Consider the following 64,799-nt stretch of genomic DNA (forward strand, 5'->3'; position numbering starts at 1 on the left):
GTTCTGGTTGGTCTTGACCATTGCCCTCCTTTGCTGTCGCTAGGTGGTAAGGTATCGCCATGAGCAATATTACGTGGAACACAAGGGGATGTGGCAGCCTTGACGCGACACAGCAGGTGAGCGTGACTGGCTCATGCATAGGAAACACTGGCATGCCAATTTTAAGATGGAAAAGTATCCGTCGTGCTGCAAATTGGTCAGCCCTGAAAGAAAATGTAATTTTAGTAGTGCCTTTGAAAGGGTATGACTGTCCTGTAGCTCTACAAGTGATTGACGTTTAAACGCCATAGACAAGGCACAACAAAAAAAATGCCAGTGACAGAGTTAAATATGACTACTCCAGCCTCACAGTCTAGTGCATGTGGTGGACAAAAGAATCCAAGTAAAGCCCGTTCTGCATGTTGTGAATTCTCCCAGTGAATTTCTTGCTGCGGCGTTGCGTGTGCATGAAAAAAGATCTATTTTCGTTGCCGCGGCAAATTGGCAAATGCCAAGCGACGTTTATATGGCAAGTTCGGCCATTCCAAACATTTTTCAATTTTCTGCAGCAACGAAAATAGATCTTGCTGTACAAGTGTCACTGCAGCAATGAATTTGCAGGGAAAATTCGCGCCATATAAAATGAACTTACGACTCTACAAATGATGTTTTGAACCTGCAAACATTAAGAAACTAAATTTTTTGTTGCACAAAATAATTCCCAAACAAACTTACCAGTTCAATTAGGGAACTAAGGAAAGGGTGAACAAATCTGCTTTCTGCAGGATGCTAGGAGGAATCTGGCAAGACTGCACTGTTACAGGGAGGCTGGTACACACCTGCTTTTAACTGAAGATATAAAACGGGGTTTAGCTATGGTGTATACGACAGGAAATGTGCTGTCGTATAAATGTCGTATGTCATGTGTGCTGTCGTATAAATGTGAAAAAAAGGAAATTTGCTATCTTTTGTTGCAGCAATTGTCAACGCCAAAGCGTGTGTTGTTTGGTACTACTACTGCAGCCTACTGAAACTTTTGGGAAACTCTCACACGTGCGTAGCAAGGCTAGCTGTCACGCATGTTGTGCAAACATGCCTTGTTCATGTTTTATTACCAGTGCCTGGCCGCACCAAGCTGTCTTGCCCTTTTCGAGCTGAGCATGGGTTTGCACTTTTGTCGTATGTTGTGACGGGCAATCTTGTTTAATATGGAGAGGGTTTCAGCCTGTCGAGACTTGCCTAAACTTTCCTGCTTTGATCAACAATGTTCTCGATCTGATTCGATGGTTCCGGAAAGAAAAACCGAAATAAATTTTCATGAATAGCGGCAAGAACGGCGAGACAGTGGGCTGGCTTCAACATTTTTCATACTATACGCTTAGCCCAGGAAAGAATTTAAACGTATGAGGCATTACATCTCGACCACCATTTCAAATTCCTATCACGGCCAATGAGCGTAGGAGACTGTTGGTGTATTTTATTGCTGAACATCTCACGCCACTACTATGTATACATGCTGAGGAAAGGGATTTTACAACAGTCCTCACAATGTACTCTGATCAATGCATTTTTAAAAAGGAACCCGCCTGGAATTATCTTGTCCTTTCGTCGGTGCACACTCGATGGGACAAAGATGCAACACTGGATTCAGGAATGCCAGATACTTCTGTTTCAATGCAAAGAATTCAATCTTTTCAGGTCTTGATGCAATTGTTGTTGCGTGGGGGTGAACGTGCACTAAAAGCCTGCAGTCGAATAACAGGTTACAAAGCGGGACTTCGATCAAATACAGGAGTGTATGTAACTAGGCGTCATTAGTCACCAACGTCAATGACCCAAGAAACATCACCAGCCGCGCAACATTAGCAGACGACAGCAGAGCAGATAACATCATGAGCGCGAGCGCATCCCACACATTCACTGCGCATGCGCCATAACTTTCATTGAGCGTGGGTAGATTGCGTGACCTGGTTGTTTCAAAGACGTATTCTCTTGTTCATTTAAATTGTAGCGCGAATCAAGGCGCCTTGAGAAGCCACGCGCATTGTACGCGCGTATCACATATGCGTGCGCCGTACGGACTCGCACATTCAGACTTTACGAATCCTTTGTGGCTTTCCTAATTGAAAGGACCAACCACGCACTTTTTTTACGCGTACATTTGAACTGCGGACAGCGAGAGGTTCAATCCCCGGCACAGAACACATACCTGCAGCTGTTGTCTTCAGCTGCATGCACCAAGGGCGGCGACTGACAAGTCCGTTCGGGAGGCGGCGACCGATTCACCGGCACCATGGTCCCACAAGTATTTTGAGGTTCTCATGAAACGGTTTAAGTCCCCTTTCTCTCTACGTGTCAGCTGCCATGGGTGCTTCGTGTTCTTATTACGGCGAGTTCCGGAGGTCGCTGCGGTAACGCCATAGCCCGTAGTCAAAGGTTTCAAGCACGAGAAGTCACAAAAGCGTTCGTCGCTCAAAGTACGCGGGTGGCGAAGGAAGCATTCTACCGCGTTCTAGCGGTTCTAGCTTCACCCGGCAAAATCGGAGGTTCCCGAAAAGTTTCGAAAGAAACGAACACACCGCGACTTCCCGGCGCACAGTACACAAAGCGCCCCAGGGCGGGGGCGTTTGAACAGCTGCAAAGCCCCTTTTCGGCCAATCCAATCCAAAATCCAACTGCGAGCGTGCGCTTTGTTGACAAATCGGGCACTACTTTCGTTCTGCGAGATCTCTTACGTCCTCGCGAGAAACTTTACAGTAGAGACATCTTTTCCACAATGGTAAGCGACAAGCCAGCAAAAATATGACGGGAGCAAAGATGCAATACGCTAACGCTCAAAAACACACACAGCATTGGAAGTCGCTCACGGATCAAGCGACTAAAAAGGGCGAAGGGCCACGGTACCACCAAGTCCACTTGCAAGCCATCTATCCAATGCCGAGTGCATATTAAGAGCTTAGGTGCACAGACCCAATCTCTAGTTGCATCTTAAGCGTCGTTAACGCCATCTAAGTACGTAAGGGCGTCACCTGCGACCAAAGCGGTTTTGTCACCAGCTGTTGGCAGCTTCACGCACGTAAAACACCTCCGCGTGCCTACAGAATAATGTAAACAAAAAAAACTTTCACACTGTGCATTGCTATCGGAAATGTGCTGTGCCGTGCGTGGCTTCACTGCACACCGTCGCTGATGTGGATCGCTCCAAAGTTGATTCAAGCAGATGCCACGGTTAAGGTCATTGACCGGTGAACGAGGGTCATTACCAACTGTTTCGCATCAACCTTTAATGCCACCCAACCACCGCCTCAAATGGGAATTAAGGATCAACTGCGCATGCGCCGTCGCCTAGCCATATGCCAGTTTGATAGCATGCGCGGTGATAAGCAATCGCGTTGCCGATCGGGTACAAAATGATTAGTGACCATATATATGGTCACCTATCTGACGTGGCACCTTTTGTCCCGCTAAAGCCCATTACCTTATCATCTTGAATTCTGATTTAATATCTTCTTTACCCTACGTGCCTGCATACCTTTCTTTGCTCCCATGCTTATGGTGCTTCGGGGGAACATCTTTGGTAAAGAAAAACGTGGATTTGTTGCACAAAAGTTTGCGTTTAATTGTCGTGCATTTAACTGGAGACGGTGCAAAATGATTCAGACATAGACCGAAATGAATCGTTAGGTTCAGTCTGCATCAAACTGTTTTTCCCTCTCTTTGTTTTCAGCTGCCGTAATGAACGAGCTGCCAAACGAGCTGTTGTTGCATGTCCTGTCGTCCCTAGACGGGGCCAGTCTTGTGAGGTGCCAGCGCGTCTGCAGAAGATGGCAAGAGGCGGTTGCGCTAATCCTAAAGCCTGGACTGCCCCTGTGGAAGAGGATGTGCCAGGAAGAAATTGACCCTGACATCCTCTCCGAACTGTCCGGCCATCTCGATCAAGCGTAAGCAGCTTTCACTTGTTGAATAGCCGTGAAGACAAAATACAAATACAGCCATGTTAAGTTTGAATAGACTAGCCTATAGACTATATGCAGCCTTTGGTAACTAACTGAAAAGGCACAAGAAGTATTATTAACTTTCAAATTTCGTGTTACAGTGACGTAATATGAGCAGGAGTGACGCAGTTTGGGTCAGCACTAGTTATGGAGGTGTTAACTGCACGTAAACACACATCGTATCGCTTTGATTGTGTACACGCAAAGAACATGTAAAAATTGAAGTACCGATGTGTACTGCTGTTGGTAATGCTAGCACTATGCTTGTTTTAGCTGTACAGCGCTGCAGAGCTTTGGGGTTGCCCCGGACGACACTGGACACCGGCCGATTGGTGTAAGCGACGGTGTCTTACGTGGCCCTGTTTGTCGAACACACCCCATGTTTCACGAAACAATTATTGTCCACCTTTTACAAAAACAAGCGAGGTATACAAATACGGTCAAAAACAAAGCAAAGGCAGAAAACGGCCCGCCGCGGCATGGTGGCGCCATCTAGGTTGACTAACGGTAAACAAGGCTCCGCAATTGGCCGCAGAGCGGTTCTTGTGATGCAAGTGGAGGCGTCACGAAAACACACGATTTGGTGGGAGAATCAAAATTTTAGCTTAAATTGATTAATTTCTCACTGAATAAAGCATCGTTTGCTTCCGCACAAGTGTTGGGGACACTATATAACACGAAATCGTTCGAATAAAACAAACTTGTAGGTATTTTGTCTGAATGGCCCCTTTAATTTAAAATCTAGCTTAGCTGTTTGAAGTTTGCGATAAAATTAATATCATTGCTGTCGGGTCAAAGCAGTCTTTTTAATGACACAAACTTCTATTTTGTCTTCATGGCCTCTTTAAGTATAGACAAATTTTTCTCTAGAGTTTGGGATACACTTCCAGTGTAAAGAAAAATGCCTGACACTCAATTGTGAACATTGTAATTGGTTGCCACCTCGCGTGAATGCAGGCCCGAGCTTCCTCCAAGATTCCTGCCAGTGAAGGGAGACTGGTTCGAGGTATACAAGCTCTGGCACAGCACACGTGCCATCAAAACATGTCCACACGACGTACGGAGGCGTCAGACCAGCTTTGCAGGCGACGTGACGTGCCTCAAGGCCACCGGTGCGTGACGTGCTCGACACGTACACTAGCAGTTTTTCAAAATGCTGTTGTTTTTGCAACATTGTCGTACGACCAGCGTACTGGGGAAAAAATTGGGGTTTAATCCCTCCTTTGAAGGAACTGGCAGAAACAGGAAATGTGATGATAGGCGATGGGTGTGCTGTGTTTTTGCGCATAAATGCACACGCTATCATTGGCGTATTCAGAGGCGGGGTCTGGATGTCCTGACCTTCCCTTTAGTTTTGGAATTTATACCCCCAAGAAGATGACCCCTCAAAGCTTGTTGCTGAGCTAGTTGGTGCATACTTAAAGGAAGAAGAAAACGTGGCGCAAACTAGACGTTGACAAAGAAAACCTCCACGTCTAGCTTGCGCCATGTTTTCTTCTTTCTTTAAGTATGACCCCTCAGGTCGTAGAAAAAGTCTAGTTGAGAATTTTTTTCTATTTCTTTGTATTTCTGGTTTCAGAAATTTCAGTGAATAAAAAAGGCTACTATCCTCCTTCTCCTCCTTATCACCATCATCATCACTGATAGAAGCTGACCCGCCCCTCAGAAGAAACCTGGATCCGCCCCTGCGCACTATGCGAGCATGTATTCATATATCTGTAGTAAGAGAGAGATGGAACTTAGAAGGTGGTAGGCAAACGGAAGACAAAACTTTGGTGCTGACATTTCGACAAAAAGACTTGCCTTCATCTGAGCATCCCTAAAACAAGTCTGATAGTTGAAATGTTGCCACCGGTATGAAGCTGCTACCATATCCTAGTTTTGTACCTTATACCTCTCTCTCTCTCTCTCTCTCTCTCTCTCTCTCTCTCTCTCTCTCTCTCTCTCTCTCTCTCTCTCTCTCTCTCTCTCTCTCTCTCTCTCTCTCTCTCTCTCTCTCTCTCTCTCTCTCTCTCTCTCTCTCTCTCTCTCTCTCTCTCTCTCTCTCTCTCTCTCTCTCTCTCTCTCTCTGTGCACATGTGTGTGTGTGTGCATATATGTATATATAGAGAGGGAGGGGAGGGATGCTTTGGAGTGACTGATGGTTGACAGTGGACTAGAATGACGTGTCGACGACATGTTGTTTTGTTGTTTTTAGCCAAGTGTTCACTGATCACCTTGTGTGCACCATTTCGGTGCATTGCAAAACTTTTGCGACTAATTACTCGAAAAGTCTCGAGTGACCTGCAGTCTATTTTGGCACGAATGGTAGTTGAGGCAAGATCTTGCGTTGTGTGCGATCTAGGTTTCAAGGAAATGGAAGCCGTCAGGATGAACTCTATGGGTGGCAACTTGTGGTGTTTAAATTGCCCTGAAATTACCGAACATACTCAAAAGTAATCCTGCGCTGTTAATACTCTAGTGAAAAGCTTTTTGTATGCGAAATATTGCCTTTATAAAATGTTCCTAGTACTAAGTTTCGTCAAGACACCCCCACATTTCCAAAATCGCCAAGTGGGTACTGACCACTTGCAGGTGACATTGTGGTGACTGGCCATAAGTCCGGACAGGTTGTTTTTTGGAACGCCCAAGATGGCCGCCTGCTGTCACAGATCAAAGGCTCTGGCGTGCCAATCACCGACGTGGCTCTCCTCTGTTTCCATGGGCCCGGTAAGCTGGCATTGCGCTTTGCAAAGAGTCTAATTGGTACTTCCCTGCCCTCATGGTAAAATTGACGGAACAGCTGCTAACTGGGAGCTGCCACTTTTATGGTGGTTGCATTTGGTAGCTGTTAACTCTTTCGCAGTTAAGTTTTATTTTAGAGAGAAAATTTCCTCCACGGTAGCTTATTTCTTTTAAGGCGGGACAGTGGTCTTGAGGACCGAAAATTTACGAAAAAATCAATTTTCTGTATTAATTTTATTTTCAGTCTACAGGTCCAAAAGAATGTACCTGCAAAATTTCATAGCTGTATTGTAAGTATTCACAAAGTTGTCACCCTTTGAAGTCACCTAAATGACCATTTTTGCCTGTTTCTGAAATTTATGCCCTGTTTTCTCAGAACCAATTTTTTTCCCACATGCTCAGCTGTTGGGTACAATATCTTGGGATGTACTAGTTCGATTTGTATCATTTTTGCTGCGATCGAAAGCTTATGAACTGAAAAATGGAATAAAACCACAAAAGTGTAGAATTTCTGTTTGCTGGCACAAGATTTCATGCAGTTAGTTTTACAAAAACATTGGTAATTTATGACCTGACATTTATGAAGTTTACAGCATTTGCAAAAACAGTGCAAAAATTACTGCTGTGGTATAGTTGCACTCCTTGGTCCTTCTAGAGCTCAAAGGGATAAGAGCTATTTGAGTATTTCATAGGCAAATAAAAAAAAATTGCCCAGAATGGAGTGGCATAACACCTTGCACAACTGTACACTTAAACCCCGTAGACGAAAACTGACTGCATGTTTGTGCTCAGGATGTTGAAATACACTGAATGTGTAAATCTCAAGCACATAGTTAAAAAATAACAAAAATGTCGTCAATGCCAATGTCCCCCCTTAAGTGAAGCTTATATGTCTGGTGTTCCATGCATTCCTAATGTTCGGGAACAAACACTTCCCGAGGCCTCACGTGTCTTTGAAGCGGGAGGTGTTCCTTAGCGTGAGGCATTGAAAATTCAGTGTCCCAATCCCCACCCAAGTCTCACACCTTTCAAAACATGATTTGCGAGGCGTTCTAAAGCATGATGCATTTGTGTTTGCATGTTAGCTTGTCTGTGAAGCGCAAGGCATTCCAACCGTGACGTGTTCATGAGTGTGGGCGTTTGTCTGTGTCTTTCTTAGGCATGTTAACGCCGTGAACACTCCAGAGAAACAAAACCTGCTCATACCTTTCTCCTTAATTCAGTATCGCCTTAATGTCATGCACTAAAAAGCTTTGCTGGGCATATGACATCACCTTCACAGGGTGGAATGGGCTGGGATTTTTTAAGTGCAGAGCACCTAAGGGGCTCGCCTTGTCATCGTAGCTCGTTCGTCGTCACACTGTTCAATGTCAAGCGACTGCCGGAATCAGGCGGCGCAGCGAGGTTACGGACCAAAGTAGAGCCCCATGCCGTAACCGTAACGGCTTTCCGCCCAAGCTTTGAAAAAAAAGCGGTTTATATAGCCATAACCGTTCGAAACTCGTAAACTGCTGGCGCTTGTCATACATCTCTCCGTTGTTCAGCGTAAAGAAAACTGCAGGTACACTTGAGGCAAAATATATGTAACTGACCGGCATCCCCCACATTCATTTAGTTGGGAACGCTTGTTGGATTGGATTTTACAATAGTAAGCGAAAAAAGTGGCCGCCATAAATGGCGCATTCCAAACTGCATAGTAAGGCGCGGGCAGGGGCGACATGAGAGCAAGCAAAAAAAAAAAAAAAAAAGAACAGAACTGCTGCTCGCGCAGTTTCAGGCAGGGGGCGCGCGAGCATTGCGAAGGCGGGAAATTTGAATTGCATTGGACAAACCTCCGTTTCATTCATCAAGAGGGTAGTGAGACAGGGCGGTGAAGAGCGTGATCGGTGGTAGCAGTGAGCGGATAACAGCGCCACAGCCCATTGTGGTGAAGAATCACTACTCTGCACTTCCGACAGCTTTCACGTTGAGTGGAACGGCTTTAATTTTTTATTACTGTTTTCATTTTTTCACGTAATACCTCTGAAAGAGGGGTCCAGCAGTTGCAGTTAGCGACAAAAATTTAAGTTACTGTGGCACTGAAGAAGCAGACTGGCATCAGTGGCTGGTATCCGCAGATATATTTTACATGGTGCACTCGGCTAGAAAAGAAACGAGACGGCGTGTCGCTGGCACTGTCTTGCCACCACTCATTCCACACAACTGCATTATGCGCACGACTCGCGGGCTCAAGCACTTCATCGTCGTCTTCTATACCATCGTCATCGTCATCTTAATCGTGGTACATTAGGAGCTTGATACATTACTGTACTTACCCGATTGTAATGCGCACTTTTTTTCCGGAAAAATAGGTTCAAAATTGCATGCGCATTAGAATCGGATACGAAGCCGAAACTGCCGAAACAGCGGAAATTTTGTTCCACCCATCGTCATCGCCATCTCAAGATGGCGCCAAAGCTTTTAGCAACGACTTTTCGAACGCAGGAAGCATAGGTGCCTAGGCTTTTCTATCAGCGTTCACACAAATCGTCAAATCGTTCCACTTGTGCGCTTGATAATAGCAATGGCAGCAGCGGCTCTCACGCATTCAAAACGAGCGGTCGGCTGAAGCGTGCGCCTCTGGAGAAGCTCGCTTTGGGCGTGCGAGGCGTGGGCCACGATCCCATCGACCATGGTTGAACGTTAGTTCAGAAGTGTGGCATCGCGAACACGCTTGACGGCACCAAGGACGAGATGTTGTGGTCAGCGGAGAGCGACGAGGAGTGAGATGAGTGAGATTACTTCGAGAAATAAATCGCCGGTTTCTCTCGCATTCGTTTTTCTTGCTCACAAAGTTCCGTGCGCGTTACAATCGGACGTGCAAGTTTTTCTTTTTTTTTGGTCAGGAAAAATAAGTGCGCGTTAGAACCGGGTAATTACGGTACTATTATATATTTGACATACTTAAGCGTCTCTTCATGCAGGTGCGTGGCACCCATGGAACCGCCTCCGCTGCCTGCACTCCCACGTGCTGTGTGCCTCCTACAAGCCGTTTGTGAAAGCCTACCCCATGGAGCCCCGTCGGAGTTTTCTGACTTCCATCAGGACAGCGTGCCCGGTGGCATCCATGAGGTGGGGGCAACAGACATTTTAAAGCGAAGCTTTCTATGGCTCGCTTGTGCCGTTGAACGTGACACCAAAACACAGTGCAAGAAGTCAACTTCATGTTACCCGTGCTGAGGCCAACCAACGAAAAAGCCCGTTTCACGGCAGAGCTAAGCCTAAATGAACGCAGTTGAAGTCTCCGACCTGATAAGACACAAGAAAAGTTTGAGGAACATTGGAAAACCCTCAGCCAAACTAACAAGGACGGAGATGTTGCACAAGGATGAGCGCTTCTAATAACTGGTTTTATTTTTTTTTTTCAGAAAAACAGACTATCGTGGCTATCTTTTTTCACAGTGGCTTTGAGCATGAGTTCGCAGTGGCTTTGAGCATGAGTATGTGCTGGTATTCTTTGTGTCTATCTTACAACACTGCGAGGAGCACTTGTATCTGTCACCACATTCCTCCTTTGTGGTGTTCCATGCTTGTTGCTCCTCTGTTATTATAATGCAACTAATACAACTTGCCAACCTGTTATTTCTGTTCTCGCTCCGTACTCAGAGAAGTAATCGACTGTGCTAAACAGAAGCAGAGGGAGAAAAAGAGATACTGTATTTACTCGGATATAAGGTAGGGTTTTTTTCCAAAATCCGTAGTCTCAAAGTCATACCCTACCTTATATTCAAAGCTGAGTGTATGTGTGTGTGCGTGTGTGTGCGCGTGCATGCGCGCGCGCTTACCTGCACGCTTACCTTATAGGTAATCGTGACTGCCTTATAATCGAATAAATCCGCTGCTCGGAATTGCAACGTATAACTTGTAATGGGGTACGGTTAACATACTCGCATTTTTTATCGTACAATAGTACATATAAGCGTATTTTTCTTCGCTCTGAGCGAAAGTTTGACCTTTTATACGTCAACCACTGTCATCGTGATAATGTCATTAGAGGGGAGTAGAAATAGAAGTGATGTATATATAGATGTATAGGCAGTGTACAGTCAATCCTGGATATATAGAACTCGGATAAATTGAACTATTGCACGTATCAAACTGTCCGATCATTCCCTTGGAAAGCCCATGCAAAAGTATAGATCTTGGAAAGCTCACCGTGCTGTGCAAAGTTATCACATAAGCTTCAGACGGGAATGTTTTATAAATCAATATATCAAACTGTTTTACAATCTGCTCAGAGTTAAATATACCTAGGTTCGACTATAGACGTTGATAGGCGTTCAAGACATACAGACGGACGCGTCACCTGCCGCGGTGGTTCAGTGGCTAAGGCATGCTGCTGAGCACGAGGATGCGGATTCGATTCCCGGCCATGGTGGCTGCTTTTCTGATGGAGGCGAAAAGCAAAAACACCCGTGTGTTCGAGATTTCGGCACACGTTAAAGATCCCCAGGTAGTCAATATTAATCCGGAGCCCTCCACTGCAGCGCGCCTCATCGCCTGCGTTGTGTCGGCGCGTTACACCCTACAATCAATCATTCAGATGGACGTGTCATCTGCAAAGTGAAAAGCAACATCACGCTCCCTGCCTAAGGGCAGATGGCGGTGTGTTGGGTGCTAATCCTGCTAGCGGGAACCAGATTGAGAGGGAGTGCGTTGCACACACTTGCACACGTGTGAACGCATCCTTCACGTGTCATCGTATCCCCTGTTACTACCGATTCCTTTTGGAAGAAGGATCAACGCCAAGATTCTGTCGGACAGGGTCCATCGGGACCTGCTGGCCACACTAAGCCTGACGTACTGCGTGGTGTCGGTGTTCCGGGCCCTGCTGACCAGCAGCGGTGTCGAGTTCTACCTGATTTTGGAGATTCCCAAGCCGAAACACACCTGTTCCTGGATAGGCATCGATGCCTGTTGCGTGAGTGGTGTCTTTTTGTAGGGGGAGGCTGGTGAATCCGGTGACATTGGAGTGGGGATACCGGATGTGTTGACGGACCCATGAAGACAAAATAAAACCTTATTTAATTTCAAAGAACTAGTCTTCGGAAATACAGTCAGGTCTATTCCCATCCCGAAAGACGTTTTGGGAGTGCAGCTCTTTAGCAAATTGTAATTTTTTGTGTCCGCAGTTAAATATACTACGGTAATAAATTACCGAGCGCGCGCACGTGAGCGCGGGCCACGTGGCGACCGTCCGGCAGTTAACAAAACCAAGAAAATGCCTAGCGCTCGTGTATGCATGCCTCGCGACGACCGCCCAGCGTCCCCTGCGCACGTGTCAAGCCAAGCATACCCACGTAGGGAGATAGCCAAGATTGCGGCAGCTGCCCGGCAGTTTAAAAAAAAAAAAGAAAAAGAAAATGCCGAGTGCTCGTGTGTGCCTGCCTCGCAGCGACCGCCCAGCGTCATTAGCGCACGTTTGCTAGCCAATCATACCCACTTGGGAAAGTGGCCAAGATAGGCTGGGAAAAAAAAAAAAAAACTTCAGCGTTCGCCGTAATGGTGGCAACACTTGCTCGGAACGAGAAAGACAGGTCATAGCGTACGCCCCTCCAGGGTGATGTCCAATGATTATCACTTCCAAAAAATGAAAGAAGCTAACACTTATAGCAACAATGATGGAGTATAGGTCATTGCGGCAGCGAAGAAGAAGCAAATCGGCTGCAACCGTGGACTTAAACTGTCATGATGGTCGTGAAGGTTGCGCACAACTTCGCTACCTTCAAGTCTTACATGCTAGTGTGAGCTTCCTTCATTTTTATAACAGAAAAAATGTAAGAAAGGAATAAGAACTTCTAGATTTGCACTACGCAATATCAGTGGTGATGCAGGAAAGGGAACGTCTTGAGGAGCAGCACAGAAGACAAATCCAAAAGCCAAAGCTGACAGTGGCTTCCGGTTTTGCGACTGCGCCCACCTCAGGTCACCCACGTGGGTCCGTACTGGCTGGCCGGCAGCATATCCGTAGCCGACAGCAGCAGCCGTGCCTGGCAGCTGGATCCGACCAGCGGCAGGCGGCAGCCACCCGTGGCCAACGCCATCCTTCAGGGCCACGGGAACCTCATCTTCACCACAGGTGACTCAAACAGAGCGATTCTTTTTTTTCATTGCAGAAGTATGCTATTCAGCATAAGGAAAAACTATATGTAGAGATACACTCCGGATTCCCGAAGGAATTGGAGCAGGGGGCCATGATGTGGACCTTGTATTCACACCATGGTTAACTCTGCGGTAGGCTGTCATGGTTGTAGTGCTTCCGGATGAAAAATAGATTGGTTTCATCGTTCCTGTAATGTTTCTTAGTTTCCAGCCGTGCACGTATGTCTGCAATCGGGACAAATTTGTACATGTCAGAGCATCAGCAACCGAGGAAGCATCATCATCATCAAGAATGAGCGTTGAGGTTTATGGACAAATGCTCATCAAGGCAAGCATTATGACCAGTGCCTTGAGACACCGCTGTTGCACTGGGGAGAATGTTTTGAGTAAGCCACACACCCTTCAGTGTTTCAGGACAGTGTCCACTTTATGAAAACTAACTCGGTATCATTGAGATGCCACACAATCACCCGCGTGATGGAGTGCTGCAATGCCAGGTAGTATCGCCAGAGCAAGAGCCAGTCACATGCTCTTACTTTCTGACCGGCCTGCGTGCAGCCTACCGGAATTTAAAAGTTGCGGGGGTGCATTCAAGCTGTCTTTTGTAGTGTGAAAATGCACGAGCATACTTTTTGTTCAATTGTGAAAGCTTATGCTTAGGTGAGTATTTTTTGACGTCGTGGCCAAATAGGAATCGGCACAATGGCCGTCAGCTTCTGATGGCTGCTGTCACGATGTTAGGCTTAACGATAATCTTAAAATGCCAAACAACATCAGAGTGGTTGTACGTGAAGCTGCGGGCACCAGTTGATGACTTTATGCCTTAAAAGTAACATTGAAGGTAACGTTACTTTTTGATTGGTTTCCAGCTTCATGCAGTCAATGGGAATTTTGACAACAGGTTTTGACTATGGAGATCTGGGGACGCCGGTTTTGCTCGCCAACCGAGCGAGGTAATGCATGAGTGGTGTGGACAAAATTATTAACCCGCGTAAATGCCAAATCACATCGCGTTGTGCGAAGTCATCAGTAGGCGTTGCCACCTGCGTGGCAATCATTTCTGCTGTCCATTTTCTGCTTTCACATGAAGTGCTGCTTGAAAAAGTATTTTATTTGCTATCGCAAAAACCAAGCATCCGTGAATTTTTTAATAAAGGAACACTGCAAATATCACTCACGTATTGATTTTCTGCCTTATAATTGCGTAATGTCTTGTTCTTATTCAGCAATGTTTACAAGTCTGAAACACTGACACTGGACTTAGATGTTTAGATTTGGCTGTGGGTATATAAGACTATTGCGCAGTTTCTATTTCACTTTGGCCAGGTGGCTGAATTGAGTCACAGCAGACAGACAGACTGAAATTTCTGTGTTTAATGGGGCCCACATGAATGCCTGTCACTTTGTTCTCTGCCGCCTTTTCAGAGCCGTTCCCAATCGAGCTGTATGTATCGACGGACAGCGGTCAGAATGTTCGGCCAATCCGGAGCGGTCTAGGTTGGCACGGCCGGGCTACGGCACTTGCACTGTGGGGGCCTTTGCTGGCAATCGGCTTCGAAAACGGCCAGCTTTGCCTGTACAGGCTACGTGGCTCACTGTGCGACTTGGAGCCCGGCCAGCAGCCGGATTGGAGCCACCGGCTATGTCAGAGCTCCCTTGTGTCCGTCGACATCACCAGCGACCCGTCCACTGCGCGGCCAACCGTTGTCGCGGGAACGCGTGACGAGTTTTACATTGTGCAGTGGCCGTTGGAGCGGTGATGCGCCGCTTCACAGGGTTGAAGAACAGTCGCTTGTGCGCTCATTTGTACATTTAAGCCACCCACTGCCATCATCACTGTTAGAAAGACTGCTGCGATAAGTGAGGACTGTTTTGTCTTAGTGTGCTTAACAAACTTCGTCATCTGCTGATGGTCCACCCGTCCACTGCGCGGCCAACCGTTGTCGCGGGAACGCGTGACGAGTTTTACATTGTGCAGTGGCCGTTGGAGCGGTGATGCGCCGCTTCACAGGGTTGAAGAACAGTCGCTTGTGCGCTCATTTGTACATTTAAGCCACCCACTGCCATCATCACTGTTAGAAAGACTGCTGCGATAAGTGAGGACTGTTTTGTCTTAGTGTGCTTAACAAACTTCGTCATCTGCTGATGGTCCACCCGTCCACTGCGCGGCCAACCGTTGTCGCGGGAACGCGTGACGAGTTTTACATTGTGCAGTGGCCGTTGGAGCGGTGATGCGCCGCTTCACAGGGTTGAAGAACAGTCGCTTGTGCGCTCATTTGTACATTTAAGCCACCCACTGCCATCATCACTGTTAGAAAGACTGCTGCGATAAGTGAGGACTGTTTTGTCTTAGTGTGCTTAACAAACTTCGTCATCTGCTGATGGTCCACCCGTCCACTGCGCGGCCAACCGTTGTCGCGGGAACGCGTGACGAGTTTTACATTGTGCAGTGGCCGTTGGAGCGGTGATGCGCCGCTTCACAGGGTTGAAGAACAGTCGCTTGTGCGCTCATTTGTACATTTAAGCCACCCACTGCCATCATCACTGTTAGAAAGACTGCTGCGATAAGTGAGGACTGTTTTGTCTTAGTGTGCTTAACAAACTTCGTCATCTGCTGATGGTGATTCGGAACGCTGCGACGATTGGCATTGGTCGCGCAAACGGACCCAGCACCCAAGAGGTTTGTGAAGCCAGAAAGCCAGATCAGTTCTGGCTGTGCATGTTGTATTTGAGAGTGCATGTTGCATTTGGGAGTGCATGTTGCATTTAGGAGTGCGTGTTGCATTTGGGAGTGCATGTTGCGTTCAGGAGTGTGTGTTAGTGCATGTTGCATTTGGATGTGCTTTTATTTAGTTTTGTTTCTGGCTTGCCCAGTTAACAGGGTGGTGTGACGATAATTGGAACACTTTAAACTTTTTTCCTGAGCGAACCACTGCTCGTTTTGCGCTCAAACTTCACACGAAGGTCGCATTTTGTGGTCTATTTTGTTTGACACTGGGTACAACGACGGTGCTTACCTGTTTATTCTGAAAATAAATAAATAACCATTTTCACCTTGGGAAAATGGCGGCCGATTTGATTGTGCGAGCCAGTGCAAGCTAATTTTGAAACGACGGCGCCACCTGGGGTATGCAGAGCGAAACGGACGATGGGGATTCACGGTAGGAAGGAGCCTAATGAGGTAGCAGACGATCAGAAAATCTCGTCCCTAGCTTACAATGATCACAAATAGTTGCATAACAGCTAATACCAAACGCAATAAAATATTCCCATGGTTCATCGTTGCCAGTAATTTGTTTCCTCACCTGCTTTTACATTTTCTGCAGAGCTCTTCGAAGTAACCCTGATTTTCTGATTGTCTGCTACCCCATTTCGCTCCTCTCTGCCATGGAAGGAGCGTGAATCACCATCGTCCTTTTCGCTCTGCATACCCAAGGTCGCACCATCGTTCCAAGATCAGCTTGCACTGGCTCGCACGTCCAAATCAGCGGCCATTTTTCCATAGGTGAAAATGGTTCTTATGCATTTTCAGAATAATCAGGTAAGTACCGCTGTCATTCCTGGTGTCAAACAAAATAGACCACAAAATGCAAACTTCGTGTGAAGTTCGAGCGCAAACAGAGCGGCGGTTCGCTCAGGAAAAAAGTTTAAAGTGTGAGAATTATCGTCGTACCACCCTGTATTGACTGACCCTACCCGTTCCTGAAGCATTTGTGAAACACTGTGCTTTATAGTTCTGATCAAAAACGCATTCTGCAGAGTAGGAGATGTTGCACACAAGATGATGTGCAACATCTTCTGTTGGTGTGAAGACAGACGTTTGTGTGTACAAGGCTTCATTTTTGCTAGGAGCTGAAGTTTTACTCTTGCTTCGTTTTTAGGCAATAGAAAGGTCATGTGGGCATCATCTTGTTACTAGAGCATATGGGTACGGTACAGTTAGAATAACTGCTCATGTTTTCTTAGTTGAAAAAAAAAATTTTTTCTGAGGGCACCTGAACATAGAGTTTCATACAAATAACTAGAGGGGAAACTGGCGCTAGTGTCAACGCAAACATGGCAGCGGCGCTTACACTTCAATGGGAATGATGGGTAGTTTTGGAACCGGATTGCGTAGGATCAAAACAGGCCTCTGGATGCGCAAATTGTGTTTTTTGACAAAAAAGCTCTCATTGCCCGCTTCTCCGTTTACAAATTACACGGCGAACAAAAAAGTTATTGACGAAAAACCGGTTTTGTACGAAATAAAACGGCGCGTTTAAATAAAAAGCAGACGCGGAGTCGAGAAGGTTTGTGGAGCTGGTTTGCCATTTTCCGCCAACTACAGCAGGACGCGGACTTCTTTAAAAACTACTTCTAAAAGTTTCGACGCTGGTGGTTTGTAATAGTAAGATAAGTTTTGTGCTCATAAGAAAAAAGAAACCGATTACCTTTGGAGAAGTTATTCTTGCGTGAATTAGTGACATCCATCAAGCTGCGTTCCTATTAGCCGCCGGTGCTGCTGTTCTACGCTGTAGGAGCCGGCGTTCGCACGAAAGGTGTGGCTGTTCCAAGCGATTCGCAACCGTCGTCAGCTTTGACAATACATTACTCTGCCGAATGAGCAGTGCCGCAACTCCTAATTAGCAGACAACTTCACCGCACAGAGCGCCATCATTTGTGTTTTCATGCTCGCTGTGCGGCAATGCATTGATAACCCACCCAATTCGCAACTCTGGTTGTAAAACATTCCACTCAGGGCGGCGTCAGTGCTCGCAAGGCATGCAGTTCAAGGAGAAACGTATTTTTGATCACTCCTCCCAACACCCCGCCTAGGCAAATGCGTTCATGCAAATCCAAAACGAAAACGAAACTGCCTGCAATCCATAGTAAGTTCCACGAGCCATCAAGCGCCAATCCGAATCCACAACTACCCATCACGCCCGTTGAGGCGTACGATCGCAGCGCCAGTTTCCCCTCTAGTGATATTGTAAGAAACTCTATGCCTAAGAACCTTTGTAAGTTTTGAGTTCGAAAGCATTTATGTCCAGTTGGATACTCCAGAGCGCTCGCTTCGTTGTGTTTTGCACTGAGTTTGTGTGTTTTTTTTTTTTTTGCTGCAAATTATTTGCAGTGTATTACATGGATGGCCACCATTCGCTACTGCTGAGGATGCAGCATACAACAATGTAGGTGCTCAAGACTCTGTTGGCATGCGGTACATACTTGCCACACAGAGCTTTAAAATGCTATAGTATCGTGCTATAAAATGCGTCTGAGCCAATGGGAGGTTTAGGGACGAAGTCACAGCTACGAAGGCCAAACACCAGTTTTTTTTTTTTTTTTTTTTGCTGAAAGGGCTGCTGAAATGCCATTGCATTAATTTTTTGCCATAAATGGAGCAGTGTGAAACAGCACCTTTGCATTATGCCAAGTGCTTTCACTGGAAAAGGAGCCTTTTTCTGTTCAGTCAGTGTAGTTCGCCAGAGTCTGTGTTGAAGACCGCTATTCCAAGAATAATTTCTGTTGCAGCAGCGTATTACCCCGAGGTCCGTAAAAACTGCTTTTTGCAGTACTGCGTAAAAGTTAACGAAGTTAGTGCACCGGTGCAATCGAAATCGTATTTTGCGAAAATTGGGTTCGGCTTATATTTTATGCACGTTTCTCTACTGTAATGTGACACAAATGTGTAATGTGACGTGACAAGTGCACAAAATGCATTGAACTTTTGAACTTGTTGGTATACCTACGTTAACATTTCAAAACTTTTTTTTCCATTTTTAAAGGTGGTAGATTTACCAAAACATTTGTTAAATACTGTAGATCCCTGCCAGTGTTTGACTTCGCTAATTGATTTGATGGATTGATTGTAGGGTTTAACGTGTCTTGCAACGGAGACGATGAGGCGCGCCGTAGTGGAGGGCTCCAGATTAATTTCGACCACCTGGGGATCTTTAACGTGCGCCGAAATCTCGTAGTCACGGGCGTTTTTGCTTTTCGCCTCCACCAGAAAAGCGGCCGCCGCGGCCGGGCATCGAACCCGCGTCCTCGTGCTCAGCAGCGCAACGCATTAGCCACTGAGCCACCGCGGCGGGTGATTTCAGTAATTGCCGTCTCGCACTCCATGCATCTATTTGTCAATCGTGACGACATAAATTTTAACTCTGAATGGCTTCAAATCACATTTACGATACCTCCGTGGCAGAAGCAGTTGGGGCAGAAAATCGTGTTTATGTGAGACTGCAATTATTCCGGCTTGAAAAATAAATAGCAGTCACATCTTCACACACACACAGAACGTTGGTTATTGCTTGCATTGCTCCCCAATAATGTATCTCCGAAAATGCGTTGTCCTCTGGGCAGATGTCACAACGCTGTGGGGATATTAACATAAACATAATTGTGGATACAGCTTCCTCAAACGAGAAACTAGCCTCACAAGTCTGTCAAGAAAAAAATAAATAAAGCTGCAATAGGAGTTCTCTATGCTTGTGAAGGCGTTGGGCAGTATTTCCTATTCCTTCCTTGCCAAGTCTTTTTCATGCTAAGAGGACAATATCCTGTCAGTTCTAGTGTAAGGGGGACTCGCCTGTTAGCATACCTATGGGACATTCCTATGGGTAAACAAATACATAGAAATATGTCCCTTATGTACTGAAGTAAAGACAAAAAAAGAAAACGGGCTTGCTAGACAGCCAGAGCCATCTAGTGAGAGCTAGATAAACAAAATTGTGTTTCTAGTTTGTTTATTTTTTATTTCGTGAAAGAAGTGATATATTTCAACAAGCAAAATAGGCCATTAGACACATTCCTATGGGTTTATAAAAGTTTTCGAATTGGTACACAATGCTTTTGAAGCCTGTGGTCAATTCGTAAGCCACATGGGAATGTGATCAGGTAAGAGCTTTGTGTGCCTGGTGATGACAGCATTTGTACAGCGACTGCGCATTGTGCGAAAAAACACTATGGCATTGAAAGGAATGCGAAAAACAGATGGAAAATCTTGTCGTGGCCTAAGAAGTTGTTCCAGAACTAGGAACCAGAAGATAAGAGTTTGGTGACAATACTTCTCACTAGAACCATGATCACAAAAGTCTTGCCATTTCTTTTGTTTTCCAGCTATCGGCTGCCTGAAGAATGCAGCGATTACTTATGCGCTGTTGTCTAGAGAGCAGTGTGGGATTATTGCCTGTGCATTTAATCTTAAAAGCACTTTGGCTGTTGTGGGAGTGATGGGAAGTCTTCGGATTTGTATCAGCTTGGCTTGGCTTAGAATGATAATGCAGAGTTCAATCAATTGAGTGTTTCAGAACATGTGTTGTCATGAAACATCAAATGCGAATTATTTTTTTCTTTCTTTTCCAATGGCAGGACATTGTATGAGCTAGATTGTCATTTTCATCCAAGTCATTTTAACCGGAACGTCTTCAAACTTGTTTTGCTTTGGCTTATTTAACGCTGAATTCACAATAGCATGCACTCTTGTGAAACACGTGCACTCTGGTGAAACATTTAGGTAATGTGAAACACTTTTTTCTTCTTCTTTTTTGATGTGAAGGTGATGTATGCACAAGATTGTCGTTTTAATACCAGTTGTTTTACCTTTTGCTGCTACTAGTATTTGTGTTACAAGAGGTACTACCGTTACCAGGTACGTTGCTTTTTTTTTAATTCGATAGCCGAAAAACTGTAATGGGCGCACTTTCCTTGCCTCCTTGTCTAGGTGGCAGAGCACAATACTCCATGAAACTTGCCCGCGTTTACAGCACATTGGCTTGAGACTGCTCTACAGGTTCTTCCGCTGTTTTAGCATTATTGACAGCATTTTTTTTTTCTAGCCATCTGAGCGATTTTACAGCATTAGTGTCTGTCCATCCATTGTAGCCGAACAGACTAGCATATGCTTGATTTGTAGGAGCTTTTCATTTAGCATGTTCTGGGGCTTGGATATGTTGTGGCATACTTCAGGGTTTTATCATCATCACCATCACCAGCCTATCTACGCCCACTGCAGAGTAAAGGCCTCTCCCATTAATCTCCAATTATCCAATTATGCTTCAGGGTTTAACAAGATTTTTTTTTGTGTGTGTGTTCGCAAAGTGCAAGTATGCGAATGAGTGCATTTACAATCATTTGAGAACGAGTGATTTGAAGCCTCTTGACAATAACTGTGTACAGTTGGTCCAAACATAAGCCCCGAAACATGTTTTGTTACAGCCGTAGTCATGTCTTCCTTTCACTGACATCGCCACATGGTTTGACGAAGCATTTAAAATGGCAGTGAAAATTATTTGCGCTCAGTTAATGTTCTGGAAACAGAAGCATCTTGTTGTGCAAAATACTTTGCTAATAGGTCGTTATGAAATTTATATTGCCTCTGTACTAACATTTTACTTTTAACCTTCCTGCATCATCATTAGATGTTGGTGACTTGCATTATAATTCGTTTTTTTTTATTTTTAGTGACTGTGTGGTTGTTTCTGATCTAGTTGAGTGAATCATCGTGCAATACATGTTAAGACTGGTACAAATGTGGGCTTGCTAGCCCAGTGCATTTATCTCTACGATCATTTTTGTCTTGCTAGTTTGGTTTTCATTTTGTTCGTCACTTTTACATGGTGTGGGTGAAGAAATGTTAAACAAGGATAGATGTTGTTATGTAGCGCATGCTTGGAGGAGGTGTACACATATATTATTTATACAAACTTGCTGGCCATCATGATTTCTACTTATCACTGCCGGTGTTACAGCTGCTGCAAGCCTGCGAATTTTCTTCCTCAGCATTTTATCCCATTCATCAGTGTAGATCTTCAACTACGATGCCCTTGTAGCATTTACTTGTAAAAAAATATATTTACTGCAATAAAGCACATCAGTTGTTTTTCGCAACACGTTGTCCTGCAAAATAATTTCACTTCGTCCGTGTATCCAACCCCTTCCCCCCCGTATATTTTTTAAGGGGGCACATTGGTCTTAGGAACTTTTTTTTGCTTTCCAACCAATTTTGACAAAACTTCATGGTCTTGTTCAGTTTTGTTAGCTGATTTCAAATATCTAATTAGTTTTGATGGGAGGTAACTAGTTTCAGAGTTAATTAAACATTTCCCTTGATTGTTCATGAGAATAGGAAAAAAACTATTCAACAAAAGATTACCAGCAAGGCATGAATAGATACCAGGAGTTGTGGAGAATGAAATGTGGGAAGCAGTTTCTTTGTTTTGCGATCAAACACAAGTTTAGATCAATTCTAGGCGTGAAGTATACCTGCTAACCAATCAAAAATAATGCTAATTAAACAACTACTGAAAAACAAAATGCAAAATCTGCTTTCCTTGTTGCATGGTTTAAATATTCAGCCTCACGGTGAAAAAGAAATGATCTTCCTAGCTGCATTACATGCTGGGATGTACCTCTCGAGAATTTCCTATCACTGCCATACTACTCGTGGTGAAAAAGTGGGGAATTATGGGAAAATGTATGGGAAAATGTGACTTTTCTGTTGAAATTGGGCCTCCATGGCTTTTGTACTGTCCCAATTTGTACTGTCCCAAGTACAAAATTTTCGGGGAAAGAACTGTGCACATCAAAAGAAAAGTGATACCTAATAAAATGCTTTTTTTGGCAATTTTTTGGTCCCAAAGACCCATGTGCCCCCTTAAGGGGGGAGGCTGGTCTTAGACAAACTTTTTTATTTTTCAAGCTATTGAGATGAAAACTTCCAAACAGATGTATTTCAGCATTCTGATTTCAAATATCAATTTAGATTTTGGATATCGCAAGTAGTTCTAATTTCATACAGATTTCATTGTTAAAAGCCTATCCCCAATTTTAAAACAAATCTGCTTTAATGATGCTTCTAAACTGCACTTCATTGCATTGCTTAGCAACCAGGGAGTGCAATAAAAGTATTCCCATACTTCTAGCCTCCCTACAACCAATTGTATGAGGGTTCAAACTTCGTTGTTAGAACAAACTTTGTTGTATGCGGGTTCAAACTTTGTTGTTTGAACCCTCATACAATTGGTTGTAGGAAGGCTAGAAGCATGGGAATACTTTTATTGCACTCCCTGGTTGCTAAGCAATGCAATGAAGTGCAGTTTAGAAGCATCATTAAAGCAGATTTTTTTTTAAATTGGGGATAGGCTTTTAACAATGAAATCTGTATGAAATTAGAACTACTTGCGATATCCAAAATCTAAATTGATATTTGAAATCAGAATGCTGAAATACATGTTTGGAAGTTTGCATCTCAATAGCTTGAAAAATAAAAAAGTTTTGTCTAAGACCAGCCTCCCCCCTTAAAGGAGCCATGAAGACAAAATACAAGTCTGTTTTATTCGATAGATTTTGTGTTTTATAGTGCCCCCAGCATTTGCCCGGATATGTTTTATTCGATAGATTTTGTGTTTTATAGTGCCCCCAGCACTTGCCCGGATACAAACGATGCTTTATTCACTCAGAAATTAATCAATTGAAGTTAAAATTTTGATTTTCCCACTAAATCGTGTGTTTCGTGGTCTGCAATGACATCACGGGAGCTGACCGCTCTGCAGCCTAGAGTGCCTTGATTCACGCATCTGCCGTACAGGGTGGAGACACGTACGTATACACTGGCGCCGCGATTTTGGGTAACTCGCTCGCCACCGAAGCAAGTCATGCTATCGAAACAGCACTAAAATTATCCCCGCAACGCGGTTTACTGGCAAAGCTATCTGTTTCGCGTTGACCCAATTGCGGCAGCACGGGACCATTCAGAGGGTGTCTCCACCCTGTACGGGGGCGCTGGCATTGAGGTACCCTACGGCAGCGGTCACACGTTTGTTTACGTTACTGAACCTACATGGCGCCAACATACCGTGGCAAACCGTATTTAAACCTGGCTTGTTTTTGTTCTGGGAGAATGTAATCGCATCGTGAAACAGTGCTCGCTCAACAAATATGGTCACGTAAGACACCGTTGCTTGCGTCAATCGGCCAGTGTAGTCTGAGACAACCCCAAAGCCCTGCAGTGCTGTGCAGTTAAACTAAGCGTAGTGCGTGCAGTACCAACAGCAGTACGCATCACATCACTACTTCCATGTTTACTGTGCTTTCGTAACTTCAACTGTTGGTCCCACCATTCTTACTGCTTTAAAAAGAATGTGCCCTAAATTTAAGCCCAAGAATGTGCCCTTAATTTAAGCCCAAATAGCTCGTTCTGCAAGCTTATAAGCTCAGTCTAATTTGCATTTGCCAGCCTCCACCAACCGCAGAGGTGTCTGGCATGACATCATGGGTTCTGTAGCAGGAAATGAGCGAGTGGGTCGCATGGCCATTCCCTTTTTCCCTAATTATATAGCATATTTGAGCGAAGTTTACGTTAAAACTGGTGTCAGTATGATTCCAACGAGGCCGTCTGTTGATTGAACCAAACTTGTGTTTTCTCTTCATGGCTCCTTTAAGTGCTTCTGGCACTAGTTGTCAAACGTTATCTGGTTTTTCATTGATATTTGTCAAGCTGATTTGCTTTGCAAGCAATTTTACAGCTCTTGAAGTTGCACAAGATCTAAGCGCAACTGATGACTCACCCGCTTGGTTTGAAAGCTGTGAAAGTGACAACTATAGCGGGCCTATTCCAAAGGCCTGTATTTAAGTCAATAACTGCAGTTGCTACTGCGAATTTGCATGGAGCTTGTCACACTCCGTGTGCGACATTACTTGCTTTAAATTTGGCACAGCCTACGCCTCCCAAAAGTGGAAGCATTTTAAATCTCTTCACCACACTGCCCACAGCTATAGCACCTTAGTTTTTCACGAGAACCTTCGTGTAATACAGTTAACCTGGCAGTGTTCACTCACCAACTCTTGTAGACACCAGTTCTGCATAACTGTTGCTACAGTATCACTAGAGTGGCAATACATAGTTGTGTATTTGCCTTAGAAAGTTAAAACACGCGAAGATTGATTTTAAAGGGACCCTGCAACACTTACCATCGACAACTAGGAATGTATTTTGGGGTAAAGTCTATTGTCCCAGCAATCTCCTACTGCAAGAATTATGAAAATCCGTTCACTATCAATGAAACTACGCGCGATGAGAAATCGCGCATAATCGTTCCCTCTCAACCTGATCGCGGACAACGCGGCGAAAGCTGCGCCCTCTCTCCCGGAGAGGGGGGCGGCTCACAGCGTTCTCTTCTGCAGCCTTCGATATGTCACAGGCCGGGGAGTTTTCTCCTTTTCTCCGCAACGTGGAGGGGCCTATTTCCGGCCTGGTGCCACAAAAAAGCAGGCATGGGTGCCTGCTCGCAAGCGCGCTCTCGGGCTGGTAGGGCGTTTTTGAAGCAATGAACGTTTGTTGTCGAGTGGTCCCGTTAAAAGGGAAGTATTGAGCTCATCACTTAAACTTCGCGCGCACTCAAAACACAAAAGAAGCGGCAAAACTGTGTCTACAGGTTCAGGCATACTATAAGAGGTTCGTACACAGTGGTGATGACGGCGGAAATGGCAGAAATTAGCCGCGAAGTTGACCAGTGACAGCCGATCGGGCAGCCATGGCCTCAGTGACGTCGCTTAGGCCATGCCAGGGGTGCATAATGAGGAGAACTGAAGAGAGCGCGGTTGGTTTTTCTGCGTCTTTCACAGCGATTTGCGCGCTCACCACTTCACGTGCACATGTAATATTTGGCTCAGGTATTCCTGCCAGTGTAACCTAAACGTCGCGCAGGTTTACTTGCACTGCTCAAAGAGTGTTGCAGGGTCCCTTTAACGCTCCGAAGCTGCTCCGGATTAAATTTTGACTACATGGGATCTTTAATGCGCGCCAATATCTCGAGACGGGGCAAAGCACTCACAGTGCCTCAACTCGCTATAAGTTTACTATAAAAATGTTTTAACTACTATTACTTTATGCATTAAGCTTACAGGTTCGTCCACAAGTACACAATTCCCCGGGCAGCCTGGCCCACAAAAAAGGCACACAGACCCATACTTTGCAAAACTGGTTCACGCTAGAGACTTCCCCAGAACCCGCGAAAGAAAATCTCGGCAAGAAACGAGCCTGCAACACCGGGCGTTGTTGTTCCATTCAGACCGGCAGGAACGTTTATTTCTTCAATGGTCGCTTGTAGCTTTGTCTCTAGAAACCTGCATCTCTTGTGAATGCCTACTTACAAAAAAACCTGCTAGGAACCTTGGGCGCACAAAAACACACATAAAAAAGGGGGAGGCGTCGAGGGGGAGCTTTAGAGAAAGGGGGGGGGGGGGGGGAGGGCAGGCAGCTTGCTTGTTGCCCGGATGGTTGCCAAACTGGTCGGCCAATAAATAGGAAGGCTGTATGTACACGGTTTCGAGGAGGAGTCATTGCACATGTTGCCGCCGCTATCATCATCATCACCGCCACAACGCACGGGGGGCACTTGTCGGCTGCCTGCTGTGCTGTGCGGGGGGAGGCGGCCAGGTCACTTTGGCACCAGCTTCTTGGTGTCCACCGGGGAAGACAGATCCAACGGCCCGTCGGCTGCGCGGAAGGACAGGTTGGAAGAGGCGGTCATCATCATCATCACTATCACAACTCCGTTTGTATTTACGGCAGGACAAAGGCCTCGTTACGAAAGTTTTTCAGTCACGCCTATCCACACTGACATGTGCACAGCTCGTTGAAGCGATTAAAGGAGCCATGAAGACAAAATAAAAGTTGGGTTTATTAGTGACACTGCTTAGTCCCGATAACCATGATTGATTGATTGATTGCAGGGTTTAACGCGCCGACGCTACGCAGGCGATGAGGCGCGCCGTAGTGGAGGGCTCCGGATTAATTTTGACCCCCTGGGGATCTTTAATGTGCGCCGAAATCTCGGACACATGGGCGTTTTTGCTTTTCGCCTCCATCAGAAAAGCAGCCGCTGCAGCGATAACCATGATACCAATATCGTCGCAATCTTTGAACAAATAACAAGGATATGAAAGAAAACGTGTGAAGCAATCGCGACCCCCTAGCCAATTTCCCGCAACTTTTCTACGACGTCACGGAACCTTGTTTGTGCGATTGGCGGCCGCCTAACGGACCTGTCGCGACGACACATGACTGGACGTCTGTAATGGGGCCTCTAGTTCCATTTGACCGCATCACTTGAATGCTAACGTGCAGTTAACGCACTGAAAATTATGTTTTATTGTTGGCCCGTATGATGTCATTCTTGCGCATAACACGTCACTGTGGCGCAAAATTTGAAAGTTTTTAAATACTTCTTGCTTTTTTTTTTCGTTAAAAAAACATCTTTTGTGACTGTAATGGAGCTGAGTGAGATACTGAATCCTAGTTCTTTCAAATTACGCGAAGTTGTATTCTCTCTTCATGGCTCCTTTAACAATGCAGCAGCTTACGACACGAGTCTTAATGAGCTGGGCTGCGTTCCAATTCGCGGACAGCTTGGTGGACAGCTTGCAAAGCAGTCGAACTAGATGTCTAAAGGAATAAGAATTGGAATGGCGCAGAGGTCACGAACACAGCAATGCAGACGACAACCTCGTAGCAGACACGTTGAGGAACACAAGCCACAGGTCTTATTATTATAAACATTACATAAATTAAAAATTAAACAAAATCATCTTTACTACCAGTAAGTTATATTAAAGACTCCAATAGAAGAACAAGCTAGTTTGGAACAACATTATTACGCAAAAGGGTAGCTCTGCCATCACTTGATAGTTTGGAAAGGAAGGTAGCCTGCATCGTTGCTGACTTCGATAATGTATCCGCGAAGCAGTCTTCGTTGACTGCCTTGTTCGAATTGGAACGGGGCTTAACATGGCGTACTGTCCGCGAAGACGGCAACGAAGCTGTCTAAAGGGTGAATTGGAACGCACCCTTGGTCATAGGCCACAAAGACCACCTCTTGCGCCTACCGAGATAGAGGGGAAGGCAATACGGTAAGTAAAAGGATGTAATGGCAGTTGTAATAACACTCGTTAACGTGCACATCGATATAAAACGGGGACGACTGATGTACTGCAAAAAAAGTACAAACAGCACTGTTGTCAGTTGGTTCATTGGGCTCGTCCATTTTTTCTGCAGCACTCCCCTCGCCAACTTTCCTTTTTTTTTTTCCAAAAACCTGTCTGTACATACATTCATAACTCGTAACATGCTGCGCTGCATAAGTATACGTCAACCATATGGGGTATTCAATAAGGCCCTAGAGCTTGTGGCCTTCAAAGCAAATTTGAGTAAGGTATAGCATAGCGAGAGACGAGCCCCTGCAAGATATGCTTATGCATTACCTGGCATTTCCCACTCGGGAGTTTGGAGTTTTTTCTTCTTCCCTATAAAGCTGTCATAGGTGCGTGTCACACACCCCAGTAGTTGTAACAGGCCTTATGTTCCAGAAACTCCCTTGGGCATTTCCAAGATCACACCAAAAACTCAGTGAAAGCCAGCAGCAGGCTCTTGCTTCACAAATCGTTCGCTCTACAAAACTGCAACCCGGACCATGCTAGCACTACTCATCATTATACCCAACAGGCAACTGAACATCGAAAGCTCGCACACATTGCACAAGCTGCACAGGGCTGCGCAAGCCGCGTAAGCTCCCACTCACCATCCCTACTGGGGAGCCCACTCAAGTGCGCTGGCTCACTCACTATCCTGTTGCAGGGGCCGCTCTGTCGTGCCAAGGAACCCAAAGTGTTTCTCAGGTGCTTGAGAGTCTCTTACATGGAGGCATGGACCATTCGCAGCTACCTTAGTAAATTCCCACAAGACTCGAGCAGGTAGCAAAACTGCTCCGTTGAGACCCAAAAAAGTCGCAATCCAATGAGGTAGATGGACTCGGCAACCCCTGGCGCCCCCTGAAACTGTTCTTCCCAGCAAAGAGGATGGAAGGAGGGTGGTCGGTTGGCTAGTCACCTGCGCCGGAGGTGGCCGGGGTCACCAAGGAGGCGGCGGTGGCTGCGGGTGGGCAGCACTGGCTGGCGGCAAACAGGGGCGCCAGGAAAGGCACTCCGGCGGCCAGGCGGCCGCCACGCCAGCCCACTGGGCGACAGCGCTCTACACAGCCTAAGGCAAAGGGAGGGCAAAGAAACGACAATTAGTTTCTCTTATTTGCCCGTTCACAGCTGCTTTGAGCAGTCCAAAATGACAAACAGGACAGACGAAATGTTAGCAGGATGCACACAATTCACACAGCCCACCGAGCATTCAAGGACACCACCCGCTTGTAGCAACGCCGCTTCGAAGAGTCAGCAGCGAGAAAGAGCGAGACAGTGACGCCTCCGGCTACGTTTCTTCGTCCACAGAAGGATGGGTGTGATTCCAGCAAGGAGGACTCCGCACTGAGCAAGCTCACAGCGCTTTTTTCCAAAAGTTTCAAGGAAGGGAATTCAAAAGAGCGTCGACAGAAAACAGAAGACAACGCCGCGCTCACCATCCGCTAGCGGCGACCCTTGGGGCATGAGCAGCGGCGGAGGCGAGTTGGAGGCGCTCTGGCTCCGGGGTTGCACTGGGCTACGCAGGGTCAAGTTCAGGGCTGGAGGAGGGGGCCCTGGGTGCAAGGAAGTGTAAGCGTTCAACCACTCGCAAGCCACCACAGCACTATATGCTGCTATGCAGGAAGCCACTTTGGAAATATCCATTCATACGGGCACAGCCGGACAGTTTTGGAAGAAACATGTTTCTATGTTTTACGTATCGCCAAGGCAGACAGAAGCTCTCTCCATGCCTGTTTGCACTCGTCACCAGGCACTGATGATTGATTGTAGGATTTAACGCGACGATGCAACGCAGGCGATGAGGTGCGCCGTAGTGGAGGGCTCCGGATTAATTTTGACCACCGGGGGATCTTTAACGTGCGCCGAAATCTCATACGCAACGGGCATTTTTGCTTTTCACCTCCATCAGAAAAGTGCGTCACCAGGCATTCATTAGTACCTCTAAACAGTTTGGTCCTGGAAGGCAAAACCGGTTTTCCTGGCTCCCACCTGTTATACCCAAACTTCAAACGGTTGCAACTTCGGCTTTGGACCAGATAGAATGATAATGTTCATCTTGTTGCACTCCTTGATTTGTGCACAGTTCACTGGTACCTTGTTCAGCTGCATCCCTCCAGCAGTTTTTTTACAAAGGCTGTCAACAAATCAAACATAAAAATAAAAAATTGAAATACCATATTTATTTGAATCTAAGCCAATAGTTTTTTTGAAATACTGATACCGTATTTACTCGCATAATTTGCGCCCTCGCGTAATTTGCGCACCCTTAAGTTTTTTTCCAAGTTTAGAGAAAAAAAATTTTACTCGCATATTTTGTGCTCCCTGTCTCGCCCAAGAGAACCCATTGGCTCGTGCGCATAAACAAGCACGCTTTGGACGGCGGCATGGCGCATGGGAGAGCAGTGATACACGATGCTGCGCGCCAATAGTCCCTTCCTTCTTTTCTCACTTCTTCCCTTCTCCGTGTCTCGGTGCGCCTCCACTCCGCCCCTCCGTGACGGAGCGCAGGAGAGGAGGAACATCCAGGTGCCCTACCCGGCTACATTCCCCTGCTCTGCCCTTCACGACACATGCACACCCTTCCTCTTGTCCTTCCGCTGGGAGTCGAAACTGCTCGAGTGTGTGCCTTCCTCCTCCTTTCCTTTCTTTTGCGCCGTGAGAACTCGCACACAACACACACAAAGGCAGACGCGGAGTCGGAAGCACTAATTTCTGCATCGGAGGTGTGAGAGGGCGTATCAGCCCTGCCGCCGTGTCGCCTTGCCGCCTCTTCTTTCCTGCGTTCGTGCTGCGAGAGAATCCTCTGCCTGTTTCCTGTGTACGCGCTGCGACGGAATCCTCCCTTTGTGTTCACGTTTCGCTGTCAGTCAGTCACCTTTTGCTACAGTAGCGATGGGCTACAATAACAATACGGCGAAACTCAAACTCAGTGTCATTGAGTTTGCTGAGAAAAAAAGGGAACCGTGCCGCCGCAAAGCACTTCAACGTGAACGAGAGCCACGTGCGGTATTGGAAGAAGCAGAAGAGTTCCCTCCAAAATACCAAACCTGGAAGGAGGGTGTTTCGGGGACCAAAGCAAGGAAAGTTTCCTGCCGTGGAAGAAGAGCTGTTGAAGTATGTTCGACAGATGAGGTCGTCCTCTCTTGCCATGTCGTGCGAGATGCTACAGTTTGAAGCAAGGAAGATTGCGCACGAGAAAGGGATCCCTGCTGCGGCATTCAAGGCGAGCAGAGGCTGGGTGACGAACTTCATGAGACACCACCAACTGTCTCTCAGACAGAGAACGACCCTTTGCCAGCGGTTACCGCAGGCCTACGAGGAGAAAATTGTGTTGTTTCACCGCTTCGTGATTGGATTACGCCGAACGGGGAACTTCATCATGTCCCAGTTGTGAACGCTGACAAAACGCCACTGACGTTCGACATGCCGCCCAACACCACAGTGAGTGAGAAAGGCGTCTCGTCTGTGCCCATCAAGACCACTGGCTGCGAAAAACAACACTGCACGGTGATGCTTGCCGTGACAGCGGATGGCCGCAAACTCCCGCCCTTCGTCATCAAACGGGTGGATGAACGAGGAGCTGATGCAGGACTGGATCGCCACTGTCTGGGGCAAGAGACCGGGGGCTTTGCTGCGACTGCCATCGCTGTTGGTGCTCGACAGCTTCAAAGGGCATCTTGTGGAGAGTGTGAAGGAGAAGTTGTGCGACATGCGGACCCACCCGGCCGTTATTCCGGGTGGCCTAACATCTGTCCTGCAGCCCTTGGATGTGTCGGTCAACAAACCCTTCAAGGACTACGTGTGCAAGATGTACGTTGAGTGGATGGCCAGCGGAGAGCACGGGCTCACTCCCACTGGGAGGATAAAGCGACCGCCACTGTAGACGGTCTGCGAGTGGATCGTGGCAGCGTGGGACATGGTCTCACCCAGCATCATGGAGCACAGCTTCAAAAAGACGGGGCTGTCGAATGCACTCGACGGAACGGAGGACGATGCGCTTTGGGAGGCAGTGATGGCGGCCGTGACGACGACTCGGAGTCGGATTTCTCGACGGGCGATTCCGACTAGACCACAACCAGACTGGACTTTTGTAGGTACTTTTGACTGTGTACTTTTGACTGTGTATGCGTTTAAATAAACGAGTATTGTTCGCTTTTGCTATCATACTCGATTTTCTCTTATTTGTACAGTCCGCGTTAGGACCGTTTACACGTTATCTTGGACTTTTCGCAATATACCCGCGTAATTTGCACACCCCTTTTTTGAGGCCTAAATTCGCGAAAAAAAAAAGTACGCAAATTACGCGAGTAAATACAGTATATCAAACTCCAGGGTCGGCTTGGATTCGAGGATTTTGAAACACGCGCCAATTTCCAAGTGAAATTGAGGGAAGTGGCGCGCAGCTAGCGCCACCCAGAAAAGAAAGTATTGCAGCCATTACTAGACAAGCCAGTAGCCACTTAAGGGGCCATAGCTGGGGGCGATGCCGCCATTTTGAACTGTGCGGATAGTGGCCTGCGTGCGGTGTGGCGTTTGGTTTTGACAGCGCAATGGCACCAAACAAGCGGCGCCATTATAGTGCCACTTTTAAAATAAAAGTTGTTTTAGCCACGGAGTTGTCGTCGAACGTTCAAGCCGGGCGGGGCTTCAGGATAGATGAAAAAAATGTCCGTCGTTGGAGGAGGCAATGGGTGAGGACATTTGCGTGCACCGCAACGAGGATGGCATTCAGAGGCTAGCAGCGATGATGACTCAGAATGAGCACCGCATCTTCATGTTCAATAAACGTGTTTTGTTTTTGTGAACGCTGACCTCGCCTTTTTGTTCGGCCTACATTCGAGGTAAGTTCTTTTTTTTTTTTTTTCGTGGCTTCGGACCTTTGGGGGTCGGCTTAGAATAGGGGCCGGCCTAGATTTGAATAAATACGGTATAGTGATTTTACAGGAACAAATTTTATATCTGCAGCCAGAATGAAAAACTACGCGTGTCCCACAATTTTTATCGCCACAACTGTAAAAATAAAGTGTTTGATCAAAGACCCATGTGCCCCTTAATGATCCCCAGGTGGTCGAAATTAATCCGGAGTGCGTCTCATATTTCAGGCGTAGCCTCGGCATGTAAAATGCCCCGAAAACTCTGACCTTTGAACCCTGGCCCAAGCGGGGCCCTGTCGTCCACTCACCCAGCGGGGGTGGCGCCTGGGGTGGCGGAGGGGGGCACTTGGGCGAGGGTGCGGCTCGGGAGGCCGACGGGGGCCGGTGGGGGTTGCTGTCGTCGTCCCCGGCGTCCTCGTCGTCCTCCGTGCTGTTGTTCGTGTTGTTGCAGCCGCCCCCCGAGGCACTGTCTTCGGGCGTGGCCATGCGCGACGTCGAGGCCACGCTGCCCGACGGCGTCAGTGGCGCCGTCTCGGGCCACGACGTACACCGGGAGCTGCCTCTGCAGAAACACAAGGCGTTTGCGCGCACGCGTTTACTCACCCCTTCAACAGCCCTTCCATTGCAATCTCTAAAAAAATTTTCTTAGGAGGACAACTTTCTTTTACAAAGCACTCTGTGTGACACGTGACATTCACGTGCACAAACATAAAATTAGCATAAAATGAATTTGGCACAGCTGGCTCGGTTTTTCCTCATTTCAGCAAAGACCACAATGCATTGATGGTTGTGAGGTTTTTACCAACCGCGGTGGCTCAGTGGCAAAGGCGTTGTGTGCCATCGAGCACGAGGATGCGGGTTCGATTCCCGGCCGCGGCGGCCGCTTTTCTAATGGAGGCAAAAAGCAAAAACGGCCGTGTGTTTGAGATTTTGGCGCACATTACAGATCCCTAGGTCGTCAAAATTAATCCGGAGCCTTCAACTACGGTGCACCTCATCGCCTGCGTTGCATCGGCATGTTTAATCAGATACAATCAATCGATTATAAGGTTTAATGCGTCAGCGCTGCACAGGTGATGAGGCACGCCACAGTGGAGGGCTCCGGATTAATTTTGACGACCTAGGGATCTGTAACGTGCGCCAAAATCTCAAACACACAGGCGTTCTCGCTTTTCGCCTCTATCAGAAAAGCGGCCGTCGCGGCCGGGAATCGAACGCGCGTCCTTGGGCTCGGCAGCACACAATGCAACAGCACGGAGTGGTGCCAGCACTAGCACTGCAGGCAAGGCACCAGAGAGTGTAAGAGAAGCATGTCGCGTTTGACGAACGGCACGAGAAAAGGATGGTTACCTCAGTGGTGGCGTTGTGCCCCCTCCGGCGGCAGAGGAGGACCCTAGCGCCCCCTCGTCGTCGTCACTCGCGTCGTCCGACGGCGGTTGGCGCGGCCGGCCGAGCCGGGGGGTGTCCTGAGCCTCAACCCAGGCACCCCCCTCCTGCGCACTCAGCTTCAGCACCAGTCGACCCCCTGCACGGACACAGGAGGGTCAACACAAGCCACTTCAAACCAAGCCAAGCCAAGCCCCAAGCCAGATTAAATGCAGCATCCGTTTTCATTTGGTAGTACCAGTGGCAAGGAACCATTTTGAATTCCCATTTCAAACACCGAAGTTTAATAAGCTGTAAAACTAGTTCCAAGCGATGCATCAAAAAACCGACATCACCAGGGTTCATAGTACTGCGACATATAAAGACTACAGTTCTATGGCTAACACTGTTGTGTCTATTGTTCCTCCAAAAATGGCTAATTATCTCTAATCATCTTGGGAAATAACTGACCGACTCAAAATATAGTGGCACACTTCAAATCAGTGGGGAAAAAGCAGAGCAAGACTGACAAGTTTCACAAAATGTACTTCAAAATTAAAAGAAGCTGCTTTAAGAGCCACGTTCCCCATTAGTCCTGCGAAGCCATAAACCAATCCCTTGATTAGAACTGTAAACCGATCCCCGTCAAACTAGTGCCCAATGTTTGACCCACCACGCCCCAACCCTAGACATTTCCCAACCCAACACCCGCTTTCTGCAGGTGGCATGGCCCGGACGAGTGCGTTGGCACGTGTTTGCTACGCTCATTCGCATGGCTCTACCAGTGGTCCTCGCCACGAGACATGCAGTGGTGGCCTGATGGCGGGTGTTCAATATTTCCAATTATGTTTTTTTGTTAATAATTAGGCTTTTTTTACACATTACATTTTATTTTCCCAGCCAACTAATGAACTCGGGCGGTGCTACCAGTTCTTGTTTACTTTAACTTTTTGCCATTTTTATTTTACCCGTTTTTCTGTTAAAGATCCAGCATGCCACTTGTGGCAGCAGGGGAGTTTTACAACCACCAGCTGCGGGTCAGAAGGTGGGGGAGGGAGGGAGGTCACGACAGAGTTTTGGTGCACGACTGCAACAGCAAAATTGACGGCGACTCAAGTCAAGCAATACAAGCTTCGCTTGAAAAACGTTTTTAGTGGCTAGGTACCGTGGGCTAGTTCTTCCAAATAGAACAAGGTGGCATTCGATATCAATGGGCCCTTTAAGCCCAGGAACGCACTGATCACAATGCAATTGCACATTGTTTAACACTGAGATGATGCTCTGCCTCCCTTACCCAGGAAGAACTTGAGGGACCCGACGGGTGCCACGGAGGCCGCCTCGTCGGGGGCCTTGAGGGGCTTGGCGCGCATGGGCTTCACTTCAGGTCCCGACGGAGGCGAAGGGCCGGCACGGGCCTCTTCACCGCTGCCCCCTTCCTCCATCGGGGTGGGCTCCGAGGAGGAGGAGGAGGGAGGGGGAGGGAGGGGCTCCTCGGCCACCGCCGGAAGCTCCTCCTCGTCCTCCGGCGTGTCCGGCGGCTCGGGCTTGACTTCCTCCGGCTCCTTCTGCACCAACGCCAATCCGATACACCCCCAGTGAGCGAACAGGCAAACAGTATGACATCTACAGAGGCCCATAACAGGGCACACAATCAACAGAAATTAGACCAAGGACGCTTGCAAAGAAAAGAAAAAAAAAAAAAACCACCTCTTCACACAAAGGCTTGGTATGGTTTCAAGCAAGTCACAATGAGTCGCAGCTCAACGGCTACCTGTTGTGGAGGTAGATACGATTCACAGTTGCTGGTTTAACAGGGCAGACCAAATAACGGTTCAATAAATAAGCCACTCTTCCTTTCTCAAGAGACCGCACTACTCGCGTGCACCCTCCCTCCTTGCCCCTCACTTTTCCAGAAGAAAGCACGCCGTCAACGGGACAACCTTGTTGCGACGACCGCACACAACCACCTCAGCAGTGCTGCTCAGCTTGGTGCAAAATGTATCCTACAGTGATCAGATTCACCGTGCTAGAGTACAACGTCACCGTCGTACCAGCTGGTCATGCCAATGCGTGCGTGCATGCTTTCTTTCAGCTCTGTATAGCAGAGAATTTCACTGAAGAGGATAGGGGAGCCGTTTTCAATTAGCAAGGTCAGTCACAAACAGCTGCAATACCTCTGAAAACTGCTTCTTCTGTATCTTTCCCACCCAGTATACCAGGCCTCTTGTGGTCTAGTGGCGTACATCAGTGAACAAGTCGTAAGCCCTGCGCTAGTGTAATACCCCAGTCACAAGGCAAATCTAATGACGTTTAGAGCAAATGTCATTTGCTCTAAATGTCATTAGTTTGGCACTACTCTAGAACACCGAATGACATTTGAGGCGAATGGCATGTAGCAGCTAAATGAGGTTGGGGAGCTCACTCAGCGGCCAAATGAGTGGCCTCGACGGCAGTGGCGCATCACTAGAGAAGAAAATTCAGTAATAAACCAAGGAATGCCGTTTTTAAAAACTGTCAGTAAATTTATATTTTCCAATTCATATTGTTTTTCAAATAAAGAAAGACAAACAAGTACTTACAAAGAAAAAAATTTCGTCCCAGAAGCGTGTGTTACCCCGATACAGATTTTTCGCGGACTTGTCTCGGCTTGTGATGTCTACTTACGTTGGCTAAAATGGCGATTTCCTTCTTTTTAATTAAAAAAAGAAGAACTACCTGTTTCGTTGTAAGAAACTTTTATGTATGAAAACATTCCAGACACACTTGAACCATAATGATTTTGCGAGTTTGCTAATCGCAACAGCTATCACTATCAAATGACTTTCATTTCTTTCGCCGTGTGGACCGACACAGTCAAACTGAATGTCATTAACAACTAATGTCATTCAGTTTTAATGACATTAGATTTGCCGTGTGACAGGGGTATAAGTCTGCAGTTTCCTCCATTGCTCTGTTCCCGCCGTCAAGCTACCTCTCCTGCGGACACCTTGTTTGAAGGGTACAGGATCGGCGTCCCAAATGGGCCCCACCTTGATGCAGTTGGTGGAAGGGCAGTGGCTTCCGCTGCAGCTGGCCGCCCCTTCCTCCGCTTTGTCCGGCTGCTCCTGCTTGGGGTGGCGCCCCTGGTAGTAGAACTCGATCAGGCTCTTCACCGGTTTCCAAGGCAGCTGAACGAAGGAGACCAAAAGTGGGTCGTGTCATCATCTCCCACAGCTTCCAGCAAGCAAGCGACGTTGCTCTCAACCCAGTAGACATCTCGTTTTCCTATCATAACCTCACCCGCATAAGCACTGCACTCAAAGTCTGCACTTTCAGACATTAAAACAATGTCATGGTTCATTACCACTGCCAAAGCTAACGCAAATCAGACCCGCAATCCTTTTTTTTTCCCCACATACTTTGCCAGCAAGCGCCTTTTTAGCGACTTCATTTACTAAAATACGACTTTTGGATGTACTAATTGAAACTGAAGCTCGTCTGGGCTGGTCAATGCGCACCCAATTCCTTGCAAAATGGGTACGACAGCCCATAACTAAACTACGGAATGCATGTCCTTACCTTTGGCACTGTTCCTTTCCTTTCCATGTTTTTAATTATGTACAGAAATGCCATCATCAGTAAGCGTAGCACTTTGTTACATTTCAGGAGTGCTTCGGGTCTGTCAGATACCACCGAAGTTCCCAGCCAAGAAGAAGACGCCCCCGCAAGTGCCTCTTTCGCCCCAACAACACACAAAGAACCTCTTGTAATTGTACCAAAGTTCTTGCTGACCATTTCACTTTAACCGTCTCTAGCATTTACCTGCTTTTAATTACGCACAACCACAGCACCAGTCATTGCTTTCTGAAAAACTAGTGAAAACTGCACTTTGCTCAGTGCATTCGATACAAACAGTTCGAAAGCATTGTTTTGAGTATGCCCAATCCGAAACTTTCACATGGCTCGAAAGAAACTGGCACCCAAAGTACTGATGCAAGCAAACTCTGAGCACTGAATCTTGATAACACTGTTTCAATGCAAGCACAAAACATCCAAGGTACACACACAAACAAGAACAAGTGGCTCTTCTCAACCGTCACCCAGAATCCTCCACAAAGCCTTCCCTTATGATCCCAAAGTTCCGGCTGTTCTCATTCATTTGTATTGGCCGAGCTTTATGCCACTTTACATGCATACAGGATCACCATCAGTTAGCATTTGCAAAAAAAAAAAAAAAAAGAAGCAGCAGAAGAAGAAGAGGAGGAGGAGGAGGAGGAGGAGGAGGAGGAGGAGGAGGAGGAGGAGAAGAAGAAGAAGAAGAAGAAGAAGAAGAAGAAGAAGAAGAACAGACTCTGCACTTGGCTCAACACAATTTGAGCATCCTTCCAAGGTACTTGTACACACCATGGTACTTGCACTGCACACACGAAGGTACCTGGACGCACCGAGGTACCTGTCCAGACAAAGGTACTCGTACACACGAAAGTACTTGTCCACACAAAGGAAAAAAAGCACCACGGGGAGGAAGACACCCCCCCGAAAGAGAGAAGAGCGAGGCCACCGCCAGCAGCAGCACTCACAAAGTCCTTCTTGATGGCGCCGAAGTTCTTGCCGCACTCGTCGAGGGCGCGCGCGAACAGGCCGGCCTCGGTGGGCGTCCAGAGCGGGGGCGGGGGCTGGCCCACCCGGCAGCCCGCGTCCTGCTGGCAGCCGTGGTGGGAGGCCACGAAGTCCGAGAGGCCCCGGAGGGCCGTCTGCAGGCACTCGGGGCCCCCCTCGGGCCCCCACTTGCCCATGGCGCGCGCAAACAGGCTCACCGCCTTGGCCATCGACAGGTACTCCTCGATGCTCTGCTCCGACAGGCTCTCGGGGCGCCACCGCAGCGTCTCCAGGTCCTCCAGGCGACGCCCATCACTCTCCCCTGGCGGGGGAATCGAGGGGGGAAGGAACACCATGCATGCAGTCCACTGACTGATTGATTATGGGGTTTAATGCGCCGAACCTACACAGGTTACCCGCCGCGGTGGCTCAGTGGCTAAGACGTTGCGCTGCTGAGCACGAGGTCGCGGGTTCGATTCCCGGCCGCGGCGGCCGCTTTTCTGATAGAGGCGAAAAGCGGGAACGCCCGTGTGTACGAGATTTCGGTGCACGATAAAGATCCCCAGGTGGTCAAAATTATTCCGGAGCCCTCCACTACGGCACGCCTCATCGCCTGCGTTTCGTCGGCGCGTTAAACCCCACAATCAATCAATCAATCAATCAATCAATCAATCAATCAATCAATCAATCAATCAATCAATCAATCAATCAATCAATCAGGTTATGAGGCACAGCGTAGTGGAGGGCTCCCCCGGATTAATTTAGACCACCTGGGGATCTTTAACATGCGTCGAAATCTCAGACTTAAATCTCAGACTCAGACTTAACCTCCATCATAAAAGCGACTGCCGAGGCCGGGAATCGAACCCGCGTCCTTGTGCTCAGCAGCACGACGCATGCAGTCCATGCCTTTCTCGCTCTGTTCACCAACGGCTGTGCACTTCTTTCGACAGAGCTCAAGTTGTAGACGAGTGGATATGTTTTTAGAAAGAAAAAAAAACTGCGCTGCATAAAACAATACCCAACTTCTTGTCATTTTTTTGTCTCAAGCATTTTTTTGTCTCGAGGCTACAGGGGTCACCTCCTGTCGCCTCGTTCGTGCCATTGTTGTGCTATTCGTCATTCATTACCACGTTGCCGTTTTCTAAATTCGGTGGCTCGTAAGCACTCGCGAAGTTGAGGCCTCTAGCCTCCGTGAAGATGCAGTTGCAAGGACTCAAGCAAAAATAATTGACGCATTTTTGTAGTGCACAGCGACTCATTGTTGCCAAATCAACTTTGTGAATTCTGTGCCTACGCTTCTTGTAGTTTTCTCGCTTTCTGAAAACTATCAGCCACAGTCACTTTCTAGTGGTTAGAGTTCCATGAAATGCCCTTAGAAGTGTGTACGCACATAAATTTCCACCTTAGAACATCTCTCTCAGTAAACGGAACTCCTGTTAAACGGAACTAGTTTTTCCGGTCCCTTGAAGTTCCGTTTATTGAGAGTCAACTGTAGTTAGGTAGTACACCAAAAGCGTGACATTGATATGTTGCCAAGTCATAGACTTCTGGCAGGAACACAAGCTAGCACTTCGGTGGCTACTAGCAATTCAGTGGCTACTAGCAAGCTGCAGCGCTCCTGGAGGTTTAATGGTTGACGCTTCAAAGAAATGATGCTGGGATTTCCCCCCTCCCTGTACGATAGTTCCTGAGTGTTGGCAACATATGCCTCGTAGTTTACCTCTCCCACGAAGCATGAAGAATGCCGTATGCCAATAATTGTCCACTGAATTGGATAACGTATATTAAGCATTAAAAGTGGCCATCTTTGTCAGTGCAGAAAGCCACGAGCCTCCGCAGCGCCATAGGTGCGAGTGATGAGGCATTTATGGTCCTCGGACCGTGAGCTGGCCAGCTCGTGCTCCAGTTCACAAAATTAATCAAGTAAAACACGCTAGAAATGCAGCTTACATGGACATCCAAACAGATGGCTAGGAAGCAGGAACCACAATGGGTCTGCCAGATATAAAATACCCCAAGCGCGTATATCAATGAACGCAAGACGCAGTATTACAACATTCAGTGAATCAGATTACAGAGTACATTGCCATTAATTGCCTGCATAGAAACATAGAAAGCATCCTCGAGGGGCCAACCAGCCAACAACACACACCTGCCAACCACTGCCAGTGACTAATGTCCAAAAAGGCTTAATTAACTAAAACGTAAAAGTTGATCACAAAGAGGTAAGGGAATGTAGAACAAAGTTCAAGGTGCAAATAAAATAACCGTTCTATCCAACGACAGAGCAGGCAAGTATTCAACATTAGTGCAGAATTGCAACATTTTGCTGAGTTGCCTTCTACACTGTTGTCCTTAAAAGGAGGTGAAAAACAAGTCGAAACAAATCAGAGATCGCCGCGTAAACACCCCACAATAAGCAACCAAACAAGCATGCAAACAGAGCGACTCACCTGGCCTCAGCAGCGGAGGCACGGTGGCCTGGTACTGGCGGCCTACTCGAATGCGGTTGCGGTTGTTGTTGCGGGACTCATTCTCCCAGTACGAGTCAAAGTCCGCATCTGCACACAGGGAGCAGAGGAGATACTCTTGGAGAGTCCAGCGGGGCTCACTCAGCACAGCCTTCAATCAAAAGATGCAGCAGCTAACATGCGTAGCAAGTTGCAAAGCCATCGAGAAAAAAAAAGACCTTGTTTGAACTGTCCGCTTGTTTGCGTGTTCAAATTTAGGAAGCTTGCATCTGACACTCTTCAACACCCAGATTTGTGGTCGCCCTTACCCTGGATATTTTAAAATCAAATAAAAATAATTTTCGCTCACACGGGACAAACACCTTCCCCCGGGGTTACAGTTGAACCCTGCTATAACCAACACTGATATAGCGAATTATCAGCTAATGCGAACTAAATACGAACTTTGGTTGGTCACGCTTCATTTCAATGACACTTATTCTTTTGTAACGAAAGTGAAACTGTGACAGCCACGCGCACTATCGGATAGAACGAATAAATATTTGACTAGTGGGCTGAGAAGAAGCTACTTGGAAAAATTCTCGGCGTCCGAAACTGCACAAGTAGAAAAGGCTTTTTTGTTCGTGGACACTGTGGAAATCTTCATCCCGCTCAGTGCTGTGAATAGACACCAGACTAAAATCACACCCTTCCTTAAAAAAAAAAGGGGGGGGGGGACAAAGGCATGTTTTGTCAAATGAACCTTCGTAAATTCCCATTTCACACTCTGGTTCATTGAGCTTGGAATACCACAAGGAGAAAGATAAGGGTTACCTTGTTTATAGTAGGTTAGAAGCTTAAAATATTGCGTTTTTGTATCGGGGGGCTCTTGCGGGATCCTGATTACCGATTGGCTTGGACCACTTTTCAGCTCTGCTGTCACAGCAAGGTTCAGCTGTACCACAATTCAGAACACCACCACCATTTTATCTTGGCTAGAACAAGATGCTTCAGCCCCCCATGAACTGGTATCACGCCCTTTGCACCAATAAGGGGAACCATTGTTACAAGGAGTAAAGCCTCAAGAATGCTGCCCCGGTAGGTGAAAATTCCGTTTTGTTAACTCGTTCACTGCGGCATGCTTTCTCGGGGTCTCGTTTTACATGCGGGGTGACCCACTCGGGGGCCATTTAGTGTATCTCCAAGGTGCCGCGGCACCCACTGGCAGGTCACGCCCCTATGCCTGTTTCATTTGCTCCAAAAGAGATGGCGCTGCTACCTTTCTTGCTGGTGTTTGGTGCATTCATTTGAAAAGTGCTACAATGTTCGCGAGCAGCAGCACGAAATACAAATGAAGGGTTGATCGACAAATAAGGTTCCCAAAGAACTCCAGCCACACGGGAAGGTGCGAGGTGAAATCCGGCAAAACAGCTGCGTGCGGCTGTTCCCCCCCTCTCAATTCTCTTGCTCACTACAGTCAAGGTCACTACAGTTCACTACATACCCCTACAGTTCACTACAGTTGCTCACTAAAGCAGTCAAGGTGGTATCCAGGATCAGCAGAGTTTCTCCAGGAATGCTTCTAAAGGACTAAAACTAAAAAATAACTTCTAGAGAGCTGAGTTGTTGACATTTCCACCCGATATGACTTGTTATGCCCACTTTGTAAGTCCAACAATTGACTGCTACCATCTCATCATCATCCCCAGCCTATCTACGCGCACTGCAGGGCAAAGGCCTCTCCCATTAATCTCTAATTAGCCCGGTCTTGTGCTAACTGCGACTAATTTATCCCCGCAAACTTCTTGATCTCATCTGCCCATCTAACTTTCTGCCGCCCCCTACAACATTTCCCTTCTCTAGGGACCCACTCTGTTACCCTTAATGACCAACGGTTGTCTTGCCTTCGCATTACCTTCTAGTTCACTGGTACAGAAAACTGCCTCCATTTTTCGCAAATACGCAGCTTGAAACTTGCTACAAGCACCATCACATTTAATGGCACAAATAAAACGAGAACTGGTTTCTCGAAGGACATTGCCCCAGCCGAGCAACTATATGGCCTTACATCGCCCAATTACATCGCCTCTAAGGCGACATGAGTTGGGAATTGAATTCATCGATTACGAGTGATGGATAAGAATTTGTGCGGTAAAAACAAGAGACTTCTCGACAGAATAGGCCTGCTATCATTTTATACCAACTCCACAAAAAAAAAAAAAACGATGACTGCCGCTTTCACCTGCCACAAGTTGTATTGATTGCTGAACATGGGCATAGTCCTTACATTTCACGACATCCACTCACACTAATACATATTCTTATGAGCAATTCAGTGCCTACGCACGCATTAAAACACAAACACAAACATGCACAGGCATTAGATATGGTACCAGGTGTAAAAGGATGTTTTGTCACTGCGTTGTAAACGTTTTAAAAAAGAACACATACTCCTAAACGCACAACTGCACAGTCACGGCTTTGAATTCTGTATTGCTTCCACACTGAAGTACACTTTCCCATCCGACTCGTGCAACAAATTATACATCAAAATATTTTAATGGAGCAGAATGTCGAAAAGTGTACAATACAGCAGGGCACTTGTCCTCAAAGTAAGACTAAAAGGTAACGCAGTTATCTCAAAAATAAAGTTAAAATTGCAGTTTTGAGCAAAACTACCATACACCCGGGCTACGCGTCAATTTCGATCACCCAAGGATCACTGATGTGCGGCGGAACACCCACAACACGGGTGTTTTTGTTGTTCACCTCTACTAGAAAACCACCAGCCATGAATGGTTAATTGAATGGTCACTGAGCAACCTTGTGCTCAGTAACCCTTCTATGATGGCACTAAACCCAAAGCTCCCTCACTTCTGATCATTCGCAACCACTTTTGCACCTAAGATTTCAATGAACACCAAACAACTTCATGCCTAAAATCTAGAAGGCAAACAAAGTTACCAAATTCCTTTTACTTCTCCAAAAAACAGCAGGGTCATAGGAAACGCAAATCTTTTCATTATTAGAAAAATTATGGATGGAAAATTTCTAGTCAGCCATAATACATTCAACTCGCATCCTACACTTCAAGCCAATAACGCATGAACGAATAAACTTGCCCAAGTTTTACCACAGAGTGGCTGGTATGTGTACAATGCGAACAGACAGACTTTCACTGTAATTTTCTGGGAAAGGCTTTCTTAAGGAGTGACGGAATCTCTTGCAACACCTACGAACGGTGGACAACAAATGACTGCACCACCGGCCAATACCATTATCACTAAATTTTACAGTACCCTAAAGCAGAAGCTCAATAGCAAAACCCTTTGGACCCGCCGCGGTGGCTCAGTGGCTAAGGCGTTGCGCTGCTGAGCACGAGGTCGCGGGTTCGATTCCCGGCCGCGGCGGCTGCTTTTCTGATGGAGGCGAAAAGCAAAAACGCCTGTGTGTACGAGATTTCGGCGCACGTTAAAGATCCCCAGGTGGTCAAAATTAATCCGGGGCTCTCCACTACGGCGCACCTCATCGCCTGCGTTGCGTCAGCACCTTAAACCCTACAATCAATCAATCAATCAAAACCCTTTGGTTTTCGTCACTGAGTAAGAATAAGACAGGAGGGGAAACGTTGCTTCCCAGGGCCCGTATATGCGTTTCCTAGTCAGTACAGCCAGCCGTCACTCGAGATTGCTTATGGGGGTTGTATCACAGCATAAAAGTACCTAAAGCATACCAAACCACCCGAAATGAAATAAACAACAGCCAAAACGGACACCTGCAATGGTTGCAAGCCACGGTGCAGAAAAATATTCAACAGAAACAGGCGTAACCGACCTAAAAGGGGAAAACCCGCAAAAACAAACAAGAAGCAGCAGCTGAACCTGACCAAAGGGCAACAAAAATATTCGAAATCTCATTTATAATGCATAAAGATGTGATAAATAGATTACATGCGTGATAAATGTTAATATTCAAATATGACAAACCCTTGAAAATGAAAAAAGCGGTAACGAGATTTGAACCTGGGTTAGGATGTTCGCTTCGCAGGAGTGGAACTACTACACTACGAGACCAAGCGGTTCTGAGCGATTAAATTGAGGGCCACATGCACGTGGACATAGCTCCAAATATGCCCCTAGATGGCGCCATGAGTCGCTTGGCTGTGCTGACTAGGAAACGCCTATACGCTCCCAGGGCGGCCAGATAACGTCACGAGCGCTTCGCTAAGGCACCTGTTGTCGGAGAAGAAACGGCACGGCCGCCACGATCAGCATTTTATTGCTTTAGCCTCAGAATGAATTGCGGCCGCTATCATTTTGTCCATTAGATGCCGTTACCCTTTTCTTCGCCGTCGCAGTTTGGAAGCATTGTATTCCGCATTGGTTTTCATCGTGACATTATCCACTCGCTCGCCTACGCTTGTCGCAATGAGCCGTTTTGGCCTATGTACAATCTTGCTCTGTGGTTTGGGTCCAATGAAAAGGACCCCAATTACGATAGCTGCCATCAAATACTTTAACTGCACTGAATTGCACACTGATAGTAGCAACAAAACTTTTGCCCTAAAAAGGAGAAAATCAATCGTCAAACTTCCCCCCTTGCCTCCCTAAGCTGTGGTTTGCCGCCTGAAGCAAAAGAAACCTGCTATAAATGTGGTCTACATAACTATAAATGACCCGCCGCGGTGGCTCATTGGCTAAGGTGTTGTGCTGCTGAGCACAAGGATGTGGGTTCGATTCCCGGCCGTGGTGGCTGCTTTTTGATAGAGGTGGAAAGCAAAAACGCCCGTGTGAACAAGATTTCGGCGCACGTTAAAGATCTCCGGGTGGTCACAATTAATCTGGAGCCCTCCACTAGGGCGCACCTCATTGCCTGCGTTGCGTCAGTGCGTTAAACATTACAATCAATCAATCAATAACTATAAACGACGACAACAAGCTATGAGAAGTCAATGCATCTCATGAGCCCCCAGATCAGCACCTACTGCAACTGTTTACCAAGCGAAAGAATTATTGATTGTCAAGTGAGGAAGGGGCCAACTGCCGCTACACACAACAACAAGCTATAGAAGCCAATGCTTTTCAAATGTCCCCGTGTCAACCCTTACTGTGCACTGTTTACCACGAGAGAGAGAGGGACACACTGTCTCAACTGAGGGAGAGAAACCCAGCTGCCACAATAGATAATCATTCTCTCAGAATATATTGATTGTGGGGTTAAGCACCGAAGCCACGTCTGGGCCATGAGCTCCACTGTAGTGGAGGCCTCCGGATTAATTCTGACCACCTGGGGATCTTGAACGTGCACCGAAATCTTGGCACACAAGTGTTTTCGCTTTTCGCCTCCATCAGAAAAGCAGCCGCCGCGGCCGGGAATCTAAACCACGTCCATTGGCTCAGCTGCGCAACATCTCAGCCGCTGAGCTACCGTGGCAGGTTCAGAATATATTTTATGTTATTTTATATACATACACATGCATAAAATATATATACAGTGAACTCCCGTTAAGACGAACTCAAAGGGACCATGATAATTTGCTTAGTCTTATCAAAAGCCCCCCCCCCCAATTGGCAACATGCCCAGGTGCAAGCAAATATCTTGCGCTTCAAGACATTTGCATGAAAGAAACGTACAGTGAAAAAAAAAAAAAGAAAAAAAATTACTTGAATGTGCAAATTGATAGAAGACTGCCTTCCAGTGCTCTTGCGTGGTTCTATCCAATCCAAGCGGCGACAAAGAGCGTACACCCACTACCTCAAGCGACAACGCAGCAGAGACAGAGAAGGAACTCCTCGCTTTCTTGGTGGTGACGCGACGGGACTCGCTACGCGAACAGACGCAAACTCGTATGCTCTTGCTGAGAAACGGCAGTGGTCAGGAGAGATGCTATGTTTGCGAACAGGAAATCTCCGTCATCGCTTTTCCTTTACTTTTTCGTCCTCCTAGCTTTGCCCTCTCTCTCCTCCATAGCAGAGAAGCCACAAAACTCGCCTTTGCTGTTTTTTTTTCTTTGCTTTGTCGCGGGCTCCGGGAGATGAAGGGTGGGAGAAGTGGTAGCTTTATCCGATCGTATTTTTTTTTCACTCCCTCCCTTGCTTTGTGGCGCGAATTTGCTTCGCACTGTGGTTTCTTTCACTTTTCTTTCCCTCTAGTCGTTTGAATGGCCTGCCACAACCCCCCAGGACAGCCATGTTTGCTACCCAGATTCATTAGCAGTGGTGGTCACCCCCATGATGATAATGATGATTGCTTTTGGTTTCCCCTTTGTGGCGGGGTGATGAGGTGTCATCTTACCAAAAAGGACTAATATACCTAGGTATGTTTTATACTCTTGGTTTAATACTAGCGCTGCTTAGGGCAGGCACAAAAAGCTTATTAGGCACAGATTACTTTTTTTTTCCTGTTACAGGCGGTAACTGTCCTAGGCAATATTCCCCTCTCTGCTTTTCGTCCGCCAGCATTCTAATCTCCTTTTCGTCACCTCGACAGCCCTCTGTGCTACCCTTAAACCCTAGGGCTTCTGGAAGCCATAAGATTCCCGAAAGTTGCTTATTTTAACTGAAGAGTGCGTGCAAGTCTATGAAAAACCCAACACTCCCATGTTCGGCATAAGCGAGAATTCGTCTTAACCATGTTCATCTTAACAGGAGTTCACCATATACACATTTGTGTAGCGCACACAAACACCTTTCAGTATTTTTATGATTACCCTGAAACAGTAATCCGTGGGGCAAATTAGAGGACTTTGGGACGTCAATTATCCAGGACGTCAGATAAATTGGTTTCAAACTGTTAGATGTTACACAATTATAGCATGGTTGAGTCTCCTGCCACGCGCGTGGCACGAGCTGCGCCCCCCTGGTAACGGCTGCTGCCACGCAGAAGTGACGTCAAGCTAAAGTAATCACGTGACTTCCTGTGACGTCACAAATCGAACGTCATATTTACGTTATTTGATCATGCCGCTTTTTTTGTGTTAACGACGACGGCAGCCGTGTGTTCACGTCATGTGTCCCGATGTTCTCCGCCCGTGGTCCGAATGGCAGGCCTGACGCATCGTTACGTCCTTATCTCCCTGTACAGCGGCTACCTCGGGGCGCTTTTTTCTTGTTGGGAGGTGTGCTTGTAATTATTTAGATTGGGTATTTTTTGTGAACTTGCTGTTGCACGTCTTGGTAAGCCTAACGCATTGTTTTCTGCACGCTGCTTCGCCCCGCTTTTTACATGGTCCTAGAACTGTAGTGTTGTCGATTAATATTTTGTAAGCTTCACGTTGTCTTGCAGTTCGCGTGCTATCGGCTTTAAGCGCCTGCATTCGTTGTCTACTTGTGCCTCGCTTCTTCCATGCCAAGCCTTGTGTTGTAATTCTAGAGTGGTGGCTCAATTATAAAACGTGGGGATCAGTATTTTCCATCGCGTCGCGCCGTGTCTAACGAGGTAGCTGTCTTTGATGACATGCCAACGCGAGCGACGTAGTGTCAGCGTGTGCACGAATCGAGTGTCGTCAGGTAGCGCACGGCATCATCGAACGCAATCCGACCTCGCATGTAGCTTCTGCAATTTTTCCCCCGGGGCAGTAGTACTATCGCCGAGAAATGTATCCTGACTATTCCGCAGAAACGATCTGTGCACGCGGCGCTGCAGAATCCGTGCAGGGAGCGCAGCTTCACTTCCATGGGTGGAGCCCAACTGCCCGTCCAAAGATATCTACTCAAGATACCACTGAAACCATTCGCTGACTGGCTGGCTTCTTGTGCAAGGAGGCTCAAGCTCCAACTGTGCAAGCATGGGAGAAGTGCAGCCGATAAGATCGCCGTGTGAGCCAAGTTTGGAACTTCTGCTAATAGTCCTTTAAAAGTCTGGTGTGCATAAGGTTATCAAGTGACAGTTCAGTTATTGTTCATCTATGCTCAGATTTGTTGCTTAGAGTACCATTGTGCTTTCAACTTAAGAAGTCTGAATGAAATGATAGGCAAGGCTTAAAATTGCTGCTTGGCTTTTATTTCCCTTTCCTTCGCTCCAGTACCTTTTGCCGCCTCTAACGTGGTTAGGCAACAAAACTGCCTCCTGCATCTGCTTTGAGTATGTATTTTGATAGGCTCGTTCCCTCTTTACTCTTGTGTTTGGCTTGGTTGGAATTGAACATAACCAGCCACAATACTTCCATTCACTCTCAGCAGGATGGGCTAATGATGATGAGAGCTTATCTCGGAGGCTGGCAGTCTATGCACAAATTCCAAGTGGCTGTGACATCTATATGCCCATCCCAAGCACTCTGCGGAGTTCAACTTGACACTAATGCATACTTGTATTCGCAACTGATGAAGCGTGCTTAAGCGTCTACTGTCCAAGCCTTTGGGGTAGTGAACAGGAACAGTTTCCAATTGTGAGGGGACGTTTCACATTCTATTGCTTTTTAACTCCGCACTGTGTAAACTGTTTTGTAAAATTGCTCAAGTGAATTTACTTAGTGGTAAGGGGCATTATAAAATGTCCCACATTTCGTTCACAATGATGCAAGTCTCGTCAGAAGCCAGCTGCTAGAAAACACATTCACGGGTTGTGTGTTGTGTGTCCATTAGCTGTTTCTTTTTCTTCCACAAAACGGGCACTTAAACAATCCTTTAAGCCAACAGGCTTAAAAGATAGTTTATCAAGTACAACTTCGGGGTAATGGTTGGTGTCGAGCGTGACATTGCCCACTACCGAGAGTACTTCTTAATACCTTGTGCAAGAACTGGAGCCAAGGCCACGTGCGTGGATGTGAATGCCTGTCGGTGTTTGTGAAAGTTGCAGTACAGCTGGAAGGTGTATGGATCATGGGTGGCTTTAACAATAAAATGACTGCTGAACGTACTTTGGCTCTGGTATCAATGAGCAGCATGTGAGCATTGATAAGTGCTTCACTGTTGACATTTTTGTTATACAAAAGCAGGCCATGTTAAGGCCCCCTGGCAAATATTCATGAAAAACACTGGACCAAAAAGCTGCCAACACATAGAAACCATGTTGATCACGGCACCTTTCCTAGTACTTCAGTACCGTTTATCAGCGCTGCGTTTTTTCCCCCCAACTAGTAAACTATCCCAGCGTTGCACCTTAAGCCAGAAATCAAACACTTGCTTGTCAATGGCAAGTGATCTGCCAAACTTCCGTGTCTATGCAAGAAGTGAGTAGCTCTACTTTCTGTGCACTGTTTGTGGTGTGAAGCTCCGTTTCTAAACAAAATGCCAGGGTTCTTCTGGAAGATGCACAGCATTAAAACCTCAACAAAAAAGGAATAAGCAAGCGATACTCTCTTGCACTACACTAAAGTCCTGCGGGAAAGCCAAACCAGCAAGTGATCTTTTTCTACAAAGCGCTGCAGACGAGCCAAGAAAAAGATTCCTTTTTGCGGACACCAAAGCTACGCTGGAAAGCCAAAATGTGTGGTGTCTGTTACTGCAGATTAGCTGCAAGACAAGCATGTTCACGCAAAGATTTATAAACCAGGCTGGCGGGGTAACAAAATCATTGAATGAGGTTACAACAAAATGTGTTATGAAAAATGATATAATACTGTTTGCTATAAATAGCAATTAAAGGTATAAAATAGTTTTGACACTAGTTAAGTGGCCTGTTGGAAATCATTGGCAAAACCTAAAGAGCAACATTTCATACAGCTGCAAAAGTGAAATAGCAAAGCGTGGTTGGGGCCTGAATTCAGCAGGCATGCTCCAGCTGAGAATGTATAATTGCAGAGCAAAATAATTATAAAGGCCTAGGGTAAAGGTGAGCTTAGTTGAGTTACCACCAAGGTATTTGGTAGAGATAATAGTTACAAAAATAAAGAAGCAACATGGGAAGCTTTATTTTCCCTGATTTAAGTTTATCAGCACTAAACTTCATGTTCTGCATGTTCCATTGAAGAATGTTACACCTGCATGCACTCGGCACATCACATTTTACGGTATAACACAGTTTACTTCGAACATAGGTAAATAAGAGAATATTGCAGAAGCAGTTCATTTATACGTCAAATAAAAACAGCAGGGTTTTTAAAACGAAGCCCGTAAGTGTGCAGAATGAAAGGGACCAATGATGAGTTTATGTTGTTACTAATAACAAATTTTAACGACCTTGTCTGAAACAAACCCCTTCTATGGAGGGACTGTGTGTAATCATACGATTTTTTTTTATAAAAGGTTGTAAATGCCCTGTAAATGTATGTCAAAAGGTATTTTAACGCCCTAGTCGTGGCCTGTGAATCATCGGTGCTTTTTTATGGTGTTTAGATGATCAAGGGCTGTTGTATGGGATCCACCTTCTCTTCTCACTTTGGTCACCATCTTTCTTAGTCATTGCATTCATGTGCTTGGTCAGGGAGCTAGCAAGCGAGGACGACAGTCGGCACTAACTATCAGCCGAGTTCCTTCAGGCTGGGACAATTGCTGGAGAGGCTAAACAATGTTTTTAAAATCCCTAACTGAGAGCTTTCACTTCTTGTTTTGTTAAAGAACATTTAGGCAACCCTTCAGGAACTGTCCGAAATAACAAAAATGACTATTGTGCCCGTTAAATAGTTAATCTACGCACAGTGAACGATGGCATAAAATCTATCAATGCGAACCTACCCTTTGAACCTGCTTAATATTTAGCAGAGACACTCCCTTCATTAGCTGTTTTATGGCACTGTGTGGGTGGGCTACTGGTTTCCACCTATGGAGCGTGTGGGCCGCGCTAGTTTCCAGTCGTCCTGTCAAATGTTTTTGGAGACTAGCACTACCCTGCAGTGTACGAGCCATGGATTCCTTGGGTTGGCCGTGTGAAATTCTAGTGAATCGTTACAGGCCACCAAAGAAAGTGAGCATTTGTTTATCGACCATTGTTTTGTGGCCACGAAAAGTTTCGTTCATTAAAAAGACTAACAAATGACATCAATTTTATTGCAAACTTCAAACAAATAACTGGTATTACAGAAAATGTGTAAAGCAGCTGGAGCTCCATAGCCACTTTCCAGCTATTTCTCCATGCCATCAGAGAATCTTGTTTGTGCGACTAAGATACCGACCTATTCCACTGCAAAAAAACATAACTGGGCGATTGTAGTGGGGCCTCTAGTTCCGTTTGATCATATCACTTGAGTGTTTACGTACAGTTAACATATTGATGACTGTGTTTATAGTGCATGCACATATAACATCAATGTAGTTTGAAATTGGGATCTTTTTCACCATTTCTTTTTGTTAAATTCACCCCATGACAGCCTTGACGTTTGCCTATCAATTACATTTGCAGCATGCTCGCTGCTTACACCTGTTTACACAAACAATCCGCAGATGCTTTCACGTTCCAGGCACATCTTAAGATTCTCTTTGACGTTGCTTATTGAGCCTCTGCAGAACCCATAGGTTTTCATATGCTGGAGTGCATGTAGGTGTATTAGACATGATGGCCGGCCAAGCGTACACCCTTCCTATTACCGTCTGTACAGCCTCTTCTCTGACCCTATCGTCTGGGTGTCCTGTATTAACTTCCTTTGCATGGGGCACTCAGTCAAGTCTGGCCAACATAGCGTACACCATGGTACAGTGAGACGTGAAAGTTATACCAGTGCAGTGGCTATGAGATGAAGCGTCTAGCTAGTCTACCTTTTGAAGGTCGCAGGTCCTAAACTGTCGTAGAATCATGTATTCTACTACAAAATCTTTGGTTTCTACTAGGAAATCTTTTTAAGCGCTGAATATCACGCAATTATGATGCTTGTGGCGCATGCTCACAAGACTTTTCTGCTCATAAAACGTATCGTTGGTGTAAAACAAATTTTAAGCTACAATTTCGCCCACTAGAAAATAAGAACTTCCTGATTTTCGGAAGTTTTCCTCGCTAATATTTCAGAAGAGGAGATCTACTGTAGTGGTACGTACGTGGTACATGTGTGGGGACACCAAATATTACCTTTCCTATTCTTGACGCAATTGTCTGTAATTGTAATGCGCACATGTGCCTAGTAAAAAACAGTTGCCGCCACTACCCTTCGTTCTCGGCACTGTACATTCTGATTATCTTTTGGCGCTGCTAAGTTGTCTTCATTTCGAGAACACACACCGCGATTTCAGGTCGCCCATTTAAGCATTCTGAACTTGCCGTGGTGCAAACTGTTGATAGCAGATGCCGCCGCGCCGACATGCGTCGGAAGGTTCACAGAATTACGCTCGGACGATGTCTTTTCTTGTGTGGAACGTAGCTTGTTCGAACGGGGCCAGTCGGCTGTGCGATGTCGTCTCACGTACGCTGAAACTGTACGCAGGTACCATCGGCGTACACCAAGCATAACCAAGCGGTCACAGGTCAACATTACTCGAGAGCGGCTATTTTGCTGCGGTCTGGAAAGGCTGGCTGGGTCCCCACGCAATACATAATCACAAGCAACTTTCTCACGTTTTCAGATAGTGCTTCCAACAATATGAACTCCGGTTTATCTACGTTGTCGGCCCGAGAAAATGGGAGCTTCGTCCCGCTTTCGGATAGGCGACTCCATGTACGCGATACGGCAGCTGGCAGCAGCAGCAGCATCGCCGGCTGCTCCCGCAAGAACAAAAATTGTTTAGAAAAGTTTTAGCAGTTCAATTGTGCGTTATTTTGTACTGCAAATAAAAAAAATGTGTATTTCGGACTACACTACACAAAATCATAACAATTAAAAATGTTATGACGTCATTATGACGTCACGCGTGGCAGCAGCCGTTGCCAGGGGGGCGTGGCTGGTGCCACGCGCGTGGCAGAAGACGCTGCCTTATAGCATAGGGCTTCCCATGCCTCACACGGAGAACAGAGTTTCTTGTTAACTTACACTAGTGCTACACCAAGTAAGTGCATGCTCGGTGTGGCAAGGCTTATGTGCTACACTGGCTGCACCAGTGCAGCCAATGTAGGTTGAAAAAACACAAGCCGAACGACAAACTCGGAAACGAGTACTCTATGCCGGCTGTTGCAGGCCATGCCTGAGGTTCTTGCAGTTCTTACAGCATTCAGACAAACTTGTACAGTTTAGCTCTAAGGCAAAGAAAACAACTTTGTCGCAGCCCTAACAATCGGGCAACAAGATCAAGGACAAAGGAGAATCACGAAAGGAGTTAGATTGCTGTGCTTGCCTGTCAGTCCTCCACACCATTCTTTGCCCATCTCAACCTTCCCCGTACTTTAAGGTATGCTTAAGCTTGAAGTGATAAGCTGTCACTGACCATGCATCCTGCTCAAGCTACTAGCTAATCAGAAAATCTTTATTACTTGATAACAATGTCTACAGAAACTGCAAAATTATAATGACCCTTTTCCCATGAGCAGTAAAAATCTTCCTGCTAACACCAATGTGTTGAGCAGTACTCAGAAATGCTAAAAATAATAAAAAATATGTTGTTCAATATCGACAAACACACCCAGCTTAAAAATATACCGCCACTCTCACCAGCAACAATTTTTTTCGGATGAACTACAATGCAACTGAAACGAGTGCCGAATTGTAAAGATGCATTGATTCCTCCTTTTAAGCAGTAGCTAAGAACACAGAGTGTGACGACAGGCCTATTCACAAAGATGGAAAACACGCACACCACCTCGATTGAACCGGCTCCCGACTGACAAAGACGACACGGCATTGTCCGTGGTTAGGAGAACGGATCGTAATTCCCCTCCTCAATAGAAACAATGGCACACGTACTCTCCCTTCTCGTCTGTCACCGTCCCCCCTGAAGACAAGAACGGCAACTTCCACTCCATCTCCCAAGTTGGTGAGGAGGAGAAGGTTGAACCGTCTAAGCCTCTGCACCTTATCCCTCCCGAGGAGGGCATGGTATATCTAGCAGGGTGCAACTAAGCGGAGGGACTTTAAAGGAGCCATGAAGACAAAATACAAGTTGGGTTTATTAGAAAGACTGCTTAGTTCCGATAACAATGATACCAATATCATCGAAATCTTCGAACAAATAACGGAGATATTAAAGAATACGTGTTAAGCAGTCGTGACCCCCTAGCCAATTCCCCGCAACTTTTCTATGACGTCACGGAACCTTGTTTGTGCGATTGGCGGCCGCCCAACTGACCTGTCGCGACGACACATGACTGGACGTCTGCGATGGGGCCTCTAGTTCCATTTGACCGCATCAGTTGAATGCTAACGTGCAGTTAACGCACTGAAAATTGTTTTATTGTTGGCCCGTAAGACGTAATTCTTGCTCATAACACGTCACTGTGGCGCAAAATTTGAAATTTTTAAATACTTCTTGCTTTTTTTCGTTAAAAAAACATCTATTGTGGCTCAAATGGAACTGAGTGAGATACTGAATCCTAGTTCCTTCAAATTAAACGAAGTTGTATTGTCTGTTCATGGCTCCTTTAAGGCGTACATACCATAGAGTTTCTTACTAATAAATACCAGAGGGAAATCTGGCACTACAAACGGGCCACTGCAGCTAGCGACTCTCCTTGCCTACTTGGCTTGGCTAGCCACATGGTTTCTTTCTTGTTTCGAAACCCCAATCAACAAAAAAGGGTGACATTCTTTTTCTGGTTCACTGTGCATGAAGCTTTAAATAATCCCTGACAAATAGATCTTTTTGCAGTTTCAGTTTTATAACAACAAAACAAATTTGAATAACCTTTCGCAGTAATAATGTTTTTTTTTTCGCAGCCAGAGACAACTTTCCAGCCTGTTCATGAGCCATGCCAAAGACATGCGGAACGTGCCTGCCCTGTGTATTGAGAAACGCTCGCCGATGCAACGCTCCCCTAGACAGTGGCACCAGATTTCCCTCTAGTATATATTAGTACGAAACTCTGTGGTACATATAACCAATTTTTGTGGAGTGCACGTCGTCTAGCTCATGGGAAATGTTCCTCATTATTGTTATTTTTGCCGGGGACAAGTTTTAAAATACATCTTGTCATCTCACGTACAGTTAAAAGTATTCTGCCGTACGGCCCACTGTCACGATTGCCAGCGTTCCTTTTGGCGGGACACATGTGGCTGGTAGATCTAGAAATCCAAATTTCAAAAGTTTTAGGGCGCTATCAACAAAACCATTTAGGGTTACGGTGCTTTAAGCGATGCCCCTTCATTTGGGATAGAGAAAATATACTCGACAAAAATCAGTTGTCTTTCCTTTTAATTAAGACGTACATACCTGCAACTTGTTTAAATCCAAAATTTTACGGTTTATTGTTCCAAACCTACACCCGCGCTATGAGACATGCCGTAGTGGAGGAGGGCTCCGGATTATTCTGACCACCTGTGGAACTTTATTGCGTGCCAAACTCTCGACCCACAGGCTTTCCATTCTTCGCCTCTCGCAGAAAAACAGCCACCCTGGCTGGGATTGACCTCACGTCATTGGTCTCAGCAACACAACGCCTCAGCCACTGATCTACCGCGACAGGTCATATGCACTCATGCATGCATAGGGACGACCTTTTCACCGTATCCGGGCTGGGTATGGATCTAGTTCAGTGATTAGTTCTGGTGCAACCACCCAGGACAGCCTTCTGTGCTGCATACAACTTACTATGCCTTGAATTGTGAAAGAGACGGCTGGACTAGTGAAAAGGCCCCTGATTAAAAACCTTAACCAGTTGGCGTTAACAGTGGATGAACGGTGGATTAGGCAACTTCCAGCAGAGCATGTTTTTAGGACCCCTGCACGGCGAATGATATGCGAATTCTTGCCAACACGTCACACGGGCAAGCCAAATATTACGGTTAGATGTAACTATGTAACGGCGTAACTATAAAGACAGGAACACAAAATACGTGGCATAATGTGCGAAGCATATAACGTGCGTCCGAAAGACGTTCCGAGTACTGACGCCTTGAAGGAAGCTCGTTCAACAAAAATGGCGTTCAACTTGTGACACAGGCAAATTTCTGCATTTGTATTTTATTAATTAGAGAAAGGACTCGTCCTTAGTGAGCAAATCATCAAGCGCACGATTTGTTCCCAAGTAAAGTATCCAATTTGCATTATCGTAATTCTTCGGTATTTATAAGTGCCACAGGTTATATAACCACATGCACGCATACAGGTTCAGACACTTCAAACTAGAGATGATGATATACACTGCTTTTCCAGTGAAGTTTAGCAAAATACTTACGCAATGCCGCAAACACGACAAGCTGCAAGGCAGATTTATATCAGTTTTGTGATAAGCTAGACACTCGGAATGTACCATTATCCGTTTGCTAAGCTGAGGCATTGCAGTGCTATTGTTTCATCGAATCAAGAGTCAGACGTATGTGCACTACAACAGTGCAAGTGCTTTGCACAAAAAACGGAGCCGCTCAGGTCTCCCTTCTCTCTGCAGTTTAAGGCACCCACCCCTCCGTAGAAAAAAACTCAGCACGAGACCAATTATAACTTGTGACTACCACTAACTCTACGTCACAAGAACATCACGAGGGGTAGAGAGATGCAATAAACCCGACCACAGGTTATTTTTTTCTGCCTTCTTTCGTCTGAAATGATTGGTTACTGAAACAAACCCCCACAGGCACCTATGGCAAAACATGTTTTAAAGCACAGAGAGAAAAAAAAAAAGTTTCGTGCGTGCAGGTGACTTCCACCGTACCACGAAAAAGGAGCACAATGTGATATTTCCGACACAATTTCATTAGGTTTTCAATTTAAATACTCACTTTCAGTTCTCGTTTAACCACGAACGTAAATGAATGAGAGCAGAGTTTTGCACCAAGCAGGGCGATCTAAATATACTGGTTATACATTGTACAAGCGTGGGGCATACTGAGGTATTAAATGCAACGCACCGTTCTGTAAAGCGACATTTCCCTCGCACAACGAAACGCGCAGTCATCAATCACGAGGCACTAACAAGCTAGTCATTTTCAATGTCATGACGCACTGATCGCCAGCACTCGCTTCATACCTTAGCACATGGAACTCAAGGACACGGCTCCGGTATGACGTACATTTAATAAAACCTCACTTTCCTATTGCATAAAGCCAATTACAGTTTCTGCCTCCTTCGTCACACATTCCCAAATCTTTGGGAACCCTTTTCAAGGCACTAAAATGTTAAAGCGGGTTCGAAAAAATAAAGAGTTCAGCAAGTGCCACATTTCACAGCCTTTCAAGATGGCCGACCCTGCCAATCGGAGCAGGCTCCACTCTGCAGTTTTGATTGAAGTGCATGTACAATGCAATTGGACAAGTTTCTTAATAAGCATTCACGATAGTCAACTCACGCATTACTTTTGCAACAACTTCCAGGATAAGAATTCAGTTTCATGGATCAGTCAACACTGAGAACTGCTGCAGGTTATATTAGGCCTGACCGCACATGTGAATCGTAATGGCCAAGTGCCCTTATCAAACATCTTTACTATTCCGCAGGAAAAGAATGTACCGACCCCGCGCGAAGTGGAATGGCCCACGACGCACAGCGCACACTCTACTTTTGCACTCAATTCACATAAGCCTATCGCACGACGCATACAAACAATTGCAAAAGGGTGATCACACAACTACGTTTTCAATGACCAGCTCACAGGAACAAAAAAAAAACCTCGGGAGGAAATTTTCCCATTCTTATTGTTGAGTACAGCAATATCGCAAGCAGCTTCAAACTAGAAGAGCATTCAAATATTTTTGCAATGTTGCTGAGGTAGGTAGTCCCTTCGCAAGCACAGGAAAGCGTTCCACACTCAGCACACAATAGAATGCAGCAAGCTCGGCAGGTGTAAACTATCAATTGCGTGTGTCAAAGCTGCGGCCCTTTCTCAACGGTCCGAAATGCCAACAATAAAGGTTTCCATACCAGGCCTGTCATTTTCACGTGATTGATATTTGTTTGGTTAATAATGCCTTGTTACGTTTCTCGGCTCGGCATCTTTTTTTTTTTTTTTAACCCAGCATTGTCGTGCTTACCTGCCTCTAGAACAGCTGGTTTTAAAGGGACCCCGCAACACTTTTTTTACACGTTTTCCTACACTTTAAAAGCTCCCAGAACGCAGCCAGCACACGCCTCCAGTGAGTCACAAATACCTCAGCCGAAGAAAAACTGCTAAAATGCACATCCCATAACTCGGAAACTTGCTCAAATATTTTCGCTTTTTGCCACATCTTGGCGTTGTCTTCGCGCTGGAATGACGTCACGTCACGAATATTGGTCGAGTTCCTTTCAGTCGAAGCAATAAACGCATTCTACAGCCACTTTCAAAAGCAAAGCCGAAACTAGAAGGAGTATCTGCTGCGAACCGCAAACCACGCAATTCCGCTCTGCGCTATCGCAAAGCTTTTAAGAAAGTGAAAGCTTTCATGAGCAGCGTTGCAGGGTCCCTTTAAGTAGCAAACAAACTTCCAACCCATCCGGACCGCGTTTATACATAACACGACCACCGCCGCGACGAATTTGTTTACAATTTGCAAAACTAATCGCAGCTAAGTCAGCAATTTTCCAATTCGTGGCCACGGGAAATAATGAGAGCAACTTTGTTGCCAGTTCCTCGCGGGCTACTTTTTGCTTTTTTTTATTGCTATTACAACTTTGCGACGCGTATGCCGGCCCCTCACGGCTGCTAACTCTAGCGGAACTACTCCAGAGGCGCCCCATTGGTACACGGACGCTACGCAGATGTAACCGGCGGCGCGAACGCACAGCTGCGACGCGATCTGGAGCACAGGCTTCGGCAATTCGTCCGGTCAGAGCCCCGGCCAAGCCATCCAAGCGGCGCACGCATGGAGCCTGCCGCGACGGCGGTTTTTTTTTTTTTTTTCGGCAGAAAAAGCGAGGCTTCCCCATTTACGAGACTTTTTTTCGTTTCTCCCTTTTTTTTCTCTCTCTCGTGCAACCCTCGCTCGTGGCCTGTCGAGAATCGGTGTCGACGAAATCCGTGTTCTCGCACACGGCCTACAAGAACGAGCGGAGGGAATGAGAATAAAAAAAGTAAAAGAAAAAGCAGGAAGGACGGACTGCCGTTCACTTCGCAATTGCCTAGACGTATTTGCGATCGAGTATTGCGCGCTAGCCGCGCCCTGAACGTTCCGTCGAACATGTTAGAGCATGCACAGAGCGAAGGAGCCACGCACTGCGAGCAAATCACGCGTTAATTAACAGCCGCACTAATTGCGTTAAGCCCAACCATCATCGCTCGGCTGAGTGGTATCCCCCCCACCACCCGTCGATGAGACCGATCGCAGATCACTCGAGACGACTCACCTGATACATCCATTAATGCGCGCTGACTAAACTTGAGGCTGTCGGGCCCTGCGCATGTTGCATGATAGCGGGGGCAGCAGCAAGCAAAACTCGCACGGCTTTTGCAATTGTTTACGAACTCTCCAAAATAAACTTCGGAATCCCACACAAGCACGGAAACGCCGAACGGGTGAGGCTGCAGTGAGCTTCGTGTTATGGACGTCGCGGGTCGCTACTGTAGCGCAACGAACAAGTACGAAAATTTGTGGTTCAAGAAGAGCTTGCTTATTTTCAAAACTTTTACAAAACTGAAGAACTTTTATTATTAAACAAGAGCTAGTATACTTCGTAGTCGCGAACAGAAGCAAAAACTTATTAAATTTTTTTAATACAACAACATCATCAGTAAAAATGTCAAAATAGCGCACGCCAAGACCTTTGCAATTTTCACGTCTGAGACGGCCACTTCGCTGTAACTTCGCAATCAAAACCAACGTTATCGAAACTTCGCTGTGCACCTGGCTTCTCTCGATTACTCCGCCCTGTCGGTGCTGTCACCGCAAATACGGTGGTACAATGCCCCTAAAAACAGCTCTATTGATCAACACGAATTCCACGCGATGCTAGGACAAAAATTGCCCTTGCTTCGCGCATATTCGAAGGTAAATACAAGACATAAACAAAAGTGCCGATATCAAATTAAATAAATAAACGCGTTCAAGTGGTAAATTGTGTTTATTTTAGAGTCAGACAGATTGCGTTATGGCAGTGTGTTCCGAAGAGAGGCGACTTGCGGTTGTCCCAACAGACGGTGCGCAAGGAGAGTGAACGCGGGAAAATTGAATGGAGTTTTAACGTGTTTCACTGCTCCGATCAACTAGCCCGCATTTATGCATTTAAAAGGGGTAGAGCGTGAGGTGCGGGAGGGAATGAGGAGAGGGTGCACGTGGCTGGGGTAGTTTAGGGGTTTAGGCGGCACAAAGAGCGAAGCGAGCAGCTCCGTTGGTGTTTTCTCGAACCGGAGCGATAAATTTCTCTGCTCTAAAGGAGCAGGCACGGTGCCGGCGCTGAATCGAATGTATTTTGACTCGCATTGACGGGGAAGTACAGCGCCATTGAAAATAACACGAGGCCCTAGCTAGGCTAGCTGTAGCGAGGCGTTAAAGCTCTTGCAAAAACGGGAAACAAAAACTTTTTGTTTGTCGCAATAAAAGCCTGATTCTGAGAATCAGGCTTTTATTGCGACGTCATTTTTCAACGCTCAAGAGACATAGAATTTGCTCGTATAGGTATTAACTAATTTCTCTGTCACCCCTATGTCGTGTGATAGAAAGCTTAATTCACTGGTCATCCCCTTTCGCAGGGCCGGAATGGCGAGTTAATTTTTATTCTTTACAGCGTCACCATTGTTTGGAATCCTCGCCATGCCGGCATGGTTGGGAATGAAGCGGATTATGGCACAGCCCGCGATCTGCCCTACCGGGTACTCCAACCTCAAGGACCCGACGCTACCCTCCCACCGTTGAAGACACGCTCCCTCCCCGTGGACACGCAGTGGCCAAGGAAGACTAGAAGGCGAACGATAAAATCCGGAAAGAAGTGGAGAATCAAAGACAGCCAAGGTAACCAAAAAAGAGGCAAGGCAGATAGAAATTAATAAACGGAGAGAACAGAAGGGAAGCTAAAACGTCGTTAGAGATGTACAGGGCGGAGAAATTGGACATCAGAAAGAAGAATTTCTGTGATACTTCCAAGGGCAGTGCTTTGCTTATTGAGGCTAGAACAAGTCGATTGAGAACTTAGAGCTCTGTGGGAAAGTATACACAAAATGATGAAGTATGCGTGGTCTGCGGAAAAGAAACAGAAACTATGCGGTACATAGTGTTGGAGCGCGAGGGTATCCATCCAAATCTACACGAGTGAAATATTCGGCTTCCGGAAGCCCTAGGATTTAAGGGTAAAACAGAGGGAGTTAACTTTTAGGGCTGTAGAGGCGACGATAAGAAGATTAGAATGGTGGTGGACGAAAAAAAGAGAGGGGAATATTGCCTAGGACAGCTACCAACCTTTAATAAATAAGATAGGTATTTTCTGCCTAATAAGTATTTTGTGCCTGCCCTAAGCAGCGCTAGTATTAAACCAAGAGTATAAAACATGTATATTAGTTTTTTTTTTTTTTTTTTTGTAAGATGACACGTCATCATCACCCAGCTACAGAGGAGATCCCACTAGCAATCATCATGATTCCACCTGTTTTTTTTTGTTTTTTTTTGCGCCTTAATTTTGCCACAGGGCATACATAAGGGGTATGAGCTGATAATAGGGAAATTTTGTTAGATGAACATGGGAATGTTCGCTTCGCGCTTAAAGTCTAGGAGGGAACGATGATGGGGCCCATATATCCATGCACTGTATGCGGATGCGTCGTCTACGCGGAGGCCCGTTGCCGCAAGATGTCGCAGTCTCGCAAGATGTCGGCGCGCCCCTAATCATCTGAAGGGGGGCGCCAAATTGGCCCATATTTTGTATGTGTTGCAATTCCATCGCATTGAAATAAAAATTTTATAACCATCCCTCTTTGCACTGCGTTCGGACCGCTAGGCCTTCAGTGGGACGAGGTCGGGAGTTGCTGTAAAGGGGGGGGGGTGCGCAGCGGTAAGACTTTGCCCCCTCTAATCGAAAACTCTGCGCACGCCAATGCATCGGAGGCTGAACGCATTCTATTGTGCTCAATAAAGGTTTATTCCCCCTCCTTGCAGCGATTTCAATTTCCCCACGTTAACGGGAGGTGCCTGTGACTGTGACAACACTGCCGGAATCATCTGCGTTCCTATCATGAACATAAATAATTACACAGACGACAATGTCGACATCTTCCACATCAAACACATTGGGTCCAACGCTAACAAGAGCCCCAGACACTGTTTCAAATATTAGACGCATGCCAGAGATTAGCGGTCACCGTTTTAAGTGCGAATGCACTTCTTAAGCGACCCTGAATCACGCGTCCACCGCCGTCCGTCCATCCGCACCACATACCCACTTAGGGCGATTGGCCAAGAAGAGTTCCTTCGCTACCCATTCGGCATATCTTCGTGATACTAACCACTTCCTTCGGGAAATTAACAACATAAAAATCCCTGATGGCGCCTTCCTTGTAACTATAGATGTAACTTCTCTGTACACAAATATACCTCACCGAGATGGGATTGAAGCCCTGGTAGAATCCTATAGCATACATCGGGATCACGAGGCGCCAAGCCCACAAGTCATTGAAACTTTGACCAGGCTAGTGTGGAATTAAATAGCTTTTAATTCCACAATCAGTATTATCTTAAGCGACCCTGAATCACGCGTCCACCGCCGTCCGTCCGTCCGCACCACATACCCACTTAGGGCGATTGGCCAAGAAGAGTTTTTAAGTGCGAAAGCGACCCCACCACATACCCATTTAGGGCGATTGGCCAAGAAGAGTTCCTTCGCATCACCCGTGCATTCGCACTTCCCCATGCTCCCCTTCGGGGAAATGCGGGTGAATTTTTGTATGCTAACCGGGCTGAGCCTTTCTCAAAAACCTCTTTTATAATTCTGAGAGTTTGCTTTGCAGCATAAAACGGCGAGGACTACCGAGGTAAGTGCTGAAACAGGTTCTTCTCAACGAGGAAGTCGAAAAGCAAAAACTATTTATTACTACGCAAAATTCAATTTTCTCGCTATTAACAATGCGCAAAGTACACGGTAAAATTGACATTCACTTGCAGGAGTCTAACCACGCAGAGGACGGGCCTGTTCTTCGTATCGGGAACTGGCAAAAGTCATCTGCACTGTGCTGCAGTTATGTGCACGCCCCTTGTAGAGCGCCGTTGCGTGCAGAGCCAGCAGTGACCACATGTCCCGGCGGTATAGAAGTTGCCGCCTGAGCAATGCGCCCCTGCTCGGAAGTTCTTCCCAGCTCGCCGTGAGGAGACTGCTGGTGTATAGATCAGGGGACATCTGCGTACGGTCGTGCTGTGAATGTTCCCACCTATACTAGCCCCGACTGCAGATCCGCTCTCTGAGCCCATCTTCGCCGAGTTTGGCATTCGGAGTCGCTTGGCGCTAAGCGAGAGCCGTCCAAAGGCGTGTAGCGGTCCGACGGCGACGGCCTATAGGCCGAGCCCCGGCGTTTTCGTAAATTGATGTTCGGGATAGACCATAGCGATGACGATTTCCGATGCTTCGAGCTCAATTGCGGAGGGCTTGATTGGCAGCCTTCCCAGCCTGGCATGAGAAGTGGGGTACGGAAGGATCTCCGGGACAACTGAAGCACCACCGTTCGCAGTCGTAGTGGGTGTGCATGGGGTTCCGTTATGGGGGAAATTTAGTTTTGCCGTCCCTGCAACGTAACAATTCTTTTCGAGTTGGACAAGCGTTTGAGCGATGACTAAGCAATGTATGTGGGGCGGGTAGAGGCGGGTCATGGCGGAACAGAAGATAGCCTGGCGTGGTAGCCTGGGACCTTCTACAGCGATGAGGATGGAGTGAGAGTCCTCCATGCACCTGAAGTCCAGGATTCTATG

The 64,799-nt window shown here is 46.5% G+C and overlaps 3 protein-coding genes across 3 annotated transcripts in view; 1 reads left to right on the forward strand and 2 right to left on the reverse strand.

Annotated features, from left to right (window-relative positions):
- LOC144142653 (serine/threonine-protein phosphatase 4 regulatory subunit 4-like) overlaps window positions 1–2,574 on the reverse strand; it is a 32,921-nt gene extending 30,347 nt beyond the window's left edge. The window contains exon 1 of the mRNA XM_077674306.1: window positions 2,189–2,574. Within this exon, the coding sequence (XP_077530432.1) occupies window positions 2,189–2,274 (86 nt within the window). The 5' untranslated portion in view covers window positions 2,275–2,574. The remainder of the gene's footprint in view (window positions 1–2,188) is intronic.
- A 59-nt stretch (window positions 2,575–2,633) lies between these two features.
- On the forward strand, window positions 2,634–16,277 carry LOC144142654 (uncharacterized). Its single transcript, XM_077674307.1, has 8 exons — window positions 2,634–2,758; window positions 3,707–3,920; window positions 4,932–5,086; window positions 6,549–6,683; window positions 9,662–9,809; window positions 11,502–11,658; window positions 12,663–12,816; window positions 14,265–16,277. The coding sequence occupies exons 2-8, from the start codon at window positions 3,715–3,717 to the stop codon at window positions 14,597–14,599; spliced, it is 1,290 nt and encodes a 429-aa protein (XP_077530433.1). The 5' UTR covers window positions 2,634–2,758; window positions 3,707–3,714; the 3' UTR covers window positions 14,600–16,277.
- A 9,593-nt stretch (window positions 16,278–25,870) lies between these two features.
- LOC144142655 (uncharacterized) lies at window positions 25,871–60,458 on the reverse strand. The gene is made up of 10 exons (XM_077674308.1): window positions 60,262–60,458; window positions 41,059–41,166; window positions 38,584–38,924; window positions 37,054–37,191; window positions 35,319–35,589; window positions 34,010–34,184; window positions 32,968–33,221; window positions 29,222–29,338; window positions 28,705–28,854; window positions 25,871–26,316 (listed from the first exon to the last, which is right to left on the reverse strand). Exons 1-10 carry the CDS (start codon window positions 60,272–60,274, stop codon window positions 26,258–26,260), a joined length of 1,626 nt encoding a protein of 541 aa, XP_077530434.1. The 5' UTR covers window positions 60,275–60,458; the 3' UTR covers window positions 25,871–26,257.
- Window positions 60,459–64,799: the final 4,341 nt, after the last annotated feature.

The sequence above is a fragment of the Haemaphysalis longicornis genome, unplaced genomic scaffold (genome assembly GCF_048455015.1).
Source record: "Haemaphysalis longicornis isolate Haplotype H1 unplaced genomic scaffold, Haemaphysalis longicornis Haplotype H1 scaffold_6, whole genome shotgun sequence".
NCBI classification, from domain to species: Eukaryota; Metazoa; Arthropoda; class Arachnida; order Ixodida; family Ixodidae; genus Haemaphysalis; species Haemaphysalis longicornis.

Bases quoted from the DNA above. Each gene is read 5' to 3' on its own strand.
- LOC144142654 (XM_077674307.1), top strand. From the start codon at position 3,715: ATGAACGAGCTGCCAAACGAGCTGTTGTTGCATGTCCTGTCGTCCCTA. The intron at 5,087-6,548 runs GTGCGTGACGTG...GACCACTTGCAG, and splicing joins GACGTGCCTCAAGGCCACCG to GTGACATTGTGGTGACTGGC. The intron at 11,659-12,662 runs GTGAGTGGTGTC...CGCCCACCTCAG, and splicing joins TAGGCATCGATGCCTGTTGC to GTCACCCACGTGGGTCCGTA.
- LOC144142655 (XM_077674308.1), bottom strand. The intron at 37,192-38,583 runs GTGAGTGCTGCT...TCCTTCGTTCAG, and splicing joins GCGCCATCAAGAAGGACTTT to CTGCCTTGGAAACCGGTGAA. The intron at 34,185-35,318 runs GTAAGGGAGGCA...GTGTCCGTGCAG, and splicing joins GTCCCTCAAGTTCTTCCTGG to GGGGTCGACTGGTGCTGAAG.